Source organism: Gymnogyps californianus, chromosome 3 (assembly GCF_018139145.2).
Source record: "Gymnogyps californianus isolate 813 chromosome 3, ASM1813914v2, whole genome shotgun sequence".
Classification (NCBI taxonomy): Eukaryota; Metazoa; Chordata; class Aves; order Accipitriformes; family Cathartidae; genus Gymnogyps; species Gymnogyps californianus.
This window is the reverse complement of record NC_059473.1, coordinates 29,677,492-29,749,580: the sequence shown is the minus strand read 5'-3', so window position 1 is coordinate 29,749,580 and position 72,089 is coordinate 29,677,492.

Sequence of the window (72,089 nt, the reverse complement as noted above, 5' to 3'; positions counted from 1 at the left end):
GCTGTAAGACTGGAGTCTGAATCACACCAGTTAATGAAAGTTTTTCCACTAACTCCAAGTGGGACAAAATCCTGTTGATGACTCACTTTTTGTCATATCTTAGAAGTAGTGGAAAATTGATGTGCAATTCCTTGTATTCTATATAGGCTTTAAAATACACAGTTAATAGTCTATTTCTTCTTAGATATAGGAACAACATTTACACAAAAATAGCACACAGGAAATGTTTTTTTAAGAGATTTGAAAACATATAGCTCTGGGATTTTTAGTCTTTTCCTTCAAAAGTGAGTATGGCTGTTCAGTGGCTGAGGATGAAAAGTAAAAACAGACACTCTGAGACCTAACAAACATTAGTCCCAAAAGCTACTAAAGATACTAGATGCTTGGACAGATCACATCCCCTCTGAAGTCAAAGATAATTTTGTAAGCATCTGTCACTGGAGATGGAGAGACTCTATCCTCCAGCTCTCCCCTTCTCTCCCCGTGCAGGCTGAGGGGAGGAAGCAGGGTGTTACAAATTACTGTCAATGAGTAAAAAGAAAATATCACTCCACAGGTATCTATTTAGTATTCAAGTTAACTCACTAGTCTGGGAGGCAATGACGCAACCTGGAATGTATAATAAAAGTGTGATACACAAAAAAATTGTTGCCATCTATTTATTAGCTTCCCCTACTCACCTGACTGGATTCAGAAGGTTAAACCCCATGGCACAGTGCTTTTGCAGACTACTTTGTTTATTTATAGCAGATTTCACACTTGGCTACCTTATCTCCATTGGCAGAATTCCTGCTTGCCCGTAACAAGCCATCTCAGGCATATCAACAAGATGTGAGTCTATGTTTAACAGTGAAAGAGTATTTTTGCAACTTTGTTCTCACGTAGGAAGTTTAGGTAGTACCTGGCACAGTGATTTCTCTGTTACAGTTTCCAGCTGACTTCCACTCCTTGATATATTTCAGAAGCCACTTGCAAACAAAATCAACCACCATCATTTCTTGTGCAATCTAAATTTTCCTTTGTATTTTAGAAACAGATACTAGAGAGTGTTCCCGCTGCATAAAGCCCCCATTTTATGTTCTTTACTCATCTCAACTCTTTCTAGTGTTAATGTATCTGTATGACAATGAGGCTTTTTAGTTCTCCAGAGCTCTTGGTAATCATTCCAGTAGCTCTTGGTCCTGTCTTTAAATTAAGACAGTGTCGTGGTTTAACCCCAGTCAGCAGCTAAGCACCACGCAGCCGCTTCCCCCTCTCCCCTCCCAGTGGGGTAAGGAGGAGGAAAGGGAAAAAAAAAGTAAAACTCGTGGGTTGAGATAAGAACAGTTTAATAACTAAAGTAAAATATAATACTAACAATAGTAATAATGAAATATAATAATAATAATAGTAATGAAAAGGAATATAACAAAAAAAGGAAGGGGGGGGGAGGAAAAAACCGGTGATGCACAATGCAATTGCTCACCACCCGCTGACGGATGCCCAGTTAGTTCCCGAGCCACGATCCGCCCCTCCCGGCCAACTCTCCCCCATTTATATACTGGGCATGACGTTCCATGGTATGGAATACCCCTTTGGCTAGTTCAGGTCAGCCGCCCCGGCTCTGCTCCCTCCCAGCTTCTTGCACACCTGCTTGCTGGCAGAGCATGGGGAACTGAAAAGTCCTTGGCTTAAGGTAAGCGCTACTTAGCAACAACTAAAACATCAGAGTGTTATCAACATCATTCTCACACTAAATCCAAAACACAGCACTGTACCAGCTACTAAGAAGAGAGTTAACTCTGTCCCAGCCGAAACCAGGTCAGACAGCTAAGACAATTTTGGTGTGACTCCACACAGGGACTTCTTGATACAAGATTCTGTCCGAGCTCCAACCCCAAATTATGAATATGTGTTCATAATGCACAAACACAAACTCAGAATCAAAGCTACATATTTGAGCCACAAACAAGACGCAAAGTCATGATGGGATTATGCATCCCAAAATATTTGTGTGGTGACTGTCAGGGACCTGCAACTAATCCTTTCCAGCACCTTACTGTTGTACTTCATTTTAAGTGAAAGCTTGCATTCTGGAATTGGAGCTGGAAGTCAATACCGGAAGCCTTAGGCTTTGGTGTCTTGTAAGTAATGTTTAACTCAGTGTTTTCCCCAAATTAAACTTGCACAAAGCATGATTATGACCTATTATGGCTAAAATAGCTCTTAGGAATTTAAGATCCTCTTTTTTTTATGGTCTTGTTACTGGTACCATCAACTCCAACCACTGCTAAGATCAAGCCTCTACCCTATCCTTCGTCTGCCTCTCTCATGTGAAACGTTGTCCATTGTGGAGTCTACTGAATATTTTTTACCAAGTATTTTTACCCCAAGTTGGCAGATCATCAACCGTTACTCCCTAAGAAATCTTGGAAGCTAGGAGTCACAATGCTGGGGAACCTTCTGCTCTTGAGCATTGTCAAAAGAAAACTTTGTATACATCTATAAAAAAAGGAGTTAATGGCAAGGAATGTTGTGCCTCTATGTCAAGCTAGACCACTGAAGCCCTTATTTTATCATTACAGTTTATAACTTATTTCAGAGAAGGGTCCATTCTCATTTATTCTCATTTATTCAGATGCTGGAAGGATATTTGAAGTATACTTAGAAATTTTCTTTTAACCTGAAACAAAACTATGTCCTCATTCCACAGGAATTACTTTAATTTAATACTGGAACTTAAGTGTAGGACCCTGATTGGAATCAGGGAAGTTACATCAAGTGGAGCAGAAACAACGCAGTAGGGAATCAAGCCCCTGACCATATGGAAGTTTACTAAACCCATCTGTTACTTCTTTTTCTACACTGTGAAACTTAGGAATGGAGTAAGAATGGAGTAAGAATGAAATAAAGCTCTTCTATTAACAATGTATGTGATGCAATTTTCAGTGGAAAGAAAAAAGGGAGTGAAGTTTGGGGTTTCTAGTAGTCCTGGTTTTCAGCTCATTCTGTACATCCTATATGTGAAAGTGTGGAGGTGCAGCCTGTCTCCTTTTAAATGGTCACATGCAGGAGCAGCCAGCTTGGACCTTATACAACAGGGGTGTTTCATACACTGTGGTGTTAGCTGCAATGCAAATTTTTATTACACTGTTTGTTTCACTAAGGCCTTGCTTTGTGCATACACTGGCCAATTAAAAAAAACCCAAAACAAACAACCTCCTAGTTTTCCCAGTGTCTCTGTGGTCCATAAAACTAAATTTTAAGTAAAAGCTTCTTTTATCACCTCCGTTAGCTTGTTTACATATAATAGGCACTGCTGAGTAGTACATCTGGTTAATGATTATCTTTTACATATTGATATTAGTACCTGAAGTGGGAACATCTCATTTCCTGAATATGATTACCATTTTGAAATCTTATGCACAGGGGAAAAAAACCAATTCTATAAATTAAACAAGAAGTTCTGAGAACTTATATCCCCCAGTTCACATCCAGATACTAATGCATCTCATTTACTTTGTTGCTATTCCCTTGAGTTATCTGTGTCATGCAGACCAGTCTTGCATGTCATGTTAACTATCCACTGAAAAAAGCTAGAAGTGTACTTGTAACAGTGCCCTAAGCTAGCATACAAGGTAGGTAGAAGAACATAAAAAATTCATCACTGTTACATTTCAAGTTGCTGGGATATTTTAATTCCAATAGGACAGAACCCATGTCAGCTAAAGATGGAGCTATAATTAAACTGATATGGCATTCACAATTGCCTCGAAACCCGCTGTAGTTGTCATATGTTTCTTTTCCCCATCTTTAAACTATATGGAAATCAATTATCTCAACAAACCAGCTGTAAGGACTGTATGCCAACCACTTACACTTGAAGTGAATAAATTATTTGAAATTCATTATTGATGTGAACAACTCTCCAAGATTTAAAGCACCAGTCCATTTTCTGTGCTGAGATTCACATGGAATTTTAACAAGTTCAGCACTATCCTCCGTCATAAATTTGTATAGCAAACTGTTATGCAAATAGCTAGAGTTCAGGGATTGGCGAGCCGTGCACAGAAAATTATGCTTCAGATGACAAAGTGCCCGTGAGTTAATGGTTCTTTACATTTAGTGACAAATTTGTTCCTGATTTACCCCAGAGTGACAGACACAGGGTAAAAGGGGGACATTGGAGACTGAAAATACCATTTGTGTGTCAAGGATGTTAGCAACCTGGAGTGGTGATAGGCACTGGTGTCTACAGGATATGAAATTGAGTTGATGTGATGTCATTTTGGCTCTACTGTAACCTGGTTATCTCTTGCCAAGACTTCATGTATGATTAGTCAGCTCGGAGAGGACAGCAAGCCTTATCAGCCACACTTCTTGACATTCCTGTCAACTTAAGAAATTCTTAAGGAATTTAAGATGAGGTGTCACATCTTCATATCAAATCCCATTGAGTCACCACCTACAAGTTTGAAGATTCCTTCTAAAAATATTAATGAAAAGGAAAAATGAAGTTTGGGCTGGATTTGACCTTGTAATGCATTTTGCATGCTACATCCCTCTAAGTTAGTGTCTTTAATATGCATACATTTTCTTTGTATACACGGAAAATAATTGTTATGCAGGCTGTGGAAAACTAATATTCATTAATACTAATGCAAAGGCATGTTCTGAGTTAGCTGCCTTCTAGTCTGTAGAATAAGGCAACATTTTATGTGCCAGAGCAATTTTAAAAGAAACTCCTTGTGTAAAAAGCTTGCAACCCTATATATGTAACAAGGACTATATTTGGAATGGTTAATAGACAGACGAAAATACTAAGCATAACAATATTTTTTCATCTCTTCAAAAGAAAAGCTTGTACAATGTAATATTCACACTGTATACAGACTCTTTCAAGTTTCTTTTCAAAAGCAAGTTAGCAGCATGCCATTTTTATGCCATTACATTTGTCCAACTGCACAATTTTTATTAATAAAAGCAGTTGCATTCTCCTCCTTGCAGTGGGGCTCAAAGTTAAAATTCATTGCTAAGCCGAAAAGATTCTTTATATGCTGCAGACCAAAACACTGCATAAACAAGGCACACTAAAGGGTCTGTCTATAGACTACCATCTGGAAGACTGAACATGCATAAGTACCCAGTTTTTCAGCCATTGCCAAGTTATTCTTCCAAGTATTTCAGGGCCTAGTAAGCTCCAAAGAGTCTTCTCAGGCAGCGTACAACTGCTTCACAACCCTTAAAAAGAAGCTTACACAGTTCCAAGTCCTGACACATAAGGTACAGATTCCTTCAATAACAGTTTTTACAGTTAATAATTAAAAATATATCTGTACGGAATAAGCAGCCCCAGAAAAAATAATTCTACGTGGCACACATTCGTGATTCCTTCATATAGAGATGATTCTGGTGCTTGCGATGCAGGTCCAGAAGACACGTAGACTTTGTAAGCACATCCGAAAACAGATACAGAAGACTGTAACCAGCTGCAAGAGCCCTGTTAAAAGGAACATAAAGCTATAATTACATGATAACCTTTGCTCTTTCCGTTACTGAGTAGAACAGCAATAAACTTCTTTTTACACCTTGTCTTATTTATTTTGTTGATTTCACCTTTCACAAACAATCACTATTTGGTTGAAGGGCTTTTTGCACTTCCAGAACCAGTTTTTGATGTCTGACGATGTGTCCCCTGAATTCTTGCTTCCAAATGTAAATGTATTGCTTGTCTAATCTTAATAAGACACAAACAGGAAGAACCAGTTGCAACACTTTGAACAGAGCAAATGACTTAGACCTTTAACTCCACCACTTTTCTCATGACAACGAAACGCTAAAGCAAGAGCATCTGTGACCTGTATGTTCAGCAAGCTAAGCCCATGAAGTTCAGGACTCATGTCCTGCACTTGCCTTGAAGAACCGCCCAGCAGCCAGAAGAATTTTCCTCCAAGAAATAAATGGTAAGTTGTAGATCTTTTTGTGCACAACAAGCACAAAGCTAGACAACCTCTTCTTTACCAAACTCTCATGACTATTTCAGAGTAGACAAAGACAAAAATAAAAGAAGAAATGGTTTAACACCTCAGTTATCTCAAGTTGAGTTATAGAAACATTCAGTGATTCAGAGAGAAGACATTTACTGCTAGGGTACAGCCTTCAATCTGAAACTATGTAAAACTTTAATTGACTATAAAGATTATGAATCATCTTCTGAAAATCTTCTCCTGTGGAATGATAATTTAATTGTGTAGATCTCTCAGTCTATAAGCAAGCATGAGAATAGAGCCATCAATTTATGCTTTAGACTAGAGCATCATTTCCAAATTCTTCAAGCTAAATAGGTCCAAGAATACCCCTAGATGTCTCATGCTTGGATCTGACAGCTGCATTGATTTTAGCTGAAACACCCTGCTTTTTCTGGGGATAGACATCTACCTTTTTAGATGTTGGATATTTATGTGCCATGTAATATGTAATATTATCCTTGAAAGTGCTACTCAGCTGCAACCTCCCTTTACAGTTCCTTGTCACCTATAACACCAATATCTCTGTCAAAGAAATGAATGTGCACAAGACCACTAACTGCCAGTGCCTTGCAGTCCCACAAGCCCTGGAGCAAGACTGGGAAATAAGAGTTTCCTCACTTGTCTTACCAGTAGGACTCTAAGCATGCTTATGCCATCTACAGTTGTCAAGGGACACTATCCCACACACGTCTCAAAACCAGCCACCACTCTAAAATAACCTTCTGGTCAGAATATGCATCACCTCGCTATAGATATGTGCTGTGTGGACGTAACTCCCAGGTTTTCATGTCTAATGAAGTAATTAAACCAACAGATGATTGGCTGGTAAACGATGGCGATCTCTCTTGCTGGAATTGTCCCGCAGAGGGAGAAGGCAAGAGTGTGGGAAGAGAGAGAGGTTGTTTACGAGAAAGCAAAAATGATATTATAGGACAGTGATTAAGATGTGGAAGGTGGTGACTAATGGGAGATGAAAGTTCATAGTAGTGGAACTTCAGTTCAAGATAAGATTCAGTTCACCTAAAAGTTAGTGCCTAAACATTTGATGTCGAGCCTGTGCATTGTCCCAGCTGCCTCCATAGTCAAGCAAGTGAGATCGGCACCCCCAAAGGGCAAAGCACCTCCTAGAACAGGAATTATCTAAGACCAGAGGAAGGGATTCTGTCCCAGGGATGACTATTTCTCTCCTTTGACAATGGAGCATGTTGAAAGGTGTCAGGACAAGATATTACCCTCTGATTTCTTGCTCTAAGATTTCAAGGGCAATTTTTGAATCTGAACATCTGGCTTGGGCTTATCTCTAGTTCTTAAAACGAAACCACTCATTAGAATGGAAATGATATTTCTTAATATTTTCATTTTTAAAAGTACATTTATAGGATAAAGAAATAGCTGATGATCAGTGCATAATGCAAGGCCAGTCTGTGGCACTTAGCTTTGCAGGAAACAACATTAAGAGCTTATATAGACCCTAGTCTTACTCTTATTGAGGTCAATGAAAGTTTTACTACTGACGTCAGTGAAAAGAAGCTCAGGCCCAGATACAGTAGCCGTCGAGTCCTTGTCATTGTCTCAAAGGAAGAGACAATTGCCTTGCAGCGCTTCTGACCTTGCTCTCTTTTTTAGACTTATTTGCCTTTATCAATGAACATTTTGTTTTCTAATTCATCCCCCCAAATTACTCTGAAATAGCTTCCTCTTTTACCATTAGGCCCAGTGATTGTTTATGCACTTTACTATGTCTTCAAACAGCATTCAAGTTCTGACAAATAAATAAATAAACAAACATATAAACATATAAATAGCAAATAAATAAATAGGACATACCAAGCCTGATCTGTAACTGAAGTCAGCAGAGCTTAATTGTAGTCAATGGGAAGTATCATGATAAAAAAGGGTCCCTGCTCCAACTGGTCTTTTGTTGACAGTCAGGAACAAAGAAAATAATTTGACCTCATTTCCAACACACTTGCTCTTCATAGTAATGAGTCAAATATGAATGTTCACATTATATTTCACTGAGGTGAGATTAGAAGAAGGTGCCAGGAGAGGGGGCCTTCTACATAAGACAGGTGAAAAACAAGCAAGCTGGAGGAAGTATGGAAACAAATGGAATGTTTATGGAGATAAGGAGGGAGCAATTAAAATGGAGTTCTAAAATAAGTACATAGCATCTATTTGTGCCAGGGACGCATACTGGAATATGACTTTCTAAATATGCAGCTTTCCCCTTACTTGAATTATTTTAATCATCAATTAACCCTTTTGAAAGTGCTGGGGGTGCCACACATCTCTACTTAAGAAGAAAAATAAATTATTATACATTTTATAGTCATAAGCTGCCCTGCAAATCCCTGTAATTAAATAGAGGGCTTTGCAGACTCCAAAGGCTTTGTCATTCTAGCTCCTGCTCTTGTCTCTGGCAAAGGTTAGCCAGAGCTCTGGCAAAAGGACGTTTGCTTTTTACAGATGGGAAAAGAAAGAACCCCAGGGTCCTGGCCAGATCTTATTACGCTGTTATCCATTCCTGACTCCTGATTTTCTTGAACAAGGTCTTTCAAGGGTGTTTGCACCAAACCCATCCCCTCTGGGAATGTCATCATCATGTATGTGTCCTGTAAAACACACTAGTTTTTCCTAAACACAGTCTAGTTCTGCTATTTTTGCTGGGCCCTTGACAATGTGTCATCTTTGAAATGTCATTGCATTAACCTTCTGCTATGTTTGGGGTGCCAGTGTCAACTGCAGGTGCCTCCAGAAGGATGTGCATTTGATTGGCAAAGACAGGATAATTGACACTGGGCTAGTATTCTGTCAAAGCTCAAGCATATCATTGCGTGGCAAAGCTATTCTGCTCAATGCCACCCATCCCCAGTATATATGCCATGTTGGTGCCTTTCAACCCACTGTCAAAGACAGCTAACAACTGGTATCAGTGATGTATGATAAAAAGCAAACCTACCAGTCATCAATGACAGAAATGGCTATAGTTAGGAGAGTAAAAAAAAGCATTTTAATTCTGTCTGTCTATCTGTATATTTATACATACATGCACACTCTCAACTAGCTGATTCTTCAGTGCAAAACTGTAGGCTTTGAATAATTAATACATAAGGCCTGATTCTTCAGTCTTTATTTTTCTGTCATCTGGGAAGTTAATGGGAGTTGTCCTAGATACTAGGCCTGCAGACTAAGTCCAATTATCAACAACTCTGATTTGGATACCTGCAAAGTTTTAAAATGTTCTAGCTTGTCAGTCTTACACTTCACTTTCTGCTTTAAAACTGAAGATATGCCTGAGAATAATTAAGAAAATGTTTAAAGAGGAGGATAATTATTCAAGTAATTTGTCTTTTAAAATTAACAATGTGCTCTTATCTATTGGTCTAAAAACCTATGTGAAATTTTTGTACTATTCAAAGAAGTCATTCTATCACCTTCTCAAGTGAGAGGGTTCATTTGCATTCACTGATCATTTCTTTACATTTTGCCTGTAGTCCTTCCTGCAATTTCAGTTGGATATGCTATTCTTCTCTACTTACTCTCTTAATGCCTTGGGTGGCAGGCAGTGGCATTAAAAATGTGGTGCTTCTCAGTTGCATCTGACAGCTACTGAAATAGTGTTTCCTTTCTGAATACGTGAACCGAGGATAAAAAATCTGTGGATTCCAGATTTTGTGCCTCGTAGCTCAATGTATTTTTAGAAGATGTGAGGGTTTAGAAGCATCCCAGCTTTTCTATTTAGCATGTGTGTCCATTTCCGATGAGAAGGTTTCTTCCACTTGAACACTGGCTGAGTTTTTTTCTTTCCTTTAGAAAAAACTGTTTCATGAATCTTTTGACGGGAACACAGTGATTTCTGGAGAAAATGCTTTCAGGAAGCCTTACTTCAGGTAACAGTGAAGTCATCAGTGAAATATATCCACTTATGTAAAACACTGTTGTTATCTTCTGAATCAGGAAAGTTCTGCTGATTCGGAAAGGATGTTAGGTCTTCCCCATCCCAGGGATTTCCACAAATAGAGGTTTTTACTCTGGTACAGAGTGAAACCAATAGCTAAAATCTTGGCTAATTCCTCACAACGCAACTCTGGTTTTGTACTTTTCTTTTTTCTTCTTTTCTACCTCTGGATGTCTTCTGCTCATGTTGTCTCCTGCCACTTCTCAGCCACACTTGCTGCCTCCTTCCTTCCCCCAGCTTTCTGTTGACTTTCCATTGCATGCTTCCTATCCATAGACCCATCTCTTAAATATAGTCTCCAACTATAAGTTCATGTTCCCACTGCTTGACAAAACTTTGTCAAACAGCATTAAACTACTGCATCAACTTCTGCTTTAAGTCATCCCCTGTGATCCAATATTCAGCTGTTTATGATCTGTTTAATCTCACAGAACTGTTTTCAATAAACTCTCTGCTGAGCGTGTCTCATCCCTGCCCTCCATGTATCCTCGGAGAGCTTCAGACATTCTCTCCACCACAAAGTCATGTCTCCCTTTGCTTTTATAGCATTATCATTCATTAGTTCTTTCCTTACGTCGCTCTTTAGCATGGTCTTTTTCCCTCAGCCACCTGTGTAGTAAACCCCACTTCAGTGGCAATGGCTCAGAAATTTATCTCTGCTAGGTGCCATCCTGTCTTATCTCCATCTACACAATCCTGTATCTTAGCCTGTCTCCAACAAAAACCAAGCCCCTCATCTTTGCTTAAACATTTTTGACCTCTGTGCCACCATTATCTGTGCCACCATTTTCACTGACATTGAGACTTATAATTTGAGGATCATCTTTGACTTCCTCTCCAATCACACATTCAAGCTGTGTTACAGTTCTGCCACATCTGTCTCCAGACCATATCTAAAATCTGTCTATGTCTGGCCAAACCTCACATCAAAAACCATCACCTACTTTGTCACCCACCGCAGCCTCCTCCTCTTTGGTCCCCCTGACATTCAAATCACTACTTCTGCATCACACAAGATGATTCTCACAGGGCAAATCCTTCTCACAGGTTGGAGTCTTTGTTTTAAATCTCTTTGCCAAAGTTCTCCTCCTCCTATCAAATTCCAGTCGCTCCAGTCCTTGCTGTCACAGCCCAATCAATCCCTTCTTAATTCTCCATCCTAATTTCTTTGCCTTGCCCTCACTGTACCCTATTGACTGCCCACTACCATTGCCTCCCCTCTTTTTAGTATTACCTCTGCACGTGCAGTGGGTGCCTGAAATGCTGTTCAGAGTCATTACCCACTTCTACTTTGAGCACAAAAGCAAATAACGATTTGTGGCACGGTTATTTGATACATAGGGATAGTCTATTTACTTACTGATAGATGGCTAATTGCTTTCATACTTACTGGTAATAGTTCTGTTTTGCCTTATCATATCTCTCTCTCCATTTCACCTGTTCAAAATATCTCTTCTTTATGACAGGGCCTCTGTAGACCCTGTAACTTCAGAGAGCATTTTGTAAATTTGAAGGAACTTTGTACTACCATATTATTAGGCAATAAAAACATAAGTATGACTCATAATTTGTCATACCCTTAATATCTTCCTACATTTGTCATGCCTTCCAAAAGATCTCCCAAATTATTTTGCCTTAAATAACTACTTCCTTGCTTAAAATCTTTACTTTAAACAAACAACAAGAATAGACCAAAAATGTTCGTGTTTATACTTATTAAAGGTCTATAGCCTTATTATTACAGGAATTACAGTTACTACTCTCAATTGCAGGTAGTACTTAATTTCATTATTAATAGCATAAGTACAGAATTTTTCAAAATTTTCAAAATTTTCCTTTTGAGAGAGCAGAACTCATTAAAAAACCTACAGAAAAGCTTTTGAACTGACATAAAATTTCACAAACACTGGAGAGAAACTCTAACTCACTTTACTGTTCAAAGCAACCGCACGGTCTTTAATTCATGTTTAATGGTGTTTAGAGATTTCCATTGAGCATGGCCATGCTGTTTAAGAGGGGCATCTCTGAAGGCAACTGTTGTTTGATGTGTCGAGCCTGCATTTTTGACATGGGGCATATTTTGTGGTTGTCCCACCGATTCAATAGTTTGGAAGTAGTCAGCATGAGCAAGGAAGTGGGTAGGGGGAAGGACAAGATCTAGATCTAACAGTTTATCACCACTAGATAATTTTTCAGGATACAAACAGTCTGTCACACCCCAACTAAGAAACTACTCGTTTTTACAATGCCATTCATAAAGAGAGTACTGCTGTGCTGATGGCAAAATACACACACAGACGATTAAGGACTGATATCTATGTATAGGGGAAGATACCATCTGATGAGGAGCTAATAATGATGAGCTCTGTGATAATCTGACAGACTTAAGATATCTGCGAAGACTTCCTGGAAATGAAAGGCAGTTCAGATGTAGCAGAAAATAAAGTAAGTGGCTCTAAAGAGAAAATATCTCAGATAGATAGCCTGTGATTCGAGAGGGGAAGGTCTCTGCCTCTTAGGCAGGACTGTGGAGGGAGCCAAGGATGTGCTTCCCACAGCAATGGCAGGGGAAGGGGACATTTTGTAAGGGGTTTGATGAGTTCCTGCTGCTAGCTGTATTACTACTCGTGTTTCAGGGAGCCCACAGAACTTTCAAGTTCTCTTATTGTTATTTAAACACAACTAACAAAGAAACAATTCCTCCTTTTCCCCCTTCCTATTCATTACATATCTGACTGAGGGACAGTACAGTGTGCTTATACACATTCATCCTAAAATGGATTTCTCGCAAAATCCATGATAATTGGAAGGCACATTTTTGTTCTAGAACATGCTAAAAAGGCTTAAAAATTGCATCTGGTGAATGATATGAAATGTTCTGGGTTTTAGAGTGTTTTCAGTTTGTCATGTTTTACTAGTGTCATAGAAAAAAGCAGCCTTCACTCTATTTCAGAAAAGATTTCCGTATACAGTCACATAAAAACTTGTGTAAAACATATCACGATGTTTCACGACATGGAAAACACTTGCTTTAGCAATCACATGAACCAAACCCACCTTTAAAACGTTAAACCTATCTGAACTGTTCCTTATCTTGCTTTATACTAACATTCATACCATCAGGAATCAAGATATGATGAAGTTTAAATTAAAGTGTAAATCACAAAATAGCCAGGCAGTTAAGTGACATGCTGTAAATTAATATAAGCCTTCACATACCAGCTACCTCTCACTGAGTGATGCACTGGCTTTTCTGTAATAGGCACCTCTTCTTTAGCTGTTTGCCCCTCCTTGGGTAACTCTTAACAGCCAGTTCCAGAAAGGAGAGGAGTAGAACGTACTTGAGAAGCAAGAAGTGAAAGTGGAATATTGCAACGTTAACTTGGGTCTTGCTTTATTTTGTCCATTGCTTTCTTTCTATAGGATGGATATCTCCATTCTGAATTGTTTGTCTCTATCGCTCTTCACAGTAAATCGTATTTACTTTTGGCAATTCATTCACTGTAGCCTTGTTGCCTGACTATCGCCCACCTCATGGCACACCTTTGTACAGTGACACTCCTTGAAAATGTTGCAACACTGTCATTGGTGTTAAAAACTCTTGGTCTAATCCTCTTTTCTCCATACTTCACCTTCCTCAGCCCCTGGTGTCTTCTGCTTTTTTCTAAACAACATGTACGGACTTGGTGTCCCATGCATATACTGCGCTGCACTCTGCTCACACCATCTCAACCTCTGGACTGCTGCTGTTGGTTTCTCTAGTTCCTACATGCCTGTTTCTCAACCCTCTCACTGAGGGTCCACGTATCATCCATCCATCCCACGCCGATATCCCACTCTACTTTCCACCTACAGAAAGCAGTGGGTGCCCTTAGCTGCAGTCACAATTCCCTCCACCGAGCCTTCCTATTCTGTGTGGCAACTCAGCCTCCACGTCCTCCCATGGCCCCTTGGCGTTTGGCACTCAACTGCAGCTCTGGTTACTGCGTATTTCCCATCAGGGAATTAAGCTCTTCAGAGGCAACTGCAATTGCACATGCGAAATATTTTTCATGCTAAGAGAGTGCTATCTATATATCTTTGATTCTCATCAGATAAGACTATAAATACCTGAAAGACTGGACAAACTTGTGCAACCATTTTTGGATTACATAGTCTACAGGATTAGACTTCTTGCAAGATTTCCAGAACTTCCTGGTTGGCTGAGTCGAAATATTTTAAGAATAACATCTTACAGTATTTCAGTGTTTCTGTTTCCTCTATTGGTCAAAAACAGGAAATGCAGAAGCATGTGAATCTCAGGTTTTACTGAACTTCAGAAAAAAAGGTTCAGAGAGAGAGCACTTAAAAAAAAAAAGGACCAGATTAGAAGCCAGTTTCTATTTTCACCTAAACCAGTTCATCCATCTGCTTTAACCATCCTTCAAAAACAACACCGACTGGAGTATTTTGCATATTTGTAATGTCTGATGGAGATAATAAGCAGAGAGCAGGCTGGTTCCAAAATAGGCTTATGCTCCTTGTGTAACCCTGTGAGTGAACACCCTGACACACAATTATTTGTTTTTTCTCTCTTTACTAGTGCAAAACATTTGGATAGTCAGGTTTTAATTTATTTCCATTTACAATGTTACCTAAGGACATTTCTTATCTGAGAAAAGCATTACCATTCGAAAGAGCATTTTCCTTCTTTTAAGAGCTGCCCGTTCAGTGCTAGTTACCTTATTGCATATATAAAGTTGGGACTGTTTCTTCTCATGTGTATCACTATACACTGATCAACACTGAGTTTCATCTGCCATTTTATTGCCACTTCCACAGCTCTAAAGAAGGCGCACCTAACCTTTACCTTATCATTTATTCCTCTGAAAATGTATTCTGCAAGTCTATCAGTTAACTCTTTCCCCTCACACTATCATCATACTACAAGCTCAAGCATAGCAAAACTATGGAAGAAATTTGCTCATAATATTTTATCCTATTTTTCCAATTAGCCTATTGAACTTTTTTTTTTTTTTTAAGCTTTAGAATTGTTTTTTTCCTCTCTTTATTCTCACTTGGAAATTTTATGGCTTCTTACATTTCAGAGAACTTGACTTAGGATATATCCAGCCCTCCTGTCCTGCTGCTTTTACTGACATAGACACCAGCTTTGGTAAGCTGTGCAATGGGGACAGTGCAGAACAAGGACAACAGAGAAGCTCTGCAGCTGCTGCACCCATTGATGTTTTTGTGGTTAGTACAATTTCACCTTCTTCAAACCAGAAAATATTTAAGATCAGACACTGTTTGTGCTAATTTTCTGAGGCCTGGTTCAGAAATGACCTATTCTCTCCTACCTGCTCCAGCAAGAGGATGTTAACAAGAATGTGTACAAAGCTCATCAATAGGTTTAATGGAGGTCGAACTGACTGATGTTCCCTTGGCACTTTCCCTGAAGTTGCTTGGGTACCTCCCAGTTCACACAGTGCAAACTGATGGCATTGCTTTCTTGATGTGCTTTCTCACCTTAAAGCAACTTGCAGCTCAGTGATTTCTGAGCCAGAGGTGACACCTTTGTGTTTTAGTAGCTTTTCATGAACTGTTTGTCTATGAATTTGTCCAAATGTCTTTGGATCCACGTGAACATCCACAACATGCTGTAGCAATGAGTAAGAGCAATTTATGAACTGAGAGGAAAAAGAGTATTCTTTTGCTTTCTTTGTATTCCCATTTGATTATTTCATGTGTTCCCCTTAGCTGTTGCACTATGGAAAACCATGAACATGCTCCACACCATTTCTGATTTTAAAGATTTCCATCACATCCCCCTTAGTTATCTCCTCCTAGGCTGAGAAATCCCAATCTATTTCTAGTTGCTCCAGCACAAGTCTTAAATCACCCTTCCCTTCCCTTCCCTTCCCTTCCCTTCCCTTCCCTTCCCTTCCCTTCCCTTCCCTTCCCTTCCCTTCCCTTCCCTTCCCTTCCCTTCCCTTCCCTTCCCTTCCCTTCCCTTCCCTTCCCTTCCCTTCCCTTCCCTTCCCTTCCCTTCCCTTCCCTTCCCTCCCTCCCTTCCCTCCCCTCCCCTCCCCTCCCCTCCCCTCCCTCCCCTCCCCTCCCCTCCCCTCCCCTCTCCTCTCCTCTCCCTCCCCTCCCCTCCCCTCCCCTCCTCTCCTCTCCTCTGTATTTTGTCTTGTTCCTCCCTGACACTGGGGATGGGTGAGCTGGGGGATCAAAACTGCGCACGGTATTCAGGATGCTTGTACAGATGGGTTTGCTGAGCAGCTGAATGATCATCATGTTATATGTGAAGTCAGGACTGGTTTTGAAGTCCATGTGCATCACTTTGTATTTTTTAATACCAACTTTCCTTTAGCATTTTATTGCTCAGACACTTGGTATCATGAACTCCCCCTGAAGCTGCTCACATGCAGTTTGTTTTTACATTCCTGAAAAGCTCAAACCAACAATGTGCTTTGCCACCTTAGTATCCACCCCTTTTCCAAATAATTTACAAATATGTAATAACTTACAAATAAGTCTCTGTGAGACTTCACTAGAAATATTATTCTAAATAGAAAATATACCAATCATTCCCACACTTTGTTTCCTACCCTTTAATCATAAGAAGATAAAACTCTTTTCCTATCTCTTATTTCAAGTCAGCTTAATTCCTGAAGAGCCTCTGTTGAGGGACCCTGTTGAAAATGGAAATCCAAAATTTATCAGCTGATCTCCTCTGTGCACATACTCAATGGCTCCTCCAAAGAACTCAAACAGATTTGCAAAGGATGGCTTCCTGGCCACGTGTGCAGCACATACACAGGTCCAATTCTGACCCTATGCCTAGGGGTGCTGCTCTGATGCAGCTGAAAGCAGAATCAGACTGACTGTTGAAAATGCAACAGAAGATATTTGCTGTAGTGTTAAAGTAACTAGGTGTTGATATTTCAGATGTAAGAATATGCAAGTATTAGCAGTAGTGTTGCTGTTTGAAAACTGCATTAATTGGATAATGTTGAAGAGATGTGCCTTCACCAAGAGGCAATAGCATTGAACAATATTCAATAGTCAACAAAACATTTACATGGAAGTGAATGCAGTTTTATCAGTTGATCAGGCCTGACTTTTTTAAACAACTTGTTCATCACCTAGATATAAAACAAACAAAAAGAGTGAACAAAAATGCACAATATTTAAGTGATTAATAAAATGTCTTTAAAAGAACTTCACACAGCTTTAGCAAACTTCTTGCACATAGAAGTTCTCCTCTGGGCATGGCATAAACATCTGAATGTGAATTCAGAGGTTAACATCTTTTTAAATGTTAAAAGCACCAGCAGGGTTTTGAATGAAATGTCTTTTCAACCATAGGCAAGGCTTTTTGGAAAAATATATAATAAACACTCAGTCTTACATAATTGATGGCAGCAGCTAATATTGGTCTCATTATTATTGTCATTTAATTATAGTGCAATTCTCTCCAATATTTTTTCAATGTAATTTAACAAGTTATATGTCACCTGATAGTATCGCAAAATGTGCCATTACACAAGCAATTGACAGCTATGCTGTTTTAAAAAACATTGGCTACCCAACAGCATAATTTATACAGGTGTACAATAAAGTACTAATGCAAAATACATCTTTGCTAAATCACTGCAAAAAAGTTAAGGAAAAGGAGTTCTTCAGCCACAACTGTATACTGCTTTAATAGCTCAGGGAGACTAGGAAGTCTGGATTTTATTTGTAATTAATGTTAAGATCAGAAGGGCCTTCATCTCACCTCACCTTCCAGTAATGCCTGCTTACAAATATCTTCCAGAGTCGCTCACGTATCACCTATCACCCTACTAAAGAAAGGGACAAATACTGATAGTAACACTACTAAAGTGTACAAAAGTTTTGTGTCTACAGCCCAAAATCCAGCCAGGGAAAAGGTTTCTGGTGACTTTAGAGGACTGTAGATCAAGTCTTCTTAGAAATCACAGAATATGTGAGAAACCATTTTCAGAAATGCAAATGTTTCTGAGCTAGCCAGAGAGACAAGTAGGCAAATTCAATCTTTACTTCCAAATCAGCTGCAGACTTACTCTGAGGCTATGCAGAAGGAGCTTTGGTGACAAGAGTTTCATTCTGTGCCAGGAATAAAACACAGATATTTCAAGATTTCTCACAAAGAACTATTTAAAAAACACTCAAGGTCATTTATAATATCCCATTTTGATGTTAATGTTTTATTTTGTGCTGTAATATATAATCTATTGTATTAGCAAAAATATAATACAAAAATGAAAAATCATTTCAAGTGAAAAATGAAACCCCAACAATGTTGAAATGGATTATTTTGACATTTTCTCCTTGGTTTTCTTTCAAAAGAAAATTCAGGTGAAATCAAGTTGAATGTTTGCCGTGCAATTTGGTTTCAGCGGAACCATGACTTCGCAAAGAGGTAGTCCCTTAAAAATCCTTCTGGCCGATTTGTGACACAAAGACCTGTCCCTCTTGCCTCGCAGACGTCCCTCTGTCCTGGACCCCTGTGGACAGCAGCAGCCCTCCCAGCACGGGCCTGGTGGTCCCTGCCTCTTGAGCTCGCAGCGATGCGGCTCTGCTGTCTCGTCAACGTTTGTGCCTTTAGGCCACCACAGAAACTTGCATTCAGAGAGCCCACTTCTCCTGAGAGCAGCACTGCACGGCAAAAACATTCTTCTTCAAAAGCAAGACACAACAAAAATTGCAATCCTGATCTTTAAGAAAAGCCTGGAGGCTCTTTTGTCATTAACATGGCTGAGAACGTTAGGTAACAGCTTCATGTTCCTGTGACTCACAGGAAAAGGCAGTAGTGTCACACCAGCATTACCACTAAAAATAACTGACACGTGAAAATAAATAAAACACCGCTTTGCCTGATATCTTTTAACAACGAGATGAATACTTGTGCGGTAGGTGGTAAGCTGAAACACATCATATTTGATATGAGAACACTTAACTTCATGGGGACTGAGACAATAACGCTATACAATCATGTCTCTAGGGTCTAATTTGACTGTAAGATTTAAATAACAATTCTATATCCCACTTGAACTTGAATGTGTTCTGCTCAGCAGGAAGGCAGCAGAAACTTCAAAGTTCAAAAAGTGTATGCAAAAGCTGCGTGCTCACTTGTAAACGTCTTCTTTGACATCTGGCAAAGTCCCTGTAAAAATACAGGGCCAGTGTAATCAGTAACGGCATTTGGTCCTTAAATATTGGTCAGGAAACAAACTTTTCAACACCCACATTTCTGTCAGTACTGCGAATGTGCTTCAATTTTTTTTAAGTGAAAGGTTAAATACAAATTGCTAAAATTATTCCATAAATCAGCTCACTAGCCATACAAGGGGGAATACTTCTACACACATAATTGAAACAGGCATGTGTCAGATATGGGCCAGTTAATTTTGGCAATACTGAGAAGTTTAAAAAAGCATAGAGTGCACTGTGTTGCAATCATATTGCTTTTGCAGTGTATCTCCCTGACTGGATACCAGTTAAACCTCGTTCACCATCTGATGGGAAGCAGGATTCATAGTTTTTAACAGCTTACTGGGGGGTAGGAGATCGATAAAACCAGGCAAACAGAGTGGCTGGAAAAAAAAGGTTAAAACAAGAAGAAATATTTGTAAGCGTATGCTTATACAAGGAGTGATGTCTGTTCTCCCCTTTTGCTAACCTTCCACAAACATTTGAATGGAAAGAAACTGTGTGAACGTTGAGTGAGATAAGAGCACATAGTCACGCATGTATTTGAACCAGGATAGTTTATGTGGAATTTTCAAGTCAGAAAAAGAAGTAAGGTGATTTGAGACCTCAGGGTTAGTCCTGATTTTCTGTCATCTATTGCATAGTATCTTCCTTTTTGCCTGTTGTAAAGATGAATGTCCACCAGAGCGGATGTTCAGCAAATTACATTCCTGCCTTGCTTTGGATAAAATCTTAAACAATTGCATGAAGTAAGCATCAACTTGAAAATGTTCTCCCCAACTTCAATTTTTCTTCAGTTTTCTTAGCAAAACATCCCATCTCAATCCTAGGCTCCCTTTCCTTCACAGCCAGACCCCCACTGCTCTTGTATTTCTTGACTGAAGTTATCTGGATCCACTTGATATCACTTATGAAGGATGAAGCAAAAAAATACCTCTCCATCTCAATGCAAGACTCTAGCACCCATCATCAAAACAGTTACGGGCCAATGGAAAATCTGATTATGAAAGATAAAAATGGGTAATGAGTTGAGCAGTTTCAATTAAATGACAGACCTTTGGAAAAGGTTGCAACTAATATTTTACTTATTACTAGAGAACAGACATTAATGAACTAATGCAATTGGTCACTAAGATCATGTGGAACAATGAACTCAGAGACTTGAATTAGAATTAGACCTCAAATTTCTTGAAGTCAAAGGGGCTAAAAACTTGAGAAAGTTTGTCTTTCAAGCCAAAAGGGGGAACAAAACCTAGATGAGTAAAGGCTAAGATAGTGCCATATGATTGCAGAACAGAAAGTATACTAAATGAGAGGGAAAAAAAGAATATTTGGGCAAATGTTGGTTCATTACCCTAACCTCTAAAGTACTCAGGGTCTTGAAGGAACAGATAAATAAAGACATGGAGGTGAAGGAAATATTGGATATAGTGGGATACAGCAGGAAATATAATAAAAGAAGGGAGATCTAGGCAGACTAACTTAATAGCTTCCTTTGATAAGATAGCTGATTTTCTAGACAAAGGAAATGCAGTCGATCTCATCTATCTAGACTTCAGTAAAGCGTATGGTATGGTGCCACATGGGAAATTATTTGTTAAGCTGGAGAAGATAGGGATTAGTAGAGGAATTGAAAGATAGGTAAAAGACTGTCTCAAGGAACGACAGCAAAAGATAGTGTTGAAAGGAAAAGTATCGAGAGGGTTACCAGTTAGCAGTGGAATTCTTTATAGATCAGTCTTGGGTCTGATCTTCTTCTTATTTCAATTAAGACCATGACACAAATATTAGGAATGTGGTGATACTACATAGGTTGGCACTATCAATACACAGGAGAGAAGGATATCATGCAGAAAAAGGCTGGATGACAGTAAGGACAGGTGTAATAGGAATGGGATGAGAAGCAGTATTTTGAAGATAATGAAACTAGTCGCTTATCCCCAAATGAAGGTAATGCGTTTGGAAACTAATAACAAAAATTAGGAATCAGTTAGAAAAGACTGAGCTAGAGGGGGACCCCAGGTTAGCTGTCAGTCACAATACAGCTGAGAGCGACCAGTGAGATACTGCAGTAAAAAAGGGCACATGAGGGATGCATCAGGAGGTGTTTTTTAAGTGAATGGAGGAGGACTAGCTCCATTATGAAAGTCTGTGGTGAGACCTCACCATAAGCGCTGATATAGTCCTATTACACAGTCTCAGGCAAGATAAATTAAAACTGGACCAGGTGCAGAGGAGGGCTAACCAAAATGACAAGGAAAACAGAGAGTAAACCAACAAGTGTGCTGTCAGGGATACATATAAATACCGAGGCTGTCATTAGGAAAAAAACATTTACCTTAACTCATATGCAGGACAGATGCCTTCTTCTTCAAGTCTATAGGAAGACTCTGGTCGCTTGTGTCTCCTGTGTGATGGATATTATCAGTAGTCAGTGCTGACAATTGGTCAGACCACAGGGAGCTACGAACATCTTTCAGGGAACTTGTCCCATTAGTGTATATAACATTTTTACTTAAATGTTAGCCCATCAGGCAGGGATCTTCTGTTTGTCCCAGTTTCGTATAGTGCCTCCTAATAAGGAACCCTGGCGCTCTAGCACACCTTTGTGATTGAATGAGTTGCAGAAACAACAGTAGTGGTAGTTGTAGCTGTAGTAGTAATAATAGCATCAGCAATCGTGTCCTGCCTTTGGTTCCCAGTGTATTTGCCCTGTTTCTCAGCTATGCTCTCTGTTCCTTGCGCAGAGCAGTGAAAGAAAGCCAACATAGCACTAGATGCAGGAAAAGTCCTAATGTGTGGGCTAAATACAGTGCCAGTGTACCACAGTCACGGACCTGTTTTGGAGCCCTGCCAGCGGGTCATCTATTGGCCAAGACCAATGCCCCACATCTCATGCTAACCACACGTCTCATTCCCCACCAGCCTTAACAAGATGTCAGTTTTTTACTCACTGATATTACAAGCTCTTACCTTTCTCAGAGTGATACAAAGATGACAGATTATCTAAACAATATGGTTCATATTTTCCGTAATCCTGACATGGATAGTGATGCTGTAGGTGATTCGCTATTAAAAGAGCCCGATTAGCACTTTGGAAGCATGTCAGCAAGGTTTCAAGCCTCAAAATATGATCTTATTACTTTGTAATGAACATGTGTAGCCTTGCTTCTGAAAAACAGTTCTGCAAACTTTAATAAGTAAGAAAGAGTGGTGTAAAAATGACCCTGAAAAACCCTCCATAAAGTTAGTGGAACAAACCCCCTTTTGCCATACTTTTAAAGATATCCCCCAGTATTCTACCCAGGGATAGTATTAGAGTTTCAGGTCCACAGGCTCTAGAGAAGACAAATACCTATTCCTTCCAGCTGTAACACCTGGCAATTCTGGGCCATATTCTGCTATAGATTTTCAGATTGTTTTCTCTGATATGGGAAGTTTGACATAAAAATTGCTGGTGTGATATATCTCTCAGTCTGTCGCACAGCAGTGGATGAAAGCAGGGTTGGTGTAAAATGACTGAGTCTAGTGTTTACTTACATGGACAGTTTGCCATTTTAGGACAGGTACCCCAAATGTCTGTGTCACTCAGAGGGCAGGTTGCCGCTGAAATAAACTAGTCACATTTAAGTATATTATTTCCATTCAATCACTGTAAGCAGAAATCCTGCTATCCAGCTTTTTTTCCTGCCATTCTCTCAGCAGTATTTTTTTGCAATTTAAGAAATCATATAGAGATAATTAATAGGCTATAAAAATCCAAGGACTCAGGTTATCATTTCCCTTGTTTTAAAGATAAGCCATTGCAAAGGAAGGGACGGGAGTGCAAAGACAGCATTCTCAAGAGAAGTGAACTGAGATGACATCCTGTCGGAAAAAAAAAAAAGACGCCTTTTGGGCATGCTCTCAGTTAAACACTCCTTTTAGGTCATTTTGTTAGAATACCAAACTTTACAGCAAAATTAAACTGGACAACAATAATTTGTCATCATTCAAGGAAACAAGCCAGGAAAGAGAGAAGTTCCAATATCTATCCAAAGAGACAGCTGTAGTCAACGGATTTATTTATAATAATATTATTTGGTAGCAAGGAACTTACCATGGCTGAATGTAAAAAAGTATTTTTTGATGAGTTAAAGAGATTAAGAAAAATCAGGCAGATTTTGACAGAGAATGGTGTGTAAATGAGAGGTGTTATCAGTCTGAATCTGGCAGCTCCATTTTTGTTATGGTGAAAAATATCAGTATTATTTACTAAGAAGATTAGGGCTGAATTGGAAGAGAGGCTGGTTGTTGTGTGGAGATTGAGATAAGATAAAGGATTTTACCTTCTATGCACAAGCCAAATGCAATACACACAGGACTGTTATCTCCAGCTCAGGCCTAGCAGAGGTATATTAAGATGTACATTGTAATTACCAGTGGCAGGAGTAGATTTCATAAAGACTATTTTAAAGCCTAATAAAATGCTGGCCTTTAATTATACAGCTTTGAAATATTTTTCTTAGTTAATTGCAACAGAAAAAAAAATCCACCTCATATTTGAAACTGATTCTTGCAGAGAAAGCACAAGCGGAGCAGGCAGACTTTGCCTGATCTGCACTTGTTTTGCTGTCTGGCTTCATTCTGTGATTTGAATCACAGAGACAACTGAAACTGCTAAACATCTTCCTCATTTTCCCCCTGTTATCCAGAAAGCAAGATTAGCAAGGGTTGGGGAAGGTGGGGGCTGGAAGGGGGGAAGAATAAATCTCCTTTCCATGACATAATTAATTAGTTCCAAAAATGAGCTGCGCACTCATGAATCACCGTGGTCGGTGGTGACAGTTCCAGCTCCCCAGTATGCAATGGTGTCTGCGGGGCTGTGAGGGGCAATATTATTTTTACCACTGAGAAGTATCCAAAGAAGAGTAAACCATGTAAGTTGTATGTTTAGCACAAAGCCAGTTTGGGTTTGGGTCGGATCTCACACGAGACTGCTGTTGTCAATAAGTGGAAACCAATCTGGTAGTTTTTTGGGGGAAAAACCCCCAAACTCCCGCTCTTCTTGAAGGTGTTTGTCATTGTTATATATCCCACAATATCATCGTACCCCACAACAATCCTCTTTGGCTCTTAAGGCCGTACTGTTGAGAAGCAAGGACGGGAAGGGACCTCAGGCTGCCCGGGAATTGCTGTGAGGCGCTGCCACAGTGCATGTCCCCTCCGTGCCTCCATTTCTGCTCCTGCTACAAGGAATATTACTGCCCTGCTTCAGCTCTTACAATGATGATCACTTGCTTTCCCACCTCCTCACTATGGGGAACATGTCAATGTTCAAAAACCCTCCAAGAACACTTCCATGGGGTGAAAGTCCAAAATTATTTTGTGATTTCCATTTCCACAAAGCAAAAAGCCTACATTATGTCCATATCTCTATTTCTTTTTTTTAATCCAACATCACAAGTGTATGTAATATAACCAATGTATGTGGTCATCAGCCCGTCCTCTGTGCAGTTTGCTACTCATGTTACTAAAGGCAAATAAATGCCCTTAGACTTCACAGTCCTGAAGAATATATTTAGGTGTGTTTTGGTGTTACACTTCTGATGGATATTGTGAAGACTGCAGTTACACAGCTGGCTTTTCATGCTATGACTGCTATAAGCAGCTAATTAAATTACTACTGACTCTCTACTGCTCAGTGAATTGCTTTTGGTAGCACCACTTCATATGACCTTCAGTTTTGCTGTTTGTACAAGGTTGCACAATCTTGCCCAACCAGCCTGGTCCAATTCCTTGTAACTGTGGTGAAAAATATGATGAGATATTAATGAATTAAGAATTGTATCACAAAAGAAAAAATCTTGTGCAAAACCAAAGTATTTTTCATGAAGACACAATGCAGATACAGTCCTTCTAAAAACTACGTATATTTCACTAGCTTTCTAAGGTACCTTTCTCTCTACATGTGGGGGGGTCCCTTCCAGTGCACATGTCAAAGTATCTAGCATTTCAGAAATGAGTTGCTAGGAAAGCTGAGGATGGGCACCACTATGGATCTTGCATAAGGCTGTGGCTTCCTTTCTTTGATCTACAATGTTCTGTTTCTTGATATTTGCGGGAAGAGATCCCAAAATATATCAAACCACATAACTGAATTTCCCTTGTTTGGAATTAAAAGCACTTATAGCCATTCAAGTCAAGACAACAGTTACTAATGACTTAGATACACTGATCAAATCCAAGTAATTTACCAGTACAAATGGAGTAGGAAAATTTTTGTGCAACTGTTCCCTGAAGGAAGCTGGACTTTGGAGCTCTGCCTACAATAGCAATGTTTGGATGCATCGTGTCTCCACTGCTGTGGTCTACTAGTCTCAGAAGTAGTTGAGGTGCTAATTTGTAGGCAGAAGCTGCAAATTATAGCCACTTGGCTGTGTCAGGAATTGCACCAAAGACTAATTTTGGTCTATGTGATGCTACATTCAGCATATTAAGGCTGATGTGAATCTAGTCTGTCTTGGTGTAAGTGTTAAGTCACACTTGTTTCTGTCTACGTTAATGGCAAAATAATTCCAACACTAGTGGTAGGCTGTAGTGGACCACTGCAGGTAACTGCTTTTGTTAGTGGGTAATTTCATTACTAGAAATACAACCCATGCATCAAAACTGTCGAACTGCTCTCTGATTCCTGTCTTGTCCCCAAGCCAGTGCAGCTACTTTCCCCTCTCCCTTTGGCTAGACAGCAATGTTCCTAGCAATGAGGTTTTGAAAATCTGGCCTTGAATCAGTTTAGCAAGAATCGTATTTAAACAGAAGTGGCAAATAATTCATTCAGCTTCATAAATGCCCAGAACAGATAAGGCCCAGATTCTGGGCTGCAAGAGGTCACTCAAATCAACAAAGTAATGCTCTTTCCCTGCGTTTCCAGCCAGTTTATTCTGAAATAAAACTGCAGTGTACTAATAGACTAGGATCCATTAGAATTGTTCACAGTTCATCTTCTTTCTTAGTTACTGGTAGCCAGGCAGTGTAGAAAATCCATTGCCTGTACAGTAAATACTATATTCTGTTGTAGAAGAGTCATCCATCCATGAACATAATGCTAAACACAGAAATGATATAGTGTTTTTGTAAACTGGATAAATTGCACTTTAATGTGCTTTCCGGAAAATGACCATTTAGAAAACAAATGCATTTGTTTGTTCCATGGTCAGAAGTAAGTACCCATAGACTTCTTGCAATGTAGAATCTGTTCAGCTTACCTTTAAAAGGAGAAGAACTAAACCACAGCACTTTACATTAAAGTTAGATCCATAAGCAAAAAAATATGGTGAAACCAAAGGCATATTTATGTCTCCTAGCTGTGTTTGCTTTTTTTTAAACAAAATTGACCAAAATGACAAATTTCTTCAATTAAAAATAAATAATTCCAAACCCAAAAGGTATAGTAGCTTTGGTGCTTTGGGCTGACAGAAAGCTGCTGATGGAAGGGGAAATAAATAAATATTCCTTGGGCAAAGCCTTCTTGTCATTTCATGTTATGGTATTTCTTTACAGAGCTTTCTACAATAGATGTTGATAAGCTGCATATGAACAAATAGCCTGCCATGACACCAGCGCCTCTTCAGGACAAGGACAAGTAGAATTCATATGACCTAGAAAATTTCAGGGGGAAAACTTCTTTCTCAGATACCCCCCCCCCCCAATCAGTTTGGAGAGCACAGTTTCTTGCTGTGTCTCATGATCAGCATTCAGTGCAGGTAAGAAGGCAGTATCAAGGGTTTCTGAGCAGTCCAGACTAGTTTTTAAGATATCCCTTTTCCAGAGATCACTAGAACATATATTTAACTCTGAGCATTAAAAATGATGGAAAATGAGTATTTTGCACATTAGCATCATTTTCCTAGTATCTTCCTGATGAGTAATTGACATTAAAATTAAAAGCTTTGCAGGTCACTGAAAATTCCAAAACTGACCCCAAGTGATACTCCTTGCGACTGAGGATCACTCTTTGGTTACTTTCTCCATCTGAGAAACTGCAGCTACAGTAAGGGCTTATACTTTTGGTGGTTTGGAAATAGCACATTACCTCGTTGGATCACCCGCAAGCAGCCTGGGTCCGATTCGAAGCTCAGCGAAGTCACTGGGAGCTCTTTCCCTTTGATTTCACTCAGCCTGGAACCAAGGATGCTGTCAACAGCTGTGCACTTTCTGTGTGGCGCTGAGCACCCATTGCAGATTTTATGGTGCTTGGAGCATTCAGTATCTTGCAAGATAAGGCCTTTAAAAGAAAGTTGCTTTGCTTTCCTTGAAACAGAGCTTTACTGTTAGAAACACAAGTTATATAGCCGGTATGTTTATACAAGAATTATACAGTGAATTCTGAATAAAATATATATAGTTAGATAACTTGGTTGAAGCAATTAAATCTCTTTAGTATGGTAAATACATTAAGAATGATTAAATCCGTAATCCTCAGCATAGGAAGAAGATTTGGAAAAAAAGCAGAGGACAAACAGTTGTATAGACCTAGAAATACTTAAACATAATTTAAGCTTACTTTGTTTCTGTTTTGGAATTTCTAGTGACTTGCAAAGCTTGCAGTTTTAACCTTAGCTACACAAGTTATTTAGTATGCTAAGGTCGTCTCCAAAATTTCCTGCCTGCACATTTGAAATAAAAAAGATATCTCAAAGGCCATAAGGCAGAAATCTTGTTTCTAACTTTGGCTGAGAGTGGCAATGTTGGTCGTGTCTTTGTGGGCTCAATGTGCTGTTTGGTTGTTGCAGAAAAAGAGGATTCCTTACTGTTCCAGCTATGATTACATGCTCAGATACTATCTTGATGGCTTTAGGAGACATCCATGTGTGCAGTGGGGTGCGACTGGTTGACACAAAATAATTTTTTTTCCAATTTGTTCCATGGTGACAGTAATTCAGACAAGAAGATGATTTTGCGTTCTACTGTAACCTTCTACCTGGCCAACAATTCCAAGATAATACAATGGCTATTTACAAAGACTTTTCTTCACATATATATATGTATGTATTTATAAACCCAGTAAGTGAGATATAATTGCTCATATTAATAGATTCTGCTGTGCATAAAGTTATTTATTTTACTCTACAAAAATTATAAATCTCTGTCAAGCTTTTTTTGTTGTTGTTTTATGTATTTATGTGCAAATGAACTACACTGCAAATTGGCAACTTATTACATTTTATGTACATGTGTGTCATTTCTTAAGTACCATCTTTTTTTCTATAAATATGAGATGTGATCTTGGCATGTGCTGAGCACCTCTGACAGCTAGTTCTTGGCAGAGGGTGCTCGGAAGAACCTTAAAGACTCAACATTTATCTAGGTGGGCTATACAGCTTTTTCTTTTACACCAGAGAAAAATGTACGTCTTGAAAGGACAGAATAGATCAAATAATTATTAATTTAAGTTATTGAATTACTGCCTCCATCCCCAGTTTCGGTAAACTGCAACAAGATTTCTGGGGAAAGCGATATTCCCAAAGAACCATGAAATAAAGAAGACATGTCTTTTCCTACTTCAATAATCTGATTGAGCTAAGGGCCGAGCACACTCTAAAAGGTGTTGAGTGTTTTCAAATCCTTATAGGTCTTAAACATTCAATAATTTATGGGCTAATGGCTATTACATATGGCCTGGAGAGCACTTATTTAAAGGTCATAAGTGAATTAGTACAAAAAATCCCAAATCCTGATTTGAATTTTAGGGTTTCTGTGCAAATTTTGTGCCCGAGGACTCCTGGTTATCAAATATAACCAGAGTATATTTGCGGCATGCTGCCTTCCTGGAGCATGTCATAGATACTAGTGTTTCACTAACATTAACCAAGGTAATAAGTAGCAAGTACAGATTTAGCAAGTGTTTGTGGTAGTTAAGATAATAAATAGGATTGATTCCATCAGACTGTCAATCTCAACTCTGTATTTTGCAGAGGTCTCTAGTAATATGGCTTAGGAAATAGTTGCACCAGTAAATTTCTAAACGCCAAACCCAGCTATATGCTAGGGATTTTTTATTGAATGACAGAAAAGTATTTCACATTTTCAACCCGGTGGGGTCCCTGCATCTTGCAAATGCGGGTAATAAACAAACAAATGCAGTCAGTCAAGTGGAATGACAAGTGGAATAACAGCAGTCAGCCCTTCCAATTGCTTCCCCAATTTATGGTTGTTACATCAGATTTATCAGAATGACTCATCTCTAATCCAGACTTTTTAGGCTGTGAAGAGATCTTCAGCCACATTCTTTGGATACCTGAAGTAAAGTCATATGATAAAGACTGATCAGCACATTGAAAGCTTTTCACTTCATTTTTCTTTTTCTAATGGGCTTACATAGATTTTGAACAAACACAGAACCTTTGCTATCCCACACATGTAAAATATCTCAAGAAAGGGAAGTTATTTATCCAAGATTACCTTTTGTTAGATGTTGAAGAGAAAGAAATGCAATTCCATACACCTCCATTCAGCAATACCTCATGACCCTCAGTAATGAAAACAGCTGTGAGATCTAATTGTTTTCCAGTGGATCTTCATCAGTAGAGGGGAGATGGATGCGCAGGGAAACAACACCCTGCTTAGGCTACATCTGGGTCACCGTCCTGACAGACAAAGCTCAGGGAATACTGAGGAATCAAATTGTTTGAGATGTTCTGCTCACTTTCAACACTTCTCCCTTCACATTCCAGCCCCAAAGTAGACAGATAGATATTTCTAATACAAGTGACCTACTACTAGCATACCTTTCTTTTAAAGCAAGCAGCAGACAGCTATTTGCAGAGCCTGTATCAAAGTGAAAAGACTCGGCAGGCTTCTCCACCCAGAAAGGCATGAATCTACCCTATCAGTTATGGCATAGAGTTGTTGCCTGTGCCCAGAGCACCAGGAACAGACAACAGCTGAGAAGTGCTCAGGAAGCACCTCACATGTGTTCTCCAAACAACATCCTGGCTGTCTTCCACGCGTATGGAGAGCTCAGTCAAATCTCATTGGTTTTAGCTAACAGCTAACAAGAAATTTCCTCACAATGTGAGGAATTCACATCAGCGGCCAACTGAAGACAGCTAGGATTAACCAGATGTCCACCAACCCAAATAAATCCACTCATCAGGATTTTGCAGAGGGCATAGACACTTTAATTTGCCTATTGGACAAATTGTGCCTTTAAGATATAACTAGTTAGTTTCCACACAGTAATTCTATTGCCAGTGCTCTCTATTGTTGTAAATAATGTAAACACTTATTGTATAAATTACTGATTGTCGTTTTGCAAACAAAACCTTGGAAGACATGTTTAGGAATCACCTTGCAGCTGAGGACAAAAGATTGCTATTAAGATGTACTAAACCAGCAAGAGAGCAGGCTGCTGGCAACAATTTATTTTACCTCAAGGCGTTTTGGATGACTTGGTGTTCTATTAAATACTGAGCATGAACTGTCAAAACAGATGCTGTCTGGCAGATATGTCTCACCCTAGCACTGTTCCAGGACTTACCTACTTAATCAGCATCTTCTACCAGACTGTTTTTTTGAGCTGGTAACCAGCTTCATTTTAAATGAGATGAAAGCCAAAGACTTAATCCACCCATCAACGCCAGTAGAACCCTCTCATGCACACTGCACTCTTACGTTGTATTAATTACACCAGAACAAATCCTTCCATCTCACCTAAACATGTTTCAGCTATGCAGTTCCAACCTCATTTCATAACAAATGCTAGATCATTTTCCATCAGTAACCAAAGATCTTAAACTCAACTACATGAATTGAGAACTTTCATTCTTACTTGATACTCTAACTTGCATGGAAGAATATAAAAAGCTCTGAAGCTGTCTGCATTTCTCTATACAATCGTTTCACTTGTCTCATCTTACCCACCTTGCTAATGAATGAGTTCTTACATTCTTCTATCACCACTTCCACTGCTACTATTATTTCCATGAGTATGAAGAAGATCTTGCCAGGCCTAGGGCACATTTCACAAAACCTATCTGTATTTAACGAAGCGAGTCTGTCAACCCAGACAACTTACAAACTAACTAAATTGCACTTCAGAAGCTATTTATAGAAGGGGCAATGTCTAGATTTAGCCCTTTTGTTCATTGAGAATAAAGAGACATTAAGATCCGTTGCTGCTGTGCTAAGGTGTCAGGCTTAAGCAGAGCATTATTTCAGCAGGCAGTGAGAGGCTAGCCACACTGTCTTGCTGACCTGATGTGTACCAGGCTATGAAAGAGAAGTGAGGTCTGTGTTCACTTGCTTTCATTTGCAAAGATGCCCTCCTCAGGGTAGGTAGAGGGCATCTTTGCAAATGAGAGAGTTCTCTTGTTCCTTCGTTTTCCTTGTGTGGCTGCCATGCTCCTACAAGTGCTGCTGTGACAGTCCCAAAGTCAACAGAGTGTCATCTTGATGAAGATGAGATGGATCCCTGCAGAGTCCAGGAAGCTTTGGCTGTGTGCAATTACATTTGATGGGACTCCTGAGGTGAGGTTCTGGCTTCGGATGCTCTGACACGGTGCTGACACAACACCTTCAGCACATGGAGGGTACACAACTTTCAGGCCAGCAGGAGCGGGCTGCAGCCGTCTGAAACATACCTGCTGAAAACTTCATGAAAAAGGACACAATATAAATGATCAAGACTGTCACTGGTGACTGGGCAATGGTGTTTATGCCATCCTCAACTCAGTCGAAATCAAACACTGCTGTGTAGCCCTTTCTCCCCCAAAACGTGTCCAAACCACTATGCTGTTCTTGTTGCAGTTTCTCACGATGGGCAATTTAACATTCAGAACACAAAAATAGATTCTATAGCATAACCTGAGGAAAAACACCCTTAGTTCAGGCATTGTCTTTCATATGGAAAAAAACAACCCTGAGATGATTCTGATTGAGTGATTGATTGAATGATTACTTTATAATGATACTTTATATGCTGTGCTTGTTAATCTAACAACTTGTTTACAATAGGCACTTATAGGTAATATTATAAATACATAATGCATCAAGAGTGATTGTATTTTGTTGCCTAATGCAGAGAGGAATAGTGTACTGCCAAAATGGGTAGTTATGTGTATTTTATCGGGCTACCATTTCATTAGCTAGATGAGACTTGGCCACTGGACGTAAGAGCTTGCACTTATTACTCTAACTGTGGCACTCAAAAGAACAAAGTTCATTGTAAGATAAAAAGAAACACTTCCTTAAATCTCGGCTCTCTTGCATATATTCATTTGTGCTCCAGCACATTTTTGTTGCTGGAAGTATATCTTCTCTGATAATGGTGATAATAAGAGCCAGTTAGGACTAGCAAAGCTATTTTGCTTGATGTATTAGCACTTCCATTTTAGAATAATCCTACTAGCATGATTCTGTAGTATTTACAATTTTTGTAAGTACCGATTATATTTTCAAAGTCAAAGTGGGATAAAATTAGTGCATTGTACCCCATTGTTGCTGCTTTCTATAATAGTCAGCCATACATATTGAACAATGCCATATGAATGTAATTTTGAGAGGTAAGAGCTTGATTCTTTAAAAAAACACTTACATGGGCAGTATGAGCGCTTGCTGAGGATCTTCACCATGTGAATATTGTGCATACAGTCTAGTTAATAACGAAAACCTGAGTTCCATGGACACACAGGGGCATGTAGGTGGATTCTGGCAAGTAAGCATTTTTTTCACCACTGAAGTCCATTCAGTAGCCAAGAAAACCATATCTTATCATACCAATTGCACACTCCACTTCTTCTCAGGGAATAATATCTGTATATCTAATTTGCAAATGTCAATAGGCAAGTACTTTTGGCCACTGGCAATGAGTGGGATTTGGGAAGAGAGGTTTCTGTAAGGCTTGCAGGTCCATCTGGGAATGATGGATGACTTTCAGCAGCAAAGATTTTCTAACAAATGACATTCCAAAACAGAGTCTTACAAAGTACTCATAGCTAATGTCAATAATTCTCTCCTTGCCAGTTTAAATATCCTTCTGAGTCTCTCACACCCTCACTGGTACAGTACACTGGCAAAATTAGCAAGCTAATGTCACCACTCCTTGTAGATAAACACATGTGTAAAGTGTCAGGCATAAGGAGGAGATTACAGAACACATATTTCTAAGTACCACTTATGAATACAACACATGTAGCTCATGGAAATGTTGACATCATCTAAAGAGGAAAGCAAGACTTGCAACCACAGTGGATTATATCATCAGCCAAACTGGAAAGTAATCATTCGTTACAGCTGCCAGAGTCCGTCTCTGCCCTGGAGCTCCTGTTTTCCTGAGGAAAAATATATCACTAAATTAAGATAAACATCATGACTGTGAAAGTTCCACAAAACATATGTGACATACACATCTTAAACGTAAGCCTTTTGCAGGCTGATGCATTTAATGGAGCCCCTCATCTTGTGCTTGCTTGAGAAAGATGTGCCATCAAGTATGGGAAAGAAGGTGAGGAGTACGGATGCAAACACAGGGATTTCCAGAATGCACACCACTGTGAATGGGAGTGAGCCAGTGAGGTTGCTGCAGTGACACACAGAGGCTTCGGCTGGGATTAGGAGCCCACAGAGGGTGCTGCGCACAGCTCAAGGCAGAGCAGCCCTGCCCCAGAGAGCTTATAGTCAAATAATTCAGGCAATACACAGAAGTTGGAAAACAAAAATTATAAAATCAAAAAGATGTGTGCCCACTCTCATTCTAGGCACCTGCATACCTTCCTGCCCCTCTCCCTTCTCCTAGTAGTATTAAAACCTTATGTGCCAACTATGACCCCAGGGTGTTCTCACCAGTCATTGCTGCAGCAGATGTGGCTTTTGAAGAAATGGCTGAAGAATGAGAGAGTCTTACAAATGAGGCCATTGGGTGTTATTTGTGTTAAAAAGAAATGGTGATGTCCATACAAGCTAATACGCAGGAACAGGGCGCAGGCTGATGACAGCTAGGAGGCAAGGCAGCTGCTTGGTAGACCTGAAGGTGAGAGCAATGGGAAGGCATAAGAGACGAGGAACGAGCAGGACTAAGTACTTGGAGTAACGAGCATGACTAGGGCTGGTTTTCTGTGTGTATCAAAGAGAGATGATGTACGTTTAAGAGCAAGAAAGACCACAAAGAAAGAGGTGCAAGAGACTACAAGGGTTTAGATGAGAGATTTCCTTGTTTTACTACCAAAAGAAAGATGGATTTGGCCACTGTCTTGGAGGGACAAAATGGCAGGTTAATAGGTCTAAGATCACAGGAATGATAATAATGTTGGTCAGTGTAACCAAGAACAGGAGTCAAAGTAGAGTCAGAGTACAGAAGAGAAGCAGAAGGGCTCAGTTTTGGCCATGCTAAGTCAAAGCTGAAGATAAAGCATCTTCAAAAGAGATGACAGGCAGATAAGCTGAAATGCAGCAATGATTGAAGGAAATATGCCAGGAATGGAAGAGTAAATTTGCAATTTTCTAGCATAAGAATATTTCAAACAGAGCTGTCTGCGATTTTTTCTCCGGGTTTGGTTTGATTATTTTTTTTCCTCAAGGCAAAACCACTATTTTTACTTAAAGCTGTTAACAAGATGAGGTGCTTGTCATAGAGGGGAATGTAGAAAGTGAGAGGTCAGAAAGGAGCAGTGCTTTGTGGGAAAAGGGTAAAGGATGTAACCTTTGTAGGGATTAGGAGACTTGATCCAGGGTTTGCTAAAGGCAGAAGAGAAAAAAGCCAACCAGCTGTTTTGCTACATGCCTTTGCAGCTGAGTCAGGCTAAAGTGATGGGGAAGGAAAGGCATCCATAGGGGTGGGAGCAGTTGCAGAAGTTGCATCTGGGTAGGTGACTGGATGTGCAAGACAAATATCAGGAAAGGATGTGCGTGGAAGTTGTGAGTGTCAGTGACACTCTTCTAAGTTGTGTCTTCAATATGCGCAAAAGACCTGGAAGAGAAAAAAGACTGGAAAGGCTGAGGTCTGAGTCTGCCTGCCTGGTGGAGAGGAAGAGCTGATGCAGCGGGGGGCAAGGAAGGAGAGTGAGAGGAGAAGGTAGTGGGGAGGTAAAGTAACACCCAAAGGATGCAGTGATTGAGCAGGATGAGGTGAGAATCCATGATGGGACAACAAGATGGCCAGTACGCTAGGTTGCAAGAGCACAGCGTTGGCACCCATACGCTACAGTATATTAAGCCCAGCACGTATGCAACACTAGTGCAAAAAAACATGGCACGAGGGATTTAAACAGGCCTAGATGACAGCAACATTCATGACAAAGAGGATTTAGTCACTCAGAGCTCTGGGAGCAGTATTCTGCCAGATTTTGAGTACAACAGAGGTCAGTAAAGACTATTGGGCATCTTCCGCAAAATGCTCAGTACCTTGACACTTCAGACCCTAAATCAAAGTCCAAAGCCAGTCTCTCTGTACGCTTCTCAGCTTCGCTCAGGAGCTTGCAGGACTGGCATCCAATTAATTGTTTCTTGGACAGCGTCAGACAGGAAACAGTGGAGCAAAACCACGATTCCTCTTTCTAAGCTTTCTCTTCCAGACTTTTTCTTCTGCAGGTTTGTACTCTCCGTAAGATCATTACTTATGTAGCTGATACTGAAGACCTCTTCAAAAGTAGTAAACTGCCTCTGCCATCACTGGGCAGCAAACAGTCCTGGAAGTGAGTATTTCGTTTTTCTTATTTCATATTGTGTTAGAACTTGAAGTTTCCCAGTTCATTGTTTCTGCCTAACTTCTAGCAGGCAAAGAAGAAAATTACCTGAAAACTCTGAGGTCAGTTATTCACTGGAGGTACTCCAGTCCCTACTTCTTACCAGACAGAACAATACAATTTCTTCTGTCAATATGTTCCTTAAAACCTAAATGAACCATGTCAAAAACCTGACTTTTTTTTTAGAGTGAAGTACACTTCGTATCCACTTCATTTGAAATGCTCTATTGGCTAACAGTGGAACAATACTTTCACAGAAAAAATTTGGGTACTTTGAGTCTGACTCACAATCAAAATCTTATTAAATGTCACAGGAGGTTCGGACCAAGTGTTTGTATTTACTGTGCTTGATTACAGATCAGTAGGAGATAAAAAATTACTCCTAGTTCTTATACCCAAGCCATACTTTTCTTCCTAAGATAGATGTCCGTAGATGAGAACACAGGTGAGATGTTCTCATGAAAATGGAAGGGGGAGCACATAGCTGGTATGACAGCAACTTAACCCTTTTACCCTTTAACTTAAAGGCATACTGAAAATACATTTTGAATCAAATAATTTGACAGATGTAGGCAGAAATGTTTAATACAGAGAAAATTTGGGTTGGTGCAAAGACACAGTTTTGAGTTTACACCTATATTTAACCTTGTCTAAATACAGACCTCTGTGTTTAGTAATTATCTATGCATTTCCCAAAGGTTCCCAGTCCTTTCATAAAATTGTAAACATCAGTTTGCAGAAACAAACTCCTGCTTACACTTTAGGTATAGCCAACACAACTTTGGGTTTGGTTTGGGACATCTCACCTGTAAAATGCTTTGCATCTCCTGCAGGATCCAATACAAAAAACTACATACGAAAGTTCCCTCCTCTCTGGTGTTTGGAAACTTCATGCAAACACCACTGTAATCTGCATAAAACATTTTCATCACCATACTGTAGTATTTATGGAAAATATCTTTTTTTGCATCTCTTGACATATAGAGCTACATTAGTCTTTTCAAAAGCAACTAAATAATTTGGAAGCCTGAACTAGATTTAAAAAAAAAGGCAGGTGAAGATGCAGCTTATCTGTCACTGAGCCAGACTGGACCTGTCTTTGTATCGCCCTTCAAACTAGTGCAGTGGGTGAGAGTGGCAGGACACCATGTTTCATATTGTATTTTCAGCCACAGCTATTTGAAGCTTCTCAGCAAGGCTAGCAATGCTGCAGATGGAGTGGTTTGCAGTGTGCAGGTGAAGTGGTCAAACATGCGTACTGAATGCAATTCCTATATGCAGTTTCTCACGCTTAAGGCGTCACATGTGAGTGATTAGTTTCCCTGCAACCAGTATACTTATCAAGTATATAGAGATCTATTTTCCTTCTGTACCATGGAGAAATCAGTACTTTTGGGCTCCTTGGCATCTAAACCAGCTATATGTTTACTTGGATGAATAAAACTCAACAATTCTCAGATTATTCTCATAATTCAGGAGAAGGTTTTAGGCAAATGATAAAACCGTAGTGCAAGACGGGTTTTTTAAAAAATTATTTTGCTGGCCATGATTATTTATAATTAGGACAAAATTTAGAGAAGAAAAGCCAATTTAAATTCTGACTTCCCACAGCTTTATGGAAAATGCTTTGCTTTTGCTGTGACATATAAGGTTAACAGAATATCAACAAGGAGGAACTGAAGAGCATGTGATAAGTGACAAGTATTAACACGGTAAATTGTGTATTTAAAATTATTATGGGTTTTATCAAATATTTCCTCTAGAAAAATAAACTATCACATAAGAAAATGTTAACTGACAAAACATGAGTAAATAAGACATGATTTCTACATGTGAAATTTGATAATATTTTACAAACATATCGATGGAAACCATTGCTATTCTTTAATACGTATCCAGGAATGATGCTACGGCAGTTCTGCCTACCTCTGGTTTTGGTTAGCAAAATTTAATTTTGCCTATATGCAATATATATTTCAAAGTATGTCAATTATACTTAAGACACATTAATGCATTTTTAGAGTAATTTCTGTGTCAGTGAAATTATTGCCTGCTCCCCCCTCCCCCCCCGTTGCTGTCACATAGAACTATAACCAGTGCTTACATGAAAAGTAATATTAGGAAACACATTAAAGATGATTTATCAGCTGGAAATAGGAAAGAGAGCCAAGAGCAGGTGATGAACTCTTCAGAACCACTGCATTAAGCTGAGACAGAAAAGGCTGTTCCATTATTTCAACTGACCTGAAATATATAATCAATTGGGACCAAGTTCCATTCTCATTCACTCTAGCCTAATTACATATTATTTAAATAGCATTACTCCTGATTTCTACTTACGCAAGTGATCGTCAGAAATTGGCTTTTATTTGGCCCCACGGAAAACATGATAAAAGAGCCTCGTAGAAACCACGGCTCGCTAAAGCTCCAGGTATGCACTGCTCGCTCTCTTCCAGAGGTAAGGTCTTAACTTAGAGCTTTCACTGCAAATGGAGCAATGTGTTCTTCAGCAGAGTTGCTCACTCAAACAGGTAGGATTTGGAGCTAAAAGGTAAAATAAAAAAAATCTATAAATCTCCAAACTTAAAAATCAGCCCAGAGACCAGTAAACAAACTGTACAAGTTGTTCAGGGCTGCTTTAATATGCTCAAGGAAAAGATGCTGCTTAACAAGTAGTCTGCCAAATCCTGTATCAGCTGCAGTTTCCAGATAGAAGTAAAGCGCAGTCCCATGTCGAGCACATTACGGTATCTAATCTGGCAGTCACAATAGGTGACTGATGCAAGATTCTCTCCCGGCAGAAAAAGTATTTGACACAGGAGGTTACTTAGCAACATTTAGACACAGGGCTAAAATGACAATAGGATGGAAGTTTAATAAGGGAATACAAGAGGACCAAAATTCAAGACTGACCACAATAATAGGAGGAAGTGCAAATGGTATCTTTCCACATAGCTGAGACTCCCACAGGGGATTTACTCATGGGGAGGCTAGCCCAAATCTCTTCTTTGGACTCCAGCTGAATTTGGTCAGCAGTGGCTGTGATGGGAACCTGCAACACCCCCTTCAGCCCAGCTATCCTAGTGAGTCATCTCCACCATCCTTTTCAGGTTGCCCCTGAGGTCAGTGGCAGAGGCAACCTGTGTTCACTCTGCACCACACCAAAATCTCATCTCTCTAATAGATTTTCCTTTCCTGGAAGTCCAGTGGTTAGGCTTATCCAAGTGCTCAACCCACCACTTTCCTTGTCTGTAACCTGTAGCTCAGCAGTGCATGCAAATGTTCACTCACACGGTGATTAACCCTGGGAAAGGAGACAGTGTCAAAGAGAATATCTTTTAATAATTCCTTTTGTCAGAAAGGACACCCAGGGATTCCTCTGCTACATTCTGTGGCAAATCTGACGAGCAAAGCGTTCCCTTCATGCTCTGGTATTCACTGGGCCCAGTCTGATCTCAGTTACAAGGATGCCGCAACACCGGAATGCCATTACAATCAATTATTTAAAAAGGAGAAAAACCACAAATCTGGTCAGTCATGGACTCTTTTGCACTATGTGTTGTGCAGCACTGCAATAGCTTACATTGCTTAATGGTCATTCATCTTTTTAGTAGAAAAATACAAAATGGCCTCCCAAAAGGTAACAAAGCATCACCTAAAGAAAAGATTTCCCGAAGGCTACAAGAAATAAACAGACCTACTTTCAGGGTTAATGCTTGGTGTTAGAAAGCTTAGAGCTGGTGAGGGATACTGCATGTCTTACTAATGCATGTTTCCTATACAGGAACCAAATTTTACATGCAAACTTTTAAATAAGCCTCCAACTTCAACAGTTTAAATAGCCAGTTTAAAAATCTGCTTTGCTTACTTGAGGTGTTTGAACAATCGCACTGAAAAACCCCTTTCACTTGAATAAGCAACTGATCATTTTTCTGAAGTAAATATAGAAGGAACTTGAACTCAAAAGGAGCTGTATGTGGTAATCAGCACATTACTCCATGTAATGAGAAAATCATCTCTGTTTTCTAGAAGCATTAGAGGATTGCATGCTAGTGGTATTATACTTTATCAGCACTAATACATCAACTATGGAAGTGTGCTCAGGACACTTCCAGAAGTTGTTCCCGTAAAAACACGGGCAGCGCCCGGCATTCCAGGGCTCTTTACGCTCCCGCAATATCTCACGAGTCAATTTGCCACTCTCATTTTTCCGATGATGCAACTATTTATCTCACATGACTAGGTCTATAGAGAGGTCCCCGAAGAGGAGAGGTGGCTGCGCCGCCCCCGTGCGTGGGGCCGGCTCCCCGCAACAGCGCCCTCGCTGCCGCAACTTCGCTGAGCTGCTGGACAAGCCTTGACTGAAAAGGTCTGGTTTACCTAGGGGACCGGCTCCTCCTCCTCCCCATTTTTATACTACTGTGGGGTTAATAGCTATGTCGTGTGGGGTCAGGGAAGACATCTGTGTCTCAGATAATATGCTTACGGTGATTACCACACATAATTGACTGACCTTCCCTCATTCTTTTCCTGCTGCAGGCCATGGCTGATAGGGTGAGATGCTCTAGAGGAGTTTATTTTCCATCACACACTATTGTGCTGCTGAGCAAATATTTTAGCAAGCTTTGAATGAACCACCTTTCAGGCTTTGGGTTTGGCAGTTAAAATATGAAGGCTGTGACCAATCTAATAATATTAGATTTTAAATCAGCTTTGGGAGAAAACATGGGAAAATCCTACTTAAAATCCATTTATAGATACCTAATAAAATCCTGTTTTGAGTGCTGAAGTCAACGTAAATTTTTGAGAATTCTTGTTCTTTCTTTTGCCCTCTCTGCAGGCTTCGTCTCCCCACCTCGCTTGGAACATTTTAAGCTCTTGAGTGGGTTTGTCTCAAAAAATATCTGCAAGCCAGGGCGTAATAAATAAATAAATATTTATTCCTGCATTGCAAGAGCCAAGCTTCCAAGTAGGAAATGCTGAGGTCTAATTTAAGACCCTTCCTTCAAGAGAGAATGTTAGAAACCCTTTCTAGTTCATGGAGCTATGTGATAGGAAAATATGACTGTGCTGGACTATTCTGCATAAACATGTATTTCATTTTACAGTTGACAGGAAGTAAAAAAACCTGCTCACCATTCAACAGCAAAGCAATATTTTTCCCTCTCTATATTAAAAAAAAAGAGCAAAATTAATTTTTATTTCCAATATACATTTACAAAAGGAATGGAATAAATATAAGAGGAGATTTTTTTTAAAATACTGCCAAAGGAAAGCTTCATTTGTAACATTAAGATTTTAACTTTCTAATACTGTTTTACTCTAACTCTTTTTTATCTATCTAGCAATTAGTCTATCAATCCGTACATAATACACTCCCACAGGAAACAGTCTTTTTTATATATATATATATATATATATATATATATATATATGTCCCAGGTTAGACTGTGAGTGATTAAAGCTTTGTACCGGGAATATTCACCTCTAGTAGGGAAACAAGTCAATACATAGAGTTGTCTGTACACACACACACACACACACCTACTTTCTCCCTCCTTTTAAAACCCTTTTGTCACATGGAAAATAATCTTTACCACGCACCACCAGTGAGTATTTATGGCCTGTACTCAGAATTTCAAACTGCAGCAATTTCACTGGGACCTAATGGGCGGAATGATATGATACATTGAACAAATACATCTGTTCTTACTCCTGCGGCTGAAAGCTAACATTTGTGCAAATGAATGTTCCAGCACTACAGCCAAAAAGTGTTTCCAACCCCAGTAGTTCCTCCACTTTAATTTGTCCAACAACATAATCTACATTCCTAGCTGCCATTTACAGAAATCCATTTGGAACTGCCATCATCTTTCAAACATTTAATATAATTCATCCTCCCCCCAAAATGTAGCAACTGCTTAACAAGGAAAAATATACATATTCTAAATGTATGGGTGATCTTTAGACAAATCTCAGCATCACTTCATAATTATATACTACAAGTTTTAATTAACTAAAGCTCTGAAAATCATAATGCCTTATTAAAATGCAATTAATCCTTTGATTAAAAAACAAAAAGCACAAGTATTTACAACAAAAACACAAGTAGAATAATTACAAATATCATGTACCCATTTCTTTTATTTGGGTGTCACTTATGATGTCTCACGTTCCCTTCATTAATTCAAATACACACATTATCTCAAATCCACAGCAGACTGAGTGACAGTGGCCACCAAACACACAGCACTATATCCTATTGATTTCTGCAAATCCTGAACAATGCCATTTGCATGCTTGTTTCTGTAATAATAAAGATATGCCATTCAGAATTAAAGCACCGGCCAGACTAGTGGCAACTAATTGTGTTGTGTGTAATGAGTGCAATTTCAATTTGATATAACCCTCAGCTTTTCTTACAGCACTCGCTAAGTACTTTCAAGTCTTTGTGGGGAAATAATTGATTTTTTTGTGCTGTGGGCACAAGAAAATTATTATGATCTTTTGAATAATGCCAAAGAAAGGACCATGAATGATTTAAATTGGTATATGAAGAAGGCTTCACTGTGGATTGCAGTTTGACTGACATCCTACTAATGTAGTATCTAGATTAGCAATTTTTAAGGAGGCAGCTAATATAAAACTGGTAAAACGGAAAACATTGCTAACAGGGATTTTGTATTTGTTATTCAGTGAGGAATAACAATATGGGGATTTAAGGCACGTCAGACAAACACTATACTATTACATAATTGCCCTTGCTCTTTTCTTTTATGGCACATATATTGAAGGGTATGTTTCAATTGATAAATTACACATTTAAAATATGTAGATACAATGGTACAGTACTAGGTTATCACAGCAGCTAAAGTCCATTGGATACATCGGTCTGTAACCACCACGTACAAAACCTTTTGTTTTGCCTGATTGTGACAGGAAGGTTAGTAAACTTCCAAAAATTACTCTCCCGAAGAATTGAGATAATTGCCTTTCCTTTCAAAGGAAGGAAATCTTTTTCCTAAACTGCTGCCTATACCAGAGCACCATCCTGCCCGTTTTGTCCCCTGCACCATAAGTTTTATTCAAGAATGAAAAGTCAGAAACAGGTCTCAGCCATCTAAAACAGCACCCCAAGCCAAATTCAACCAAATCGCCTCCTGTACATAACTAACTGTAGATTGTTTCAATCTGAAATCAATCTCCCTCTCTCCTTTCTTTTTCTTCTTAAATGACAAATACATGTTATGTAGCAAAAGTGGTGAATAAATAAGGACATTATCCACATTCCACCTTAAAATGCATACCTTCCAAATCTTATTCTTCAGAGGAGGGAATGTTGTTAATTTAGTTGGTCATAACTAAATAGTTTCTAATCTGGAGCAGGAGTCTGCTGAGAATATTGGACAGTTTAAAGGTTAATCACCATCGCCTGGTTACACAAGTGAGGCAGAACTAATTCCTCCAAAGGCAAATGGCTTGCAGTTTTATCAGCAGTGCAGATTAGAAGTGTTAATATACAGAATAGAATGGATGCTCAAGGGCCAGTTTTCCCTTATCGGCAAACTTTGCAACAGAACTCAGCTACTGCACAACCTCTGCACTTTCTATAATAAGGCCCCTCATTTTGCCTCTCGAGCAGAACTATCAAACAATCCTCCCCAAACCACTGCCACCAAAATCAGGGTATTACAGACCACAGCTAATTGGAAGATCACTATAATGAAGTAAAAGATAAAATACTTTGGCTGCTGGCCTAAAATGTGGATCAGCACAACATAGGAAGCTATCTGGCTATGTCACATTCTGAGAGATTTACATAAACAATAAACTCAAACCAACTGCCCCCAAAAATACATCTTTGTTTACAGTAAATGCAACCTAAAGTACTGGTTATAAAAAGTGGGGGGATTTACATATTCAGTATTATTATTAACAGAGCAGACTCTGCTGCCACTGTAGAAGACACATGTAACTTGATGTGCGTATTTTAAGTCTATGCTCTGTAAGAAGAAGAAAAAAAAAGGTAGGATATGTAAGCACACATGTTGTAAAATATTTACTTATTTATGCTGCTCAGTGTACACTAGAATGTATTTACTACTGCAGCACATCGCAGCACACAGGCTCTTACTTGACTTTTCCAAGGCTGTTCTATGCTGCAGGTGTTTTCCATAAGAAAAAGAAAGGAAAGGGGAAGATCCATCAGTGTCACATGCTATTTCCCAAATAAAACACGCTGACAGAAAATCCTACCTAAAAAGACAGGAAAAAGAAAAGGTAGTTTGTGTAAATGCATCAAGGAGAAAAATGGGCAATTCTGCTCAACAAATAAGAATAGTCAGTTCAGAGAAAAGTCATATAAAATATTACAGTAATCATCTTTGTGTAAGAAACCGGGGGATAACGAGCCTACATTTTACAAACACTGGGCCTGAGCCTGCTCCTGCTGAATGAATGGGGACTTCTGCCACTCACAGCAGTGGGCTCCGGATAGGCTCCATAGGTTCTCTTGGAGCTCCGGTAAAATTATCCAGGCTGTCCTCTCTGCATACCTCCCAAATCACCAGCACATTAAACCTTTGCCCCATCCATCTTGTTACTCCACCCCACCCGGGCTCTGACTGAGGAAAGTATTTCATTTCAGGACACCAAGTACCTAAGTCCCATTCATATCTAAGTTCAGTTCAGGAAGGGGAAGCAGAACGTCCTGAACTGAGATGTTTTCCTAAATTAAAGGCTGATAGTTTTAATGTGAGACATGTAGCTCTTCAATCAACCATAGAAAATCTGATTCCTTCTGAGACTGCCACAGAGGAAGAAATTTTTTTATAGAGAATCAACTTTTCCTTGGCCATGAGCCCCTAGAGATATGCACCACCTATCTCTGTCATGCTTTGCCAGAGAAGCAGCAAAAGGAACACAGAAAAGACGTAGAAAATAGACCACTCAGTCTTAAATACTACCTATTACAATAAATATGTATGAAACTGGAATTGGAGAACTACAAAACCTTGCTAGCTAGCAACAGAAACACTGTCTCTCACACACATATATTTTTATTTTCTTTAAGAATCATTTATTTACATACATGAAAGTATGACCCCAAGCACGTTAAGTGTAACACAGGTAGAATGGAGAAATTGGCTTTCGAGAAGGATTTGTGGTTGGGCAGAGAGTGTGTCTCACTTATTATTTCAGAATATAAAAATACACCTATCTAGACTCATGTTCAGTCATCACTGACTGTCATCGGAGCAAAGACACTCTCAAATCCTCACAGTTCAAAACATAATAATGCCTTGTTGTCACCATACCCTATTGGCATCTCCCCCCTCTTCCCAAAGCTGGGGTAAACTTGAGCTTTACAGTGTCACCTGAGAGCCTACAGCTCTGCAGAGACTATAAGATGCATAGCTCCACCGGCCAAGGAGCCATCTATCAGAGTCAAGGTTGACACATTCCTGATCCCTCAAGGCACATCAGCTCATCTTCACTGACACAGAATCACACAAAAAGGGAGGTGGTTTCTATAGCAATGATCATAACTATTTAAGGGGAAAACCACAGTAAAAAATTCTTTTCAAGTAATAGAGTGGAAACATTGCAGGCTGCTCATAAAACACCCCTTCACAAATAAACCACAGCTCAGGTTTGGCTCTGGTCTCGTGGTGTAACTGGATGTAGGTGCATTGCAGAGATCTAATCACAAGATGAAATTGAATACAGCTTCATCACCAAGTAGATTAGATAAAAACATTCATAGCTACTGCTGTGGGCATAGGCAGAAACCATTAAGGACTCTAAAGGACTTGCAGATCTAGAATGTTGATACTAACAGCTTGGAAAATTTCATTAAAAGTGAACACTAAAGACTAGCACTGACAATCCCCTTCCGTCATGTGAGTCTCACCCCATCAGAAGATTTTACCAACTATGGAGGGGGTCCAGCACCCTCTTACAGGTTGGTTCAAATATTTCTCCAGCCCATTTGACACTTTGTTCAGGTAACAAAGATGTTTACCATCACTCCAAAAAATGACTCTCCTGCCCCCAGAAATTAAGATTATAGACCTCACCCTGACTGAAACAATCTTATTAAAACTTCTCATTGGAAAAATAGCCAGCTGTGTGATCAGATGATGTCAGTGAGGATTGATAAGTTATCAGGCACCAGGAGCAATCTGTTGATCAAATGAGACATCCTTTGAGGGACACACCAAACCTACTAATAGGTAACAGAGCATCTCCCACCCTACAAAATCCACACATACACTCACAGAAAAAAACCCCACAATATGTTAGAGAAAACGTGCAGATGTCTGAGAAGCATTTGACTGTGGTTACCTTAGAGTACTCCTCACTACTCAAACGCAATGAAACCAACACAAATTCATAAATTCAGCAGTTTGGTTTCTCCTGGAGCTTTTCAAACAAGCCTTCCTTTTCCTGTCTTTCCAATGCAAGGAATAAAATTAAAGACAACACAGAATAAAAGCACAGGCTACAGAGGAAGGTATCTGTTGACCACGTTCACCAGTATCTTCTTTCCGCTCGTCTATGTTTGTGGACAACATTGCCTCATTTGTGGATAGTGCTGCTGTTCATCAAGCACTAACATAGCTCTGGAGGGAATAATCATGTCCTGGCAGGAGGCTGTCCAAAATGACCCATTAGAGTTTTTCTGTCTTCAACATTTCCAACTACAGGATTCTTGGAAGCCAATGATTTGAACCTAGTGATTCAGAACAGCAGGAGATACGGCTGGTTACAGTAGGCAGAGAAAATAAAAGATTCGCTCTGTCTAGCCACGTAGGTCCTTATACAAGCCCTGTCATCAGAATATTCAAGTGCCTTTGTTGTTTGCAAACACTTACAGTCAGGAAGATTTTTTGTATATATCTTTGCATTTGGTTCATTTTGCATATTCGCCAAATATGGGGAAATGTAAATGAGTGGCATGATCTCAGAAAGTTAATCTATATCATTATAAACAACGGATAAATTTCACTAAAAAAAAAGGAAAAGGAAATGTTTGAAAAATCGAGGAAGATAGATACAAGAATCTATTGTAATCTGGCCTGAGAGCAATCTAACTGGAATTTGCCACTGAACGGGTGTATCATTTCATGTCCGCCTACTCCTTGGCAAGGTTGAAAAACGTCCATGGGCTTCTGTCAGTTATTCTCCTCGTATTCAGAACTGCATAATTCAAAGGTAATCACCTATTTCTTTGCCTCTAGCACCCTGCCTGAACAGTTTGAGTATCTCCTCATTCAGCCCACAGGCTACTCTTTTATCAACAGTTTATTAGTGTCCTACCCTGCGAAAAATCACTCTCTTTTTTTTTTTCTCACATCACAATGCCTGCATAGACATTTTAAAGAAAACATGGTAATATTTTGAACACATCCTCGCTTCTTCTCATCATATACCTCTAAATCACCAGATTTGTTCTAGAACTATTGTATTAATGAAGATACAGAGAAAGTATTATCCTTGAGTCCTTAATGACATTAATCACTTTTTGCCACAAAATCCAGGTGCCCAACTCCCATTTGCCATCAGTTAGTAGGTAACGTAAGTTTACATAGCCTCAAGGGGAGACTGGGCAAGACCACAGCACAGAAATGTATAGAAGGTTTTTAAATACTTCGGAACTACACCCAGTTCAGGAAATTCTTCAGCCGCAAGTAGCTGAGAGCTGGGAGAATACTTAGGGGGAGGCATCAGATATGTGAGGCCGGTTCTCTACTCTTCCCTGCATACCCACTTATGGCTATTGTTGGAGCCAGGATATTGGGCTACACTGACCTTTGTTCTGAACCAGTATGCCTCTTATGTTCTTATTATGTTCTTATGTTAAGCAGGAAAAGAATTTAGCCTCTGGATAACACCCGGTTGTGCTTGAATTCAGCAGCAAAATTCCTTTTCTCTTTATTGTTTTAGATTTGGAAAATTAATTACAAAAAAAGAAAAAAAAAAAGAACAAAAAAGTGTGAGCACCAGTATATGAAGTTGTGCTGGCACCAGACAAGAAGATTCATTTTGCTATCATTAAGAACTTTGCAGGATTTTTTTATCTACATAGATAGGGATTTTTTTCATCCTGAAAAACATGTTAGCCAACCTGTGCTACAGACTCGGGTAAAATACACCATTATGAAGGCATTTGAAACAGGTCTCTGCACCATCCCCCCCAAAAAAGGATTCAATAGCAAGGATTCCTGAGTCTGAAGTCCCAAGAGATTTCAGGCAGAATAGTTCTGTTCATGGCCTCGCAACCTTCACCAGAATAAGTATGGTTTCTAAAGTCTTTAGATCCAGACTCTGGGCTCATCCAGACATTGGCAATTTTGTTGCAATTCTTATAGTGGTATTGCTGGTTTATAATATTTCTTTGAATTATGTCATTTTATAGTGACATGATTTTAACGCTGTCTGTCCAGATGGAGCTTCAGCCCCCTTCATCAGTGAAATCCTTTGGAGAAGCATAATGAGTTATGGAAATACTTTGAATCTCTCAGTGATTATCAAGTTTGATTTTCTCACTGCCTACATCAAATTCTGTTCCACAGATTCTACATGGAAAGATAAGAATTCATGTATCTCTGGAAGCCAAGATGCTGAACAGCAAAAAAGAAAGAAAGGATCTACATAAACACTGCAAATGAAGACTGGGATATGTTGAAGACAATAATAACTTGCATCAAGGGGTCAGGATGCCTTCCTTACAGAAGGTTTTAAAAAGATACAGAAAAAGAGCAACAGGAACTACACAGATCTAATAGCAAGACTGGGATTTTTGGGTCATAAGTTTCCAATCATATGTTAAAATGGACATGCAGACATCGTCTTTTACCAGAAACGCGTTGGGAATTTTATTTCCTCCACACATCACAGTTTGAAGCTGGAAAGCAATCATGCACAGTTGCTTATTTAGGTGGAACTGTACGAGCTGAAGTGAAATCAGACGAAACCATATGTAATAGCAGCAAAACAGAAGAGTCTTAATTCTAAGTGGTTCTGAGCTTGGCATAGGAATAAGGAAATTAGAACATGATGAATATTAATATTTAGATTGCCTGTGTATCAAGAGGTAAAACATGTCAGAAAAGCTACCTCTGCTGTGCATATCGACCTTTTATTCTCTGATGTTTTAAATTATACAAACAGTAGTCAGATAAATATACATGTGGAGCTCAAAAAGTTACAGTATTTCACAATGTCACATCTAGTCTGGGATTCTTTTGATTTTTTTTCCCCCAGACCTGTTCTTGTGTACTATTTCTTTATGCCTCATTTGCTATAAAAATATTGGTCAATGAACAATGAATAACTAGACATTTTTCATTGTATAGCCGAGAGTCAACTGTCTTTTTAGGTTTGTTTTCATTTCCCATGTATCTTAACTGTCATAATGCCTGCTTACATCAATACAGTCAATTTATTTACTGAATTGTATTTGCATAATTATATATTCATACTTTAATCATTAGAAAGCCAGAAATTTACTATAGTAAATTTGAAAGGAAAGTTTCACAGAAACTTCAAACATGAATGAATCTGATGTGCTCTGTTTCAGGACATGTCTAACTTCAAGCATATCAGTAGGACTGCTCTTCTGCTCACGTTTACCTGGAGCATCTTCTGAACTGGAGATGTAAATGCGTGAGATGGTGGTGGAGACTGTTTAAGTTTTGGAAGTCCACTACGTTTGTCACCTCTTCCATGAGAAGCTTAATACAAAATGTAAAGTTTATGTGAACAAATTTAACTGATTTATGGAAAACCCACTGACAAAACACACAGAAGAAGTACAATTCGGAATAGATAATTTTTATGTTTTTGGAAAGAAATACAATGTTGTCCTAGTTTTGGCTGGGATAGGGTTAATTTTCTTCTTAGTAGCTGGTACAGTGCTGTGTTTTGGATGTAGTGTGAGAATAATGTTGATAACACTCTGATGTTTTAGTTGTTGCTAAGTAGCGCTTATCCTAAGTTAAGGACTTTTCAGTTTCCCATGCTCTGCCAGCAAGCAAGTGTACAAGAAACCTGGAGGGAGCATAGCCAGCACAGCTGACCCAAACTAGCCAAAGGGATATTCCATACCATGGAATGTCGTGCCCAGTATACAAATTGGGGGGAGCTGGCTGGGAGGCGCGGATTGCTGCTTGGGCATTGGTCAGCGGGTGGTGAGCAATTCCATTGTGCATCACTGGCTTTTTTCCTTGGGTTTCCCCTCCCCACCCCCTTTTTGTTTTTGTTATGTTCCTTTTCGTTACAATTATTATTATTATTATTGCTAGTATTATATTTTATTTTACTTTAGTTATTAAACCGTTCTTATCTCAACCCATGAGTTTTACCTTTTTTTTTTTTTGATTCTCCTCCCTATGCCACTGGGAGGGGGGAGGAGTGAGTGAATGGCTGCATGGTGCTTAGTTGCCGGCTGGGGTTAAACCATGACAAATGTTAAAAAAGCCCATATCCAGCTACTTTATTCTTGTTAAGGTCATCCCATTAAACAACCCAAAGAGAATTATCAATATTGTCTAGCACTATAAACTAGCAAAAATAGTCAGAATGGGAATGACCTTTTTATATGACAGAGAAGATAGAGTGATACCAAATGTTGGCTGCTGTTATTGACCAAGTCAGCAAGTAAAGCTGACTAGTGGGTTAAATGTCTGGAAGGAGGAGGTGGCATTTACAATCAAGATGGATATGATTGCAATACTAAAATAATCTGTCTATTTTTTGCAAAAATATAATGAAAATGAGCAGGCCTATGCACCAGGCATTCCTGGTGAATGTCACTAAGGTACTATTTGGAGCAATAGCTTGTTTTCTTTGCAGAGTTCTCACAGACTTTATAAAAGTACCTGCCCCATGTTTGATATCTAATAGGTAACAGGGAAATTCACAATTTCTTGAAGCACTTCTCATGTCCAGCTCCATTTTGATTCTGGTTGAAGAAGTGGAATACTTTACCTGGCACCCAGAGGAGGATTGCACATGCATAACAGCTCACTGGCTGAACTTCACGTAGGTGAGGACAAGTTAGATGTTATGGAAGGGAATGAGAAGTATGGCTTAACTTGCTCTTCGTCAAAAAAGATGAGCCCTTCGTTACTTGTGTCGGCAGCCTGGCTGTGTGGTTAGGTTTTAAGCTAGTGGAAAACTGGGAGGGAGCAAACAAAAGCTGAACAACATCTTTGTAACCGTTCCTAGTCTTAAAACACAAGTCCCTGTTCTTAGCTGTGTGGTGCAAGCTCTTCTCTCAAGCACGAACTTCATTACCATTGTGTATGCCTTCATCATCTCTAATTCAAAGTAGCCTACCCAGTCAGAAACTGAAATTGTTGCAGTGTGACAGGTTTGCAAAACAGTTTGTCTCACTGGGATCTATGCTGGCCACCAACCGGTTTCCTGATGGCATTTAAAGTTGTTGACTTAAAGCCATGCTGGCAATTTGTCAGTGGGGGAGGGAGTTGAGTGGGAGGTACCTTTCTTCCCCCGTTAACAAGACTCAGGACAGCGCATGCTCGATAACGTGTGAAAGGGTAACTTGGTGCTGCCCGCGCTGCCTCTCATCAACACAGTGACTCCATCCACCCTAAGAGCCCTAAATGGCATTCAGCTTGTGAAGAGGTTGCCTCCCTCCTGTTTAAACGGAGCAGTGGTAATCAGTGAGGGTGCTTAACCGGAAGGAGGATGTGAGATCAGGAACCTGGACTCAAAAATTCTTTCCCTCTTGATGCAGATGCCCAGAGCCAATAAAAGCCACAAAGAAAACGAAAAATCCGTTCTGCAGAGGTTTTAGAGGTCTCATATTATGAGGTATTTTAAAACTCCAACCAAGAGCAAAATGCCCAAACATTTTTAAGATTTGGGGCACCAAAAATAAAGAAAGTTAAGTTTTACTTTCAGTTAGTTAGATGTTTCATTAAACATTAACTTTTAATTTTGACATCATGCTACAGTACCTAAGACAATGTTTAAAAACATTCGAAAGAAAAAAGTTTGGAAAGAGGAAAGTGAAAAGACTGTATTCTCAAAGACATCAAAACAAGATGTTTTGACAATGCCAGGACATTTTAACTAAAAATTTTCTCCCAAATTACGTTTCAAGGAATTGACATGATTTCCTAAAGCATTTTGATTTTCACTAATTGTGTTTACTTTAGTAATACAATGCAAAGAATGGACGGAAGGATGGAATGATGCATACTTATCAAGTAAAATGTTGGCTTATTTTAACCTATTCCATTATCAGAAGTACAGCTTATGCCTAGATAAGAAAGTGTTGTGCAGAAATACTCAGTGGAAGAAAGCGTGCCATAGAAAGTGGGAGGAGGGAACTGGAAAAAGTAGAACCTTATGATGAAACAGATGGAATGAAAACATTTGGCAAATGTCAGTGGTGGGCTATCTATTTTATTATATAGCTCCTTAGGATTCTGTAGTATGAAAAGCCAAATAGTTTGGCTAATATCTACATGTGCACATTGAAATTAACATGTAAGCATCAAAAAGCATTGCACTGAGATTTTTGACCAAAAAAAAAAATCTTACTAAAGCTGGCACTGTCAAACTATGAAAGGTCCATCAGCCTTGATGTCCCCTTCCAAAGATTTGCACTTCGCCCTTCTCTCCTTGCCATTTCTCTTTCTAATTTCCACTGCGTAGCATGAGTACATTGGAGGGGCTGGGGATTGTCCCAGTGTCTGGGACCAGAGTTTTTCCACCAGCAGACCTAATACCTACCAGCTATTCAGCATATGAAAAAGCCACTATGGGAGGACAGATAATGGGAAAAGCAAACCAGATCTGACCTGGAAACTGCACATTATTTTCATGGAAGTAGTGTTTCTCCCTGGTATCAGACATCGGGAGTAAGAGCTGTGGGGACTTCTTTGACACCAGGAAGAGTTCTTGAATTCCTGAGAACAGAAGTAAATTAATATTGTAAAAGCCAGTTATAACAAAGAAATTTGTATATATAAAATATTCAAATCAAGCATCTAGCAAAATAATATAGGGAAAAGCATTGGGAGGGAGGCAAAGGAATCTACAGCAATGTGTCACTCTTTGGCATCTCCATGCTCTGACTAGCATGGCATAATTAAAGGATATAAAAGGCCTTTATATTTCTATCCCAGCAGTGCAAAACTGAAAACAATAAACTGCTTTTTTGTAGCACCAAACTATGTTTCCCACTCTCCTTATTCCCACCTCTGAAATTCTGCCTGAGTTCATCTTTACCTTGACCTTGTTTCTGCTGAAATCCTTGTTCACGTCTTAATCACTTCGCATCTTGAATAGTGCAATTCCTTCTATGGTCTGTCTAAATCCCAACTCTCTCTAAATGTCAAGAGGTCCGGAATGGTGCAGTCAGATTATTTTCTTGCTCCATGCATGGATAAACAATATGATAGAAGATGTGTTTATGTAGTAAAATTGAGAAGCTGCAATAGGAGAAGAGTGAGGTGATTGTATATAGAACAGGGATGGCAGACAACAGACGTACAGCAGCTAAAAACTGGCTAATATTCTCAGACACTACTGTGACAGCTGAACACCCACACATCAACAATAAAATATTTGTTACTAGAATAAAATAGCACCAAGATCAAGAAACCTGGAAACCCCAGGCTTCTCTATCGTTGCAGACAACAGACATCTACTGAGTGCCTTTGCCTCCCAAAACAATAACACATACTTGGTATCAAAATAGACTCCAAGATCTTCAAAAGCACAACGTGACTGCCGTATAGGAAAAGGCTATTTCTCTCTGCAGTCAAGGAGACAGCCAACTCTTCAGGCTTGCTTGTTCAGCCAAAAGCTACCACGCTGTATTTTGTTAACTATGAAGAACCTGTGTAAAGAAATCATTTGCAAACAGAAGCTAGAGCAGAGGTGCCCTGTATCAGATCGTGTTGTTTCATAGTGATGCAGGATCCTAAAAATCAACTGTTTCAGGAAGATTTGTTATTTAAGTCTTCTTGCTTTTCTGGGAATTGTGTGAGTTGTTCTGTACTAAAACAAAGAAATGAAGTATATAGAGGTTAAGAAAGATCAGATGCCTGTAGCCTTGCTTGAAATTAAGGAGACACTGTGGATACTTGACTTCTCTGGAAATCAGGGAAAACAGCTGCCTAATATTGCCTAGAATATCTGCAATAGAATAGGTTTTTATCCCATATTTATCATTATACACCCAACAGCAAAACTACTATGAGGTAAGCATGACACCAGCCTTCTTTTCTTAAATCATCCTGGCTCTTACAATGCTTCTGACAATATCTTCTAGTAATGTTAACCAAAGAAACATATCCTGACTACATAAAAAAACCCACCAAAGTGATGATTTAACTCAGGAATGCAAAAGACCACTTCAGATGCCTCATCCATTGTTTCTACATACTCCAGGATCATGTTCAGCTTTGTAAGGAAGCATTTTCCTCACCTGACTGGCAATTAGAAAACTTAAAAGTAATAAATAAATCCCTCCCTGAAACAACAACACATCTCAAGAATGCTTGCAAACCAATAAACCAAAACAGCATGGTTTGGATGATTAAAATATTTCATTTCAGTAGTTTTGATAATTCAAAATTATTTTTCTGTATTACTGGCTCAAATCAGTGAATAAAAATTCATTATGAGTCAAGAAGCAGAAAATTCCTGAGGAACAGTTCTAGGAGTTAGTTTCAGGTTCAAAAATTACTGAAACCTACCTCTTCCTGAAAAAAGCACCTGTTCCCACCTCTGCTTTTCAGTTTGCTTTAAAAAAAAAAAAAAAAAAAAAATTCAACCAGCTGTAGCTATTTCTGCAAAACCAGTTAGCAAACCTGTAGCTGCTCCTTCAGACAACATGCGTAGGCCTGGAATCGGGTGGTGACCTTGCTGCTAAAGATGAAGCTGAGCACCCTAGAGCTGGTTTCAGCCTGGTTACATGCCCATCTAAGGCAATTTTCCATTATTTCAGGTGCAAGTTTTAACACGTGCAGTAGCCCTCCCACTTTGTTTCCTCTCCTCATTACCATATGAAGACTCGCATTAGATGCCCACAGGCATTTTGCAAATGCAAGGATTTTAAATTACCCATCCTTCTGACAGGCATCGTGTCGTCTTTGTACAGCAGCTTTAGATTCGTGAATGGGGCTTGTGCGTCATTGTTGCTAGCAAGGAATAACTGTAATAACTGTCCCTCTCCTGCAGAACGCTGAGCAGCATCCACCCATGCCCTCTTGAGTCAGCTCTGCTTTCCCTACACAAATATTGCTAGACCTATCTGTGGTGCCAACTGTGGACAGGTATTTTTTCAACAGCAGTTCTGCATTGGTTAGGATGCATTCCATCGGCGCTGTTCCTACGTGTGCAAATGGAAAACCTAACTATGGAGCCAACAATATCGGAGGGATTAATATGATTTCTCATTAATGAGAACACCGTAACCTTTGGTATGGGATATATTTAGCCTGTTTGTTCTCTTTTTTTTTTTTTGTGAAGTATATTCTACAACATGCTGTGATTTCTGGCCTATTGATTAATGGGTCTTTCCACCACAAGCAATCTTAATCTTTCTTAATTGCCTTAATGGCTGCATGGCCTCTCTTTTATACTCTCTGCCCACTATGTTGTTGTTGCAAATGCTTTTGTATCTTAACTTCGTGACTATACTAAGGACTTAAAGGAGACTGACTGTGAAGTCTATTGTTGCTCTTGTTCTTTCCATTCTTTAAATCTCTGTTTCAGGCTCCTAATTTATATAGGTAATTTTTGGATGTAATTGTGTCAATGTGCATAAATTAAAAAACAATTGTCCAAAAGTCATCAATAAAGGAGTTGATTTTTTTACAAATTCATAGTATAGTTCTTCTTTTAGTTCCAGAGATCTGCAATGCAGACTAACAGATTTATGTAGCTTGCTATTCAAATCTGAAATACTAAAATTCGTAGCTAGTGTTCAATAAGGTTGTGAGAATCCCCCTTCTAGAGTTTGTAGAAGACTTGGGTAAGTCTGACCTGGAAGTGTTTGCTATGATACACAGAATAAAAGATGAGGAGTCCACAAATAGATCTCTGGTTTGTGTCTCTGGTGTTTCCCAGGGGTTTATTTTGAAACAAAAGAGAAGATGAGACAAGGAGCTATTAGATTTTTTACAGTATATGTCACCTAAATTGCACTATGTCTAGGTCAGTAATGTTTGTTGATCACTGTTTTATTTGTGGTGTTAAACAGAAAGCCAGAAGACAGACCAAGTAAGTGATGAACTTAGACTTGCCCAGTCAGCTTACTGACTTAATTTTCAACCTACTCTTGCTCTATATGAAGAGGTGGAATGCCAGCAGAAATGTATGGACCCCATGTATCATCATCAGCCCACGGGCTAAATACAGCATCATCACACAAGGTTGCACTTACACAGGGCAGATACTTGCAAGAGATGTACCCGCGCAAGAGAATAATCATAATGAGAGGTGTCATTAACATCCATAAGTGACCCTAGGCACAAAAATATTTGCCCACAAACTCTACCCTGGGTACAACCTTTTGCAAACGCTTCCAGGCAAGGAGGAAAAAGTTTAGGAAAGATTTCATCTAAGTGATGGCGGTAGCTAAGTCCAAAATTATTTATTTGCCTGACACTAAGTTATTCCAAGCTACTTCCAAATCTAGATCTAGTCTAGAGCCAACTGTGCAAAATCAAAGGCAAAACTGTGAAGGCAGCAACATCTATGGAAATAATTTCACTCCTCTCAGAAGGGAGAAGGTAATGCACAGTAATTGCAATACCCACAAACAGCAAATCTTTAAAACTGTCAGTAGTCCAGAAATGTGTCACTTAGACCACTGTAATTATGGGAGAAAAGGTGACATTCGGGGCTGGAAAAAGAAACATGCTTGTGGTAGAGTCTTTTTATAGGAAAATGTCACCTGTTTAAAAGCCGATCAGAATTTTGGCAAGTTAGAAATAATCATGGCTGACATTACTTGGCAAAGAGCAGATGAAAAGATCAAAACTGGATAACAGATAAAAGCAATCTGGCCCATGGTTCCATCTTTCAATTTACAATGGCAGCAGCAATGTCAAACACTCCAATTACTGACAACCGACGTAGTATGAGCAGGTAAGAAAGCAGAGGGAAAGTGCCCAGGGTCGATAACAAAAAAATCACGTTGGCAATTTGAAGAAGAGAGCAATGCGTTGCACCTGATTAGAAATATATGTGCATATGCATAAATAATATATTATTTGCTTAGTTTTGGTGGAATATTAAATGTTAGCAGCTAAGATTTACTAAGATTTACTAAGATTTATGGTTACCTCTGCAATGTTACTCTTCACCCTTTCCTCTATCATGTATGTATCACATAAATGGAAGCAAGCTTTGATCCTGTGAAAAACAACTAAATCCAGGCATCATAAGCCTGCCTAACACAGAGGCCAAATTTAAGTTGGAAGTTTGACTAAAAACCCTAATTTCAGATTTCTATCTAAATAGCAGTTTTTTAATAGAATTTTCTGTATGCAGTTCCCTAGGATGGCTTTTCTTGTTGATTTTGGTGGGCAGGGTCAAGGGAAATATTCTTAAAAGAGTTCTGAGCCACACAACTCTAATATTAATTTCACTTTGCATTGCCACCAGGGTTAGGCTCTGAATATTTAGCACTGACACTGGAACAAGAGGTTCGGAGCTCTAGTAACCAAAGTCAGGCAAAGGCAGTTTTCCCAGTGATGAAGACTGACAATCAGAAGGAAGCCAAAGGGATGAGGTATTTTAATGAGGTCTCACTTATGCCTCTACCACTTTTGCACTCAGTCCTGCTATTTCATTTTTAGATACTCAGCAATGTCACTAGGGTTTTTTTTGCCACAGTACCAAGTTCAGACTTGGTATACAGAGCCTCAGTTGACTCAGAGAGTCTGCTTATTTTGTACCTGGATTTGCGGATACTTTTAATACTAATTTACCAATAATGCAGAAGTAATCTTAATGTCCGACTACAGATGCCACACCAGCTCTGGCAGGGGGAAAGTTTTGTTTCCTATCTTTTAAATTCAAGTATTTCTAAGACATCTGAAAAGTCTTTCTGTAGCAGAGTCCACTGGTCCCCTACAGGAACACTGGAAATTTGAGGTCTGACTTTTGCCTTTTATTTTTTCTGGCCTATCGGAAACTTACTCTTGTGTTTTAAGGAAGAAAAACATGAGAGTAACTTACCCACCCTACAAAAGGCAATTCAGAAAGTTGCTACAAAATGTAAAATGGTTATTTATGGCTACAGTTACCTTTCTCTGTCAAATAGAAAGGATCAGCCCTGTATAAAACATGCTGGGAAAAAAGCCCCTGTGAAAAAGGAGCCCTGGCTGGGTGGGAGCTGGGATGCAGGAAATCAGGAGATTAAGGAATGTGTAGTGCTCAGTGCTCTTACTAAATCAGGCTGAAATGTTCTTTTTTTTTTTTAAATTAATGACATTTTCAGAAAAAAAAAAAATTCTACAATTTTTGACCAGCTCTGGCCTTTGTATTAATTTGCCTTCCTGGGGCTTGGGGAAGGGCTGGCATTTTCTTTAACGACAGAGCTCAGCACCATCTGATTGAGTCTCTCAGTTGAATTTCCAGATGCAGAACACAGCTCTCTCATATTACTGTGTAAATCTATGACGTAGTCAGAGCCGTGCAAGCTTTTGATCTGTGGCCACTCCAGTGATGGAAAGGCTTGTCTGAAAGCTTTTCAAAAAGCCTTTTCCACAGAGGAAGCACATTTGTAAGGAGGACCATAACTACAGTAAAAATTGGATCCTGATAGTAAAGTCCTGGCCTTATTGAAGTCAATATTTTCCATAGATTTTATTGTGTCTCGGGTATTGCTAGAATCTCAGGGAACTGAAGTTTCACCTAGCAATAGCATCTCTTTGACGATCTATCTGCTTCATGACCAAAAGGTAACAGTTTTAAAGGAATTTAAAAAAAAAGAGTTAGCCAGCAACCACGGTTGTGGTTACATCAAACACCTACCAGCATCTACCGAGCTAATAAACCAGGATCGTTTCTTGGGAAGGAAAGGGCTCCATGACAATAGCAGGAACATCTTTTAACACCATCACAAACATCACACTTCATCAGCGTCACTACAGACCATCTTTCCTGAACTCTTACTCCTCTCACAGGCACAGACTGATGTATAAAGAAGGAAAAGGAGACAGAAAAAGCAAAGCGATGTCACCATGAGAACCAAGGGGCTACAGAGACAATAGGAAGTCAATAGTAAAGTCTGGAACTAGAAAATATGAGTATTATCATTACATTAATAATTGAAGCTTTATGACACAAAAGGTACTCAAAAACATATAACTTACTCCACAACCTCAAGGTCTTACTCTGGCCTTTGTCCCACTTCTTCTAGGTCTTTGCCCTTGTCCTGATTCCTCAAACATTTATTTAAGTGCTTAATTTCACTAACGTAAAGAATCTTGGTAGATCCACCACTGACATACATCTCAAGGGAGTAGAGGCAAGTGTTTGTGTCAGGACGTAAAGCTTTTGTCTTTAGGCACACTCCACTTTTGTATGTGAAGCACCAGCTACGTGTCTGGTGCACAGCAAATATAGTGATGGTAGCAGGACAAAGCTGGAAGGGTGGGGAAGAGAGGTATTCATCATATGCTGTGAAAAGGAAACTGCAGAATTTAAAATGAGTTTGCTCGCTGACTGTAGGATGCCATTCCAACTGGAAATAATAAAAAAGACCTAGAACTACAGCTCCACCAAGATCTGTGCCTGGAATGTACACTTGAATACTAGCCACAGACCTACCAGAGCCAAAAGATCTCTCCCTGTTCAAGAATCTTTCAAGTAAACCTAAACCAGTGCAAGTGATGAGTGAAAGGGTTGTGTATTACAGCTACAACATTGCACATCCTCAGAGCTGGAACTTAGGAGACCTGAAGTTTTAGGTTAATGTAGAATGTTGTCAGTCTGATGTAAAAGTAATACAGAGGGTGTGGAACAAAGGTTGGTAGGAAGCTCTGGAACATAAAGAGAAATATGTTACATTTAGCACTCAGTTTGCATTAGTCTTTCTCTGTTTGCTGGCCATGTATCTTGCTTATTGTAACCTTTTCTTGTCCAGCTCCACCCTCACTCAAATCTACGTAAACACTATCATTAAAAGCTCCAGTTCAGCAGGGTACATGGGTGCACACATGGCTTTCACTACAAGTCAGCTGCTTGATTTCTGTGAAGCTATTTAGGTACTTAGACTCAAGTGTATTCTTAAAAACATCCTGAATTGACCCCTAAGTCAATTTTCTTTCTCCTTCTTCCAACCAACATCATGGACATTTTTATTCTTTCCTTTGGCTCCCTGTCTCTCACCATATGCCCTTTAAACTCATCATCCCTGTCCGTAGTGCTCTGAAATTTCTGCATACTCATCAGCATTTCTCCTCTCATTTTCTTCCACTTATTCTGTCTGAATCCACTCTCTTGTCTAATGTCATACAGTTCCCTTGACTTGTTTCTCCTACTCTGGACCTTAAGTAGCATCTGAGGTTTTTTTTCCTACCTTGGAAACAGTGTCCCTGGACTCCGCCTTCACTCGAGTAGCCTTTGAGCCCCTTTTGACCATCATTATTATTTTCCACACTCCAGTTCTTCATAAAAAGGCAAGAAAAAGGAGGAACAATATGATACAGGAGTGTATCAGAAGAGCTGAGACTCTTCAGAAAATTAAACGATATTAAGTCTATACTTAGAATTAATCAGTGTACTCAAATCATCAGTATTTTTCAGGATCTATTTAGAATTACAGTTTGATAACATAGACTGTGAGATAGCACATAGCAGCCCACTTGATGAATAACAGCATCCATGCTCTGCATTGCCTGACTCCAAGAACTGGAGTCCCAAACCTCCTCAGAATGGACCCCAAAACCACAGAAGCTAAATACATGTGAAATGCAGCAAAAATGGGCAAAAGAAGAGAGAGCAGAGCTTCTTCAAGACAGGATTCTTTCATTTCTGGCTACATGACGACTTTTTGTCTAAGGTTATGTCTGCACTGAAGACTGTAGTGCTGTGGAGCAACATGTTGGCTTAGCTCCTGGAAGCGGTCTTGCCCCAGGAGATCAAAGTCCCAAGTGGGCAAGATCGCTGTGCTTCTCAGTTAGATTCTGTGCTGTACCCGAGCTGTTTGGTTTAAAGTTTGTAGTCCTGCAGAGCAGACATACACCATGGAGGGACAAATACTTTTGATCTGGTAGTGGGAATAGTTGTTGGGTACAATGATAGTAAATAAAATAAGCAACTTCTCTCATTTTTGACAATCCATGCATTGTACAGAAAGAGACCATTACAATAATTTTGAAGCCAAATAAATGGAGCAAAGAAGGGCTTCACCACACTTTTGTGATCGATTAGGCATGTAATCTGCTAGGCCCATTTAAGTCTCTGTCTCCTGCATCTTTTATAAAAGAAGTGACTGTAGCCCATTCAGACGCCTACCTGTGTTTATCCAGGAGCCCCCAGAGGATTTCACAAGAGGACTTTCCAGATGGCCAAAGTATCCCTGTGCACAAGCTGACTGCGTCCCTCAGTTGATGACCGCAAGCTTTTATGCCCAAGAATTTCTGATCATTTATAAAACGAAGTTGTAACATTAACTTTGCAGGACATAACTTGTGGGAAAAATGACTTGCACTGGAGTCTAACTATGTTTGCTAATTTGTGTACCAGCAGCACAGTATGGAGCTTGAGGAAGGCTAATTTCTCTTGCCAAAAAAAGCATAGATGCTTAGTGACAGCCTTTCCAGCCCATACAAGATTCTTCAGAAATGTCAGCCTAATCCTTAGAAAAAAATTTTCACAACAATAAAAAAAGCTCTGAGCATTTTACTTCCAGCAGGACAGAATAACATGTTATGTGAAAACCATGTACTGAATCTGTCCATCTATTTTCCCTGCAAAACATTTGCTAATCATGCTGTTAAACGGGATGAACATATTTTAGAATATTAAAATTTGATTTGGCAATGACAAATTTTAATATTAAAACACATATAATGACTCTTAGATTAAGCTTTTCTGATATACTTAATACCCAAGCTAAATAACTAATCCACAGAGAACAGGAGGTGGACTCGGCAGCTGAGTAAGATTACAATTGTAGGACATACTGTAGAGGACACAGGGAAATGCAATCTCATATATTTCTTAACAATATTCACCATATATTGGTTAGGCACAACCACCTGGCATATAAACCAGAAAAAAAAATCCTGCATTCACATTGAAATCTTCTCATAAGCCCTAGGCGTGCCTAGCACTCAACTGCAACTGTGTAGTTTTATCCTTCAGAGAATAAGAAAAGCAGAAACTATTGAGTGAACTGTATTTCATTCAATGGCTTCTTTAGCAAAACACAGGAACTGTTCAAATTTGATATATATTCCTGAGGGAAGAATTACTCTCCAAGAAGAGGTGGTCGATCACAGAACAAGTGGAACACAGTAATCATTAATCACAGGTGAAAATTCAGTGCGTAATTCCTAAGACAAAAGATTTGGCAAGGGTTTCTAAAAATTTTTTACTATTTTTATGGCAGCATGGTGACGAAACAGGAAAGATGGAAACCGCTACAGAAAGTCCTTTATCTCAAAGTAAAGTAATTTTTTAATTATTACTGGATCTGTTATATTTTTATGCAGACCAGGAAAGATTGTAATGAACAATCCATGTGGCACATAATATATATCAAGCAATATGAATTTGCCCGAGTATTCAAATTAATATTTATGCATATGCATACACCCATATAGAAATTGTATTCATATACACACATTGTTATGTTCATCCGCACTTACATATTATAGGCATTCATCAATGCCTACAATACAGTTGTGCATACACACGTTACAGAGAGAAAAACACTCACACATGCAACGTGAACTATTTCAGGGAGCAAACTCCTCTTGAAAACAATCTAGCTGACAGATGCTATTTTTCAAATACAATACTGTAATGCCTCTATCCTGTACACATGCAAACATAGATAGAGAAACACAGCTGAAGCGTCAATTTTCTTCACCCATCTCAACAAAATATCTTTTTTTAGGCTGTGATCTATTTAATAAATATTGGAAGTTCTTGTCTTTCCTCAGCCACGTCTACATGCAGGAAAACAAAGCTAATTTAATTTGTCCTTAACGATTTGTAGGCAGATTATTTCATGAACTGTTCAGTTATATCTTACAAGTATTTTTCAACAGCCTATGAAAAAACATTAAAACAGAAGAGGCTGAAGATTTATATTTTAGATTTTTTTAATGGAATTTTTTCATAAATTGTTTTTCACAGGCTTCATTAAAAATTATTCTCTTAGCTGAAAATGTTTTAAGTTATTTTGGTAATAAACAGCTCTTTATAGAAAAACATACTGAGATTAAAAAAAAGAATCAAAACCATTTTACCTCATTAAAAAGCACCCTTCTAATGACTGCTCTCACTAGGACCAAAATATAAAATGAGACCTAAGAACACTTGAGAAGTTGCCAGCAACTTTCTTTGTAATTATCAAATGGTTCAAATGATGAAATGTTATGTTAGCTGTAATAGGATATATATTCCAGCTATGTAACAGGTTTTTCTCTTGAGCCAGCAAACAGAATTCATTATCTATGCCACAAGAGTAAACCTCGATCCTAAATTTTAAAGAAGTCATAAGGAGGTTGTATGTTACTTGAATGACTTGCTTTCTAAAAACATTGATATGTCATTTATATTCTCCAGGAGAAGAAAGAGAGAATTTGTGTACAAATAGATGTCTCTCTCTGTAAAAGAGCAGGGTTTCTAATATTTAGCATATCTATAGCTCAGCACATTTTTAACCCGAACTACTATTTGCTTCCTTAGGCACCTATATGGGGAAAACAGATTAAAGCAGGCAGGAGATAATGGAACTGGTTCTTTAATGTGAGCAGGATTGGGCCCAGTGTTTTGTTAGCTTGAAGGAGAAGAAACTTGCTATTTTTCATGTGCCTGTTAACACAGGCATCTCTTCAGCTTTGCAGAAAAGATGGTGTCTTTGAGGAATTTGTCATCAGTGTTTTCCATATATTTTTTCCTGAATGGGCATAGAAGCTCTTGGCTTGCCGAGGTGGAGTGGGACAGAAAACTAAATTCTGTGCACAGGCCTAACCTGGGAAGTACAGACATCCGACTGTGGGATTTCTGATCCCTAAAAAATTGTTAGTGTCCACTTGTTGATATTGACCTGCACAAAACCTGTGGAAGAAAACAGATTGGAGAGATGATGTGTGTCCTAACTGCAGCGTGCTATTGCAAACCGCTTTGCACCGCGAAACACACAGAAGACTGCATCGAGGAGCAGCATCATTGCAGGGGAAACAACGGTGAATTAAATTGTGCTCTCTCACACGAGAGGCCCTGCAAGGCACAGTTTTCAAGCACCAGATTTGGAAACGATTCTGCTCCTCAGCTGGCTCCTTGCTGCGTGCGATGCGCTCACAGCGGTCCGAGTGGGATGCTGGGCTGGGTGACGGCTGGGCGAGAGAAAGTAGACCAGCAAAAGTGAACCACCAGGCTTCTTAGTGCAAGTCCCTGCTTTATGTTTATTTTAATGAAATAAAATGGAAACTGTACTGTAGCATTTTTAATCACTCGAAATTATCATCCTTCTTCATCACCGAAATAGCACAATAGATAATTGATCTGCTGAACCAAAACAGCACAACCCCCAGCAGTATGTTTGCGCTAATTCATGAGGGCTTTCTTTAATGAATTTGGGAAGCTATCTATATACCTACACAAAGGTCTTATTTTATTATTAACTGCAGTAATTTTGTACTGGAACCCTAATATTATAGCGTAATTTAGTTGAAACTGTTGAACTTGTGAACTGTTAACAATACAAATAACACAATAATAGCGAAGAATCCAAACACTTAGCTGCAGCAAACTAATAATCAGTAACACTTTTATGCCAAATAAGCTACCAGGGAATTAATAATTCCCCCTCCCTCGCAGCAACACCACCAGTGTTTCAAGGCATTTCTCTTCCGAGGAAAGAAGCCGATTTGTACCCCAGCCCGAAACCGGGGCGGGTTTCTCCTCTGGGCAAAGGTATGTTTTGTGGTGCCCCCAAATATTTCCTGCCCTCCTCCCCCTCCTGACGAGGCTGTTGCGCACAAAGGCTGCGGGTCGCCAGCCCCGTCCCGGGCTGAGCAAACAACACGCGTTTCCAGCACCTCTCCCTTGCAAGCTGATTTGCCTCGCAAGAAGCCAGGAGGTAAACAAATAGGTCCGGCGAGCCAGGCCTTGCCTGGGTACACCTGTATCAACAAGGATGCAAGCACAGTTATCTTACCTTAATGAACTTAATCTTTAATTTCACAGCTTGGCCCTTGTGCTCAGCCTCTTAACAAAGGAGCCGAACTGTTTTAGTCCATATGACCACCCTTCCTCCAACAGCTGTGGAAACTTAAAGCCACGACAAGGATTTTTGCCCCTTGTGAAACTGTCAAAAGCAATAAATATTTTTCTTTTTTTCCATCATTAGACCCTGCTAAGAAAGCCTGCCCATTGTCCACTGTAATTCCCAGCGCTCACGGGGCAGGAGCTTTATTGTCCCAAATGAATCCTGAAGTGTGAACAATGCGGGGGAAAGCGGCCACCCTTTTCGGGAGGGTGTAGCCGCGAGGAATGCGGCGCTTCCCCACGGACGGCTCCGCCAAAAGAGCACTTGTGTTTTTTAACACTGGCCTTTCAGGAGGATGCTCGAGTTAAGGCATTGTGGCCCACTGTAAATAGATGCACTCGCCAGAATGGGGCTTCGTCATCCCTAATTAGGGAAGTAACTCCGGAGAGACAGCATGTCACTTGCAAGACTGGGCTCATTGTTGGGTTTGTGCGCGTCCCCACAATGTGAGGTAATTGGAGTTGTACCTTTTAGAAAGCTGCTAATTTCACATAGGAAGTGCTAACAAGACCTTTGTGTGCCATGTTTTCCTTCGTCCTTTCTAAGGAAGTTACAGAGCTCGAGTACTGGGAATGGCTGGGCCAAGGCCTGCCGGAGGAGGCTGCGGTAATGAACCACTTCAGCCCCCCGCCAGAAAAAGGAGGCCTAATTTTCGGGCCTGAGAAGACTAGGCCGGACAAAAGGTTCTGTTTAAGCTTATTATACGGGACATTCTCAGTGCCTACACAGCTTTCCTCGAAATGACCCTCTCAAAATAAGTGCATCAAGTTTGAGCAAATAGAAACATGCAACTTTCGAGGCTGGGGGTTATAGTTTTCTTTACAAAGCCATTTATATAATGTAAGCCGCAATTAGTGCGGAACGGAGCAACAAGATCTAGCGAGGAAAGTTCCCCTGACAAAGGACAGAAATTAGGGGAATAAGTAACAGTTAAATATTGGCTTCGGATAACCGGCTGAAAAGGCCTTTCAAATCAGCTGCGGATGTAGAAAAATAAAATAATTTTGCTCGGAGTCTCTTTCGCCGCAAAGTTTGGCTTTTAAATCACCGACTGATTAATTCCACTAATTTTAAATTATCCAGATAGAATGGATCTGGGCTTAAAAAAAAAAAAGAATAACTGAAAAGCCTCTCGGCTTTTAAGCCTGACAATATCATCAAAATGTCCGTAGGAATTACATATAAAAATTCAAACGGTAATGAAACAAATTACTACTTACAGTATGAAAAGTCTGCAAAAGCTTTTTATAGACTTGAAATGCAGAAGTTATATAAACTACTCAGTGAAAAGAATTAGAAAATGACCTTTGTAGATCGGGGGCAAAAATGAACAGTCTTCAGGGGAAAAAAAAATTCACTGTTAACAATGGCTTTTAATGCCATTTTGCTTCCCTCATTTATCTAATAATCGTGGCAAGGTTAGGGTAAACAATGAACAGTATGTTTTCACATATTCCACCTTTAGTGTCCTCCATATGAATTTCTAAAACACTTAAGAGAATACATACATAAACCTGTGACCTTCAAATGAGCTTTTTGCTACTTCCAACATTTTGAATAAAAAAGGTCAGAAAATTGAACCGCTTTCGTGCAGTAATGAATTCCATTCTGTTGGGTAAACAAAGCTAAATTTTAAAACACGGACCTGACATCTCTATAGCTCAAGAAGCTTTTCTCTTCTTTGGGCATGCGGGGGGGAAGGGTGAGGAATGCGAGCACTCTGCCAGCCACCCCCTAAATCACCGCAGCATCCGCCAAGGGGAGGAGGAGTAGGAGGAGACAAAAATATTTGGTTTTATTCAGCGAACAGCCGTGATTTCCAAGGCCAGTGTGACACAAATGTCCGATTTTTAAGACTTGATTTTTTTTCCTCCACCTCTCACCCCCACAGCGAATAATTGATCCGGTCCACACAAAAAGAAGCCAGTGCTACCCTCGTCGAGCTAGCTCTTACTGCCGAGGGCCTCCAAAAGTTACTTCAATTTCCGCCGCGCTTTTGTCCGCGAGTTGTCCTGCCTGAAAGGCCCGGTTAGGTATTGTTGCAAAAAAAGTCTGCGCCCACGTTTATTCCCCTCCTCTAATTCATACTCCGCATTGTGGGGTTTTGCTATTCAGGGACTGATTGGACAACAGCCCGAAGAATGGCCCCAGTGATTAGGCTCTCAGCATGGGTCTGGATTGTGGGTATAAACCCAGAGCCGGGGCTTGAATTCACCGCAGCTTTCTGCTTCCTCCTAGTGCCTCCTGCGCCTGGTATTTTATGCATCCTTTGCTGCAGGTAATGCATTCCTTCATACCAGGAAACGGAATCTGTATAATTGGCCGGCACAGTAGTGCGCGAGCCCTTGAAAGTCCAGGGGTTGTGCCCCGGGAAGCAATTGCGCTTTGGTATTGATAGGAACTCGCGGGTTTTCGGTCAGGGTGGGATAATACAAAACCCCGAGTATTGTCATGACAAGGTATTCATCCCACTTGACAAAGGCAACTTTTCTAGTGTCCCCACAGGGGCACACAGAGGCGATGCTGGACGCAGATTTGTTTGTTTAGAAGTGGAGGTATGGTTTGCCTGGCCCACCACAATTCCCAAATACCGGGCCTGACCCCATCCCCTGCCTCCCGCTCCACTGTGCCATGCTGCTTCCCCCGTCGCTTTACGTTTTAAAGTATGGCAGCTGCGCAAGTCGTGAAGTGTACAGATGTCACTCTGCGTCTTACATGTCAGTAACTGGAATTAATTTACATTTATTTGCCTATTGTTTTATATCATTTTATGACAATGTGCTTCATAATATAATTTAAATCTTTAATGTACAACTAATTCTCTACCATTAATTTGTCAACATGATTACTGGATATGCCACCAGGAAAAGCTGGATGACTTGAAATATGTACAAGGCATTCCTGTAGCTTTAAAAGAGGTTTGTATCTGAAATGACAGAGGTTTACAGAACTTTTTTTGGTCTGTCTGTAATTTTATGAAAACTACAATTTCAATGTAATTTCACAAACTGAATTATTCCAAATCTCAGTCTGAAATAAAATAAAACATCTAATACATTAATTAGCCCAGTGAGAGAGTCCCAACAGCATTGTAAGAAGCAAAATGATAGTTTGATTCCTGAGAAACGCAGCCTTCATCATGACAAATCCTGGCTGATAGGAGTTTAAACTGTCTCCCTGCCAATAGTATTTTATTTTGGGCAGAGCAGTAATCTTTTTAGCTATGCGCTGGAATTGAAAAGCAGCTCATAACAAGAGCAGGTTGCAAATTTTTTGACAGAAAATGGTGAGTTGTTGAAACTGAAACTTGTCCTGGGAGCGTACAGCAGGAGCTACAGCAGGGAAGGCTTCTCAGGGTAGAATTGCTGATTAAAAAATGAAGAGGGAGAGGGAGAGAGGGTGAGAGGGAGAGGGTTTTTCTCTGCCTCCCAGCCCTCCCCCCAGCTGCCCGTAGGTAGGAGGTCAGGGCACTCTCCAGGGATGTGGGAGAGCCAGTTTCAATTAGCTCAGCAATGTGCTTGTGAGGGGGAATTCAGAGCACATCGCCTCTTCGCTTTCAGGGGGGGTCTGGCCCCCATTTCTTCTGCAGCTCTGAGGCACTCCCCTGCTTACTTGCTGTTTCTCCCCCTGTATCAAAAAATGAATATGTACGTCCCTCCCTTAAAAAACCCAAACAAAACAAAAACCATATTGAAGTGGAGGCCCTGACCTTGCAGCACCCACGTCTGGGCGATTCCCCCGTGTGACTTCTCACGCAGAGCTGGGGCTGGGGACGGCAGCCTGCCCTGCTGCCAGGTCTGGGAGATGGATGCAAACAGCATCCGTACAGCAACACCAGGAGTCGGGCCCCCAGGCTTTGCCTCTGTGAGTCCCCCGGTGCTCTCCTTGCAGTCCCTGGGGATGTCTGCAGGCAGGACTGAATGGAGCCTTTGTCACAGTCCTGTAAACTTGCTCATATTCTCACTTCTATATTGCACAGAGCAAGCGGCTCTTATAGGTGGGCCTTAGACTGTCAGACCCTCAGTACGGTAACCAAGCTTCTCTTTTTGACACTATTTTGCAACTATTTCGCAACTATTTCATTCAGGTGGGCTCCCTGCAGTCATCGGGTCTCCAAACGGACAAAAGCCTACACTCACATCAATGCCGGTCCAGGACCAGGGTACAGACCCCGGATGAAAATGCTGGGGAAACGATGAATGCTGGGGAAAGTGGACAGAAACACAGCAATTAGTTTCAAGGGAATAATTTGCTAGCAGAACATTTCATCTTCTCACACTTTTTTAAAGCTCAGTTCCCTGCCTCTCCTCCTCACTCCTCTCCTCTACCTTTTGGGGATCTCACAGGAGCTGTATGAGTCATCAGAACACTGGAAAAATCTAGCAATTTCTTTCCTAAAAAAAAAAAAAAAAAGAGGGCTTGATTAAAAATTAAAATAGAAAAAAAAAAGATATTCTCTGAAAAAGAAGTGTTTAGACAAAGCCTGTCTGCTTCAATTTCCCAGCTACGTAAGCTCCCTTGCCCTGAGAGTGACAGTAGATTCCATAAATTAACTGAAAATCCCTCTTCTCAAGAGCCTAAGTTATCTCTTCTTTGCCTGCAGCTCTGATTTAGAATAGGCGCTCGTTTGTTTACTGTTTTAATTAATGCTCCTTTTCAGTGTGGAATAGGGGAAGGGAAATGAACTGACTTGATAAACAGGTGTCGCTGTTATGTGTTATATTTGGGATCATTCAGGACTTGCAACAGATTAATCAGGCTTGACTGGACGTGAACGTCCTAGCAGAAAAGGTAGATCAACTCTGCTGGATGCCCAGTAGGTGAGTATTATTTTAACTGCTAGCCTGTGATAGGAAAGGCTTAGAAGGACAGTCATCAGTGGAGAATATCTCTCTGTTTTCGCCCAGGAAAGCAGTCTGATTCTTTCCCCCACTGCTTAACAGTTAAGGAGACCTTGACAATATAAGCTACTTTTCATGCCCCCTCTGCTTCCCCTTCTAACCTCGCTGCCTCGTATTCAAGGGGAAAGAAACAAATCATCCCATTATTTTTAAAACATTTAAGTGTCACATTGGGGAAAATGCTCTCCTAGGTTAACTATGAATGATTGAAGATTTTTTTTATAAATGCAATATAAGTGTAATAACAGTTTAAGTGTCATGCTACACTGTGTATTGCCTTTGTACCCTGTGTAATACCTAGCACACTCAGAACAGAAAATGATCCAAAATCAGCCTTTTCTCAAACAGAGTTTGAATTCTTAGCCTCAAAGGGGAAAAATAGTTGAGCTTAGATGTCTTCGTTATGAGGCAGCAAGGAAATTATGTGATTTAACCATACCACGGCAGTAAAGCAACATTCAGCTCATGAGCATCAAATCCCAGAAGAGACTGCGTCTCCTGCTTTCTAAATAAGCAACATCTAAAAATATATTCCTTTACTCCACATTTTGTCTTGGCTTATACAATTAATACGTGTACAGAGAGCACCATCACATTAAAGATAAGTGAAAAGGAACCAGGGAGTATCCATTTATAATATTATCCAGCTGACCTTGCCAGGCAGAGGCAACGTGGGGACGTTGCACAACAAATCAGGCAAGTGCTTTAATTTTAACTGCATTACATTAAACTACCTAGAGTTTACGGCTGTCAGATGGGACCCTGCTCACTAGTATCTCTTGCCAGCAGACTGGCTGAAAACCAGCTTTGGTGTCAGCTGCGAAGACAGATGCTCACCCACCTTCTTGGAAAGAGATACTGTGAATGGAAGTGTTGTATGTGCTCATTGCAGAGCGTAAGTATGGGGCTGGATCTGGCTTGCTTTATGCTGTGTCCTGTCAGGAGAACAGGTCCTGGAGTCAAAGATATTCAGAATGCAACACAGGCAATCTTATATTATGCATGGGCCTCTGATTTTAAACTTCCATACAATTTTACCAGACTGCTATAAGGGAGGGTGATTAGACATGGGAAGGAAAGGAAGGATAGCTGAAATGTTCTTAGCATTTTACTCACCCCCATATATTCCCAGACATGCAAGGAGCTTTGATGTATTTTAAAAATCTGAGATAAATGTCCTTTTTAAAGATAGCCCCTAATATCTTGCTACAACCATCAGCTTGGGCTCCATGATGGAAGCTGATAGCCTAGCAATACCTACCATGCCACAATAAATCATTTATCTTATCTTGTTCATAGAGGTCTAAATGCTCCCCTACCAGGGAAAAAAACAGCTTGACAAGGTCTGCAAGGAAAACGTTTTGGAGTTACTGCTGCATTCTCCTCTTAGGAGATTTGCAGCCTTGTGAAGGGGGAGCCTTCAGTCCTCCAAACAGCATGGAGGCTTGCAGTAGCATTTATTCATGTGCCTGGTTAAGGAAGGCTCTGCCAGAGCCAGGCCTAAATGTCTGCAGGGAAATCACAACCCAGCGTATGGATCCTGGGGAATCCACACTGAAAACTTGACTGGAAGATGCCTTGTTTTCCCGACAGAGGTACTGCACCTGGTTGCCAACATGTACATTTGGGACCAGTCGAATGCGCTTGGCAAAACTGGTATTAGACCTGTGGGAACTCTGGAAAGACCCAGACCCCAAACCCAGTAGTAACGAATGGTCATATTTATGAAGAAAAGACCGGTGCCAGCTGCAACACCTCACCCTG